Genomic DNA, 60,948 nt, shown 5'->3' on the forward strand with positions numbered 1-60,948 from the left:
GACCAAAATGACTATTTGGCATTTGTATTAATTTTCTTTAGGATGGTGGTTTTGTTAGTATAATTTAAGCCTCTGTCTTCATGCAGTCTCCTGCAAAGATTTGTCCATGTCATTGTACAGGCAAAAAGTTTTCTTGCACCTCAGTTTTCCAGAGAAGGCTGCCTGGGTCTGGAGATCTTTAAGTGCTCAAGTGAATCAAAGTTAACTTAATTCAAAATTCTTAAGAGTGTCAATCTTTCTGTATGCATTTTCAGAAGGTCACAGAGTCTAGACAGGAATCAATGCTGTACATCAGACTTTTGCAGTTATAATTTGAAAGGAACAGCCATCTAAAGTGGACTGCCTTGTGGAATCTGTACTGAGAAACACACGCTTGTGTATTTACATATTGTGTAAGAATTCTTTAAAATGTAAGGTGGAAGCATTTTTTCATTTGGAACTGTATTAATAATTTTTAACAAAGGGGGAGGCTGTGCTTCAACATTGTTCATGGCTGCTCACTGTTCAGGCACTCAAAAAGACTCTTTTTATATTACAATTGGGGGGCTTTGGCTAAACAAAACCACAAATATTGATTGAAAGTTTAGAAATAATCCTCCCTAAACCAGTCAGCTTCCATGTCCGTACAGTTTAGCTGTGTGGAATGGATGTCAATAGGTGAATGTCTGACTTTTCAGAATGGTGTGGATTCCAGGATATTGCTTGTGCAGTTTAGCCTGTTAGCAGAGGAGGACTGTGCTGTATGTGCAGAGGTTCTGAACTGGGCTGTTCAAAGTCTGTCCTACAGGACTCGAGTCAGGAGCACCTGCCTCACCCATACGGTTTGTAAGCTCCCACAGCATTCAAAGACGCAGAGCAAAGCTTGTAGTGACAGCAGTTTGTGTATAAAGCAACCTTAGGTGTCAGCTCTACCACCTGATACTTCGAGTAAAAATCACAGGGAGCGACTCTCCTGAAGGAGATCCCAGATGCTTTTGCAACTTCATGCACAGAGATAGTCTGTTAAAATTTCTGTTTGGATACACTGTAATGTGTGGCATGCCCTAGAGATTATTTGTGCAGGGCTTTGGACATGGCATTCTGACTTTCGGTTTTAGCTCGTCTGAAAGGTAATATGTTCTCTTTTAACTGCATACCTGATTTTTGGTCCATCTAAACTGGCAAAGCTACTGCAGTTAAATTAGCCTGCTGTGACCCAGCACTCAAGTGATCTGGCACTTCTCTGTGAAAAGCTAATGGTGCCCTGGGGTAGTTGAAGCAGTTTCTACTGTAACTGTTCAGGTGGTAGGAGCCTTTTAACAAGGCATTTTTAATATCACTGGTGACATGGAGAAGTGTTTTGGTTTCTGGTAGAATCCTTGAATTCTTGAAGGGATAAAGGTTGTCCTTTGGGTCATAAATTTAAAAGAAAAGGAAGATAAATCAAGTGTTTGAATATCAGTTTTAATTTTTCTGCTGATGAGGCTGTCTGTAAATGTTCAGAGCAAATCGCTGTATCTAGTTTATTTCTTAAAAGGGCAAAAAGTCTGTACTTCAACACCAGTAACAGCTTTTTTTTTTTTTTAATTTTAGAGAATAATGGCTCCAGCAAACCAAAAGGAAGAAGTTTCATTGGCTATAAGGTTCCAATTGCAAATAACTCAGAAGAGTTATACAAGGTGGATGAATTTGTAGCAGAAGTCCTCACAGGAAAGCTGACTACAGTTTTTATTCCCATTGTTTATATACTTGTCTTTATAATTGGCTTGCCGAGCAATGCCATGGCCCTCTGGGTCTTTTTTTTCCGAACAAAGAAGAAACATCCGGCTGTGATTTATATGGTTAACTTGGCATTGGCAGACCTTCTTTTTGTTGTCTGGTTCCCACTGAAGATTTCATACCATCTAAATGGTAATAACTGGCTATTTGGTGAAGGTCTCTGCAAAGTATTTGTTGGATTTTTCTATGGAAATATGTACTGTTCCATCCTTTTCATGACATGTCTCAGTGTACAACGGTATTGGGTTGTAGTGAACCCCATAGTGAATTCAAAAAAGAAATCAGAAATTGCTTTGGGTATCTCCATTGCGATCTGGATACTGATTTTGTTGGGCAACATACCATTGTATCTTGTTAATCAGACAGCATATATTTCAAATCTAAACATCACAACCTGCCATGATGTGTTGCCTGAAAATGTTTTGGCTCATGATATGTTCAGTTATTTCCTCTCACTTGCAATTGGACTCTTCTTAATCCCGGCTATCATCACTGCTGTCGCATACATTCTAATGATTAAGACCCTGAGCGCTTCCATCATAGATGTAAGCACTGGGAAGAAACGAAAAAGAGCAATCAAACTCATTATTGTTGTCCTGTCCATGTATCTCATCTGTTTTACACCTAGCAATGTGCTGATTATTGTGCACTATTCACTCCTCAAAGCCTACAGCCAGAGCCATCTGTATGTGTGGTACATAACTGGGCTGTGTCTTTCCGCTTTGAATAGTGGTATCGATCCATTCATCTACTATTATATTTCAAAAGACTTCAGAGACAACCTTAAATATGCTCTTCTTTGCCGAAGTGTGCGAACTACACAGAGGATGCAAGTGTCTCTCTCATCAAGCAAGTACCTCAAGAAATCAAATTCTTACTCTTCAAACTCAAGTAGGACCAATAAATCAACCTACTGAGTTTAATCTTAGAAAAGTGAACTTTTGTTATTACTGATGAAAGGATGTGAGTGACAATAGACTTTGTACAAGAGAGTCTGATGAAACACCTCTGCATTTTAATTACATTGAAGTCTGGAATTTGGAACTGACAGTTGCTTATTTTATGTAGAAATTATAAGAAGATAAATCTTCCTGGGAAACTGGGGGAAAAAAAGAAGACATTTCAGATGCTGTGCAAAAATGCTGCTGACCTAGAAGTGAGGCTGAAGACATTCTTGTTGAATATAAAAGTTGCCAATAAGCAAAATGTCTCTGGAATATTACACAGTATTGTTAGTATTTTTAATTGCCAGAAAAATCTGTTTTGTTTAACTGTAACTGTAATCTATTAAGCAGCTGAACAGATTGTGTGTATAGGACCTTGCTCTGTCTACCTGCTTACACTGAATATCATTTGAAGCTGTAGAGAGAAGTAGAAGAGAATCCTCTTCACCATCTTGGATTAGATTACTTATTATCTTTGGTATAATATAATTTATATTTTGTTTTCCAAGTTGTGCTGTAAATACTAACATAGCAAAAGCCTATACTGTTATCCTATTTGAGTTGACAAGCTGATCTTATCAGCTAGCGCTGGGATAAAATGTTAGTTGAGACTATCCACTGTTACTTAACATTTGCCAGTACATGATCTTATATGGGGATATACAACAAAGTTTTGATGGATAGATATTTGATTTTATAAAATATGCCTTGTATTTTTTAAGACATCTAAATAAGATTTTTTTTTTGTAACACATTTGAGTTGAGTGCTCTCTTTTGTTCTTTTACATGCACTTCAAAAGTAGTTCAACTTGACTAGTTCAGCTTGCCTGGCCTCACATAACAAAGATGATATTCCAAACAATTGTTACAAGCATGACAACTGTAGCTATAATGTCTAAATGGGTTAAATAAAATTTACCTAATGACACGTTTGTTTGGAGAGCAATGAAAGTAGGATGTTTTGTGATAGGATTTCAGAGGGCCTAGCTAAAATAGCAATGTATATTAACATATGTCTCATTAAGGAGTGGAGAGTTATTCCAGCTCTAGATGACATGGAACACAAATGTTTCTCAGACATAAACAATTTTCTCTTCCTGTTTCCTGACAAGTGCAGGGAAATAATTGCATATTTATTACTGAACTGAAGGTGTTAGCATCCTTAGTGGAAAATGAACGTACACAAGAGGCCACAGCTCACTGGAAGAATTTTGAAATTAAGAGAGTTACACTGTCTTCACAAAAGGCTGTCTGAACTCTTACCATAGTCTGTTCCCTTTATCATGGTAAGCAGTATGCTTCCTGCTCTATATGCAGTAGTGAGTAATATGAAGAAAGGGCATTCAGTTCATGTACTTACATACCTACCTGTGCTCTGTCAGGAGTACAAAGGTTATAGGTTATATGTTGTAAAGATGATAGATTGGCAGTGTGTGTCTGTATAATACCACAAAGAGACTGCTCATGATTCACAGATGACTGTTAAATGTCTAAAATATGACATGCTTCATATAGCCTGTCTTTTGGGGAACAAAATTTATTTCTTGCATTATTTAATCAGAAGTGCACTAAGCACTGTTTGTATATCTATACTCTCTTTGTTTCTTTCCTGTCATTCCTGTCAAATAATTAGACAACTCTATTGTAGCTCCTGTGAAGGAAAGTGCTGATCCTCTTGACCATCTCTCCCTTCTAGCCTTCACCTGCAGGTTGGCAAAGCAGGCTGCAATGAAGGATCTTTCTTACCTGTGGCAACAGTGGAGGTCTGCCAATGGTACAAGTAAGAATTAGATGGTACTGCAGTATGTTGAAAGCTTCTTGAGAAAGAAGTTCTAATAAATAGAATGATTTCTTTTTAAAATGGGGCTCTGTGATGTGTGACAGATTTTGGAGAATACTATTCAAAGAGCTCAGTCATTTAAGTGATGCTTTCCTTCTGTGTAGCTATGTTGCAAATCCTTATCCTGAATTTAGCATGAATTAGTTTGCTTCAATTAACAAAGCAGTTAGACTAGTCTGGTTGTTCATTTAATTTTATTTAGTTCCTGGAATTGCTGATTATGTGCCTGTGCAGCCAGGTAGTGGTGGGGTAAAAAATACAGCCTGTGAGGGTGGAGGTGGTTGCTTAAACCTTTTTGGGACGGGGAGTGGAGAAGGGGAGGCTGTACCCTTGGGCAGGGTTGGTTGGTACAAAGGTGATTGTCTTCAGCTTAAAATTAATATATTCCTGAACAGTGCCAACTTTGTAATTCAAACACTAAGAGAACCCAAAAATTCTTCCTGCCTATTGCTGATTAAAGGTTTAGATGCTAAAAAATAGTCAGTGCAACATTCATGAAAGCATCGGGGAGTTGAAAATCAGGTGTATTTTATGTGCACTGTGTCAAGCTTTCACAAGCAGCTCAAGCTTATGCCGCACCTGAGAAATAGATTAGCCTTTTCCTTAACCCAGCTGTGTGATCACACTGTTTCTTCATACTGTCACAAGCAAATGTGACCTTGGGGTGGAGTGGATCAGCTCTGGGTTAAAGTTAAACTAGGAGGATGGTGAAAAGTTTACTTTTGGCTTGGAACAGTATTTGGTTGTTTTGCTGGATGAGCTCTGTGTCCAGAACAGGGGAGAGGCTCAGACTGTCTCACCATCAACATGCTTCCACTGTGCAGCTACAAGGCAAGTCAAAGCACAGAAGCTGCCTAACCTTTCAAGCAGCAGGGAGCAAGCCTCCACCCATGACCATAGGAATGGCTCTGCTCACTTTGGCTCAGGGTAGATCCAGCTCTGCTAGAGTAATCTTCTCACCTTCTCCTCTGGAGGTCAACAAGATAGCAAGGCATCAAGGGACATGTCAAGAAAACATCAGGACTGCTGCACAAGGCACCTGGCCAGCACACCAGATACACAGAAGATGTGGCCAGCACCACTTGTGTGCTGCAGTTTGGAGCGTAGTTGAAATGTGCTCTGAAGTTCAGAAAGAAAAAGGAGACAAAGGCTGGGGCAGCTAAAGTCCTTGCCAGCTGTGAGGAAAGCTGCTGCTGAGCAGGTCTATCTGACTAGAGAATGTGTAACAGCAACAGAAAGAAGTTAGAGGCAGACACTCAGGTAGGAGTAAAACCAACACAGCCAAGAATCACATCCCCCATCACAGTGTCTCAAAATCCTGCTGCCTTCAGCATTAGAACTTTTGGCTGGCCTCATTTGAGTGTCATGTTGTCAACCTCACTTTATTCACTTTGAATCAGGACCCACAGTCTACATTGGATGGCCCCTCATTCCTAAAGGAGAAAATAATATGAGTAAGTCCCTAACTGTGTTGTCCATCCACTTGAAATTTTGTAAGCCAGTATCATATTCCCTCTTAGGTACTTTGCAAATTGCAGTGTCATAGCCAGTTCCTTCCCAGTCAGCCACTCAGCAACAGACTTGTTTCCTTTCTCTCAGACCTTCCCATTTCCATACACTGTCTCCAAATGACACATAGTAGTCAAGCTGTGGATGGTATAGTGATGACTTCTATTTTGCACTGTGTTGCTTCCCCAATAGCCCTGACTATTCAATGTTGGTTTTATTTTTTTTTTTTTCTCCTGCTCCTTAGCAATGAGCTGGTATTTTTGTGCAGCTGTCTAATTACATCTCTCTCCTGACTGGTTACAGTTTTTTCACAAGCCATAGTTCTGTATGCCAAGTTAGAATGTTAGCTGCAAACTTTTGTTCCTCAGTGCTTTACACTCTTCAGACCATTTATAAACATGCAGAACGTTACAAGTCTGGCACCACACTGGTGAGTTACTGGCATAGTGATGACTGACTGTTTTTCTGCTACTGTGTATTTCTTTCTTTGCAATCACTTATTCTAGAACAACTTTCCCTCTTATTCCATGGCTGACTACTTTATTTGAAAATCTTTGATCAGAAATTGTGCCAAAAAAATCTTTTGGAAATCCAAGTAGACTGGATATGCTGGATCATCCTTATCTCCACTTGTGCTTGGCCTCTTCCAAGAACTCCATAAAATTTTTAGGTCCAGAATTCTCTTAACAAAAACAGTGATGACTTTTACCGGAAAGGTCAAGAAGTTCCATAGTGATGACCTTTCTTAGACTCTTCACTGTCTGCTCAGTACTTGTATTGAGCTTATGGAACTATATTTCCCTTGACATGTCAGAACCTTTTATTGATTACAGCATTGGCTCCCAGTACTCAGGTATAATTCTGGCAAAAGATAACCCACTTCAGTGAGTAATTCAGCTTTTTTTGCCTTAAGTTTTTTCATAACTCCTCAATGAATACCACCTGTGCCCACCAAGTTTAGCATTCATTTTGTCTGACTGTGGTATGATGACTGAAGATATTTAGCACATTATGTTGTAACTGCCCTGGGAATCAAGCAGTATAATGCCTACCTACAAAAACAGCCATTTGGGACCTAAGTTTCATTACGGATGTATTTGATCTGTCACAGGCTCTTTGAACACGGTTAATAAACAGCATCACTCTTAAATATGGCATAAACACAGTAGTCATCATTTTGATTCAACAACAGCCAGGAGGGTATATATTACCTACATGTTTTGTCTCAGGAGTGATAACCTTCTTTGGGTTTGCAGGTAAACATTCTCCAGGCACTGTTTGCTAGCAGGACCAGTACAACAGGCTGGCTACATAGTCAGCTCTCTGTCATCCAGGCCAAGGGAGGTGGAGATGCTTCAGATAATGGAAAAAAGACTAGAGATTGTGAAGGATGCATGGAATGCTGTGCAGAGATGCTGTGACCAGTTCTCTCAATCCATGAGGACTCACTGGTCCAGTGCTAGCTTTTGTTACATGGATTTTTATGTCATTGAAGTATGTCCACAACCAGCTTCCCTGATGGTCTGGCCAGCTCTTTGGAGGCCAGAAAAAAGGGGGAAAAGGTCTATTTGTGTGAACGTGGAGACAAGTAGGTTCATAGCTACTCTGGAGTTCATTAAGAACCTGGGATTGCATCTGTGATAGAGTCAGCTCAGTAGTACCAAGGACGACCTGGTATTTGTGACTAAATCCTGTCAATCTCCAGCGTCTGTGCCTCAGTATAGATGCAGCATTCCAAGTGCAGAGATAGCTTGTGTGTCCATTCCCATGTCTCTGGGTACCCTGCTTCCCTGCCACATAGCTGTTGAATGCTATGTGCGACTTGTGTCAGTGTGGTGCTCACCTGGATATTGCTTTTTGCCAGAGCATAGGAGTGTTCACAGGAGAGAACGAGTGTAATCTCGGATCACCTGACCCATAGCTAGAGCCCTAATGTAGCTGTAACCTAGAGACTGCATCTTCATGGTAGAACTTGCTACACCTGGTCTCCATAGGATTATTATGCATGTTGTAAAGTAGAGTCCTGCTGCTAAAGTTAGGTCTGTGCTCGGAGTTCTGCGTGTCAACAACAAGGTCTGCAGGTAGCACACATGGACTGAGCCTCAATCCTTTGTTTCAAAAGTGTTAGTAAAATGCAGTAAAGAGCATGAATGAGCACTTGTATCATGAAGCAAGACAACAAAATGTGGGAGGAGAAGAAAAGCCTAAATTTGACCAATCTACATATGGAACTTGAGAAATGCCCTGATAACAACTCTCAGCTCTATCAGTAGGTCGCCTCCAGGTATTACAGCTCCCATAACCAATCAGTTGGTGCAGAGATCTCTGGTGAAACAATGGGCAGGAGGGATGTCTGTGTTTTAAAATACTTCTAATAATCAATGTACAGTAATTCTTAAGGCTGGCAGGATTTTAATTGTCGAGCATGCATCAAGTGGTGAGTGCATCTGAGAACAAACATGAGTGGCATGAGTGAATATCTCTGTTGCAGTTATCAACTACATTTGGTTCAGTAACTGCACTCCAGCTTTGTGCCTCACCTTCAAGAAGCAAACTACTGGGGACAGAGTTCAGTATGTTTGAGTCTGAAGTGCTGTTTATTTGATAATACCCTTTCCCCTCCCTTCCCCAATTTATAGCATTTACCAGGCTTTTAATGGCTATGTGATATCTTGTAGAGGAGATAATACTCTTCCATAGTTCATGGTATGAATACAGTTCCTGTTGCTTAGTAAGGGCTTAGTTCAGGGAAGTCTTGAACATTTGGGCTATGCTGCCTTTATATGGCAGTGTAGCAGTACAGAACACTATCAGTATTCATGCTTTCTCCACAGAGTCTGAGTTCAGGACAGTATGTACTCATAGTGTTGTGGTTTAGCAGTTGGGTCCATGCTTCCCCAGGTGATTGACTGCAGTCATAGACTGCTCTGTCACATAATCCTGTGGACTGCAGCAAGTGGAGAGTTAGAGCTCGTTCGGATGGAGCCTGCATCTGTATATGTAAGCACTTGGGGAAAAAGGAGTAATTTGGGTAGGTAAAACAAGGGCATATGCTGCTTCTTTGGAGAGGGTAACCCACTAAATAAGAGGAAATAAATGAAATAATTAACTTGAAGAACGTAAATTAAAAGATAAAATGTGATGGGTAGGAGTTTCTTTAATGTGCTGAAGAGTGTTCTGTGTCATGCATTGTCAAAAGCCAGGGGGATATAAAGAAAACGCAAGAAGCCGTCGATGAGCCGAAATGACTGCATTGTCTCGGGAGGGAGCGCCACACTGTGGTGTTCCCTGTATTTAGCTGGCGGTGACTCAGGACTAGCACATACTTTCAGATTGACACAACACGACCCTTGACATTTCATCTTCAAATCCCAGTCTGGCAAACCTGTCTGGCTTTCTGTGAGTGGATGAGCTGAATAACATGGTTCAAAGAGTAAAAGTATCTCGGACAAGCCCCTAGCACTAATCCAGGACATGTTGGAGGCAAGTGGTGCTGTATCCCATTCAAATGAAGTTGCCTGCTTTGAAATCACTAATGTGTCTCCATTAATTTCAGGAGCACAGCTTGAAATGCTTGGGATGCTGTATTGTAGTGATATTATTTGTGAGCTGGGGTGAAGTATGCTATTGCTATGAAGAGTGATTTGATGGTGAAATGAAATGCTGAAAGGAAGTTATAGAACTGCTCTGTCGTAATTTATAAAGACTGTGTTGTGTGTATTAGGCTGGTTGCCTGGAAGCTCTCTGTGTCACTATGACTAAATAGGCAGAGTCATGAACACTACAACAATAGCCAGTAAGCTTATCCTCAGTAAATGTCTGAGTGACTGCCAGACCCTGGGTGAGCCGACAAGGTTGAGGAGCCTTGCAGCACACCCAGCAAGCATGGCATTTTGGTTAGCAGGGTCAGCAATGGAGATGACAAAGAAAATCTCTAAAGGTGATGGTTGGTGAACTGCTTGTCAAGGGTCTGTTTGGTCTGATGTCTCTGAAGAATGCAGGTGGCTTTTTTCAGGTTTGCTATTGAAGGATGTAGGGCTGGCACCAGCATCAGCAAAAGTCAGCCCACAGTGAGGTCTGTGTAATCAAATTCTGCAGCTTGAGCCAAGAAGGTGCTGAGGAAGAGATGGCAAGAGAGAGAGGAGAGAGAGAGTCCACTGCCAGCTACCTTCACTTTGGTAACTGTGCTATAGCAGGGCATGAGCAGATGGATAGCAAAGGTTCTGTCTCTAGGACATGGGATAGCACAGAGTGGAGATACCTCTGCCAGGCATGGGGAAATGGCACTACCTGACATTGCTGCTAAGGTCATGGTTTCCACTGCTTACACCTGAAATCAAGATAGCAGGTCTTTAGAAAGCAGCCCTCTTGTTTCAACAATCTTTGATATTCCATATGTGCTTTAAGTTTAAACAGTGTTTGGCATGAACACCAACCCTAGAGTCTGATTGTAGCACTCAAAGACACTGAACCAGACCTGTCAGATGTGATTGGGAAGAACAAGGGCTCCACAGGGCATTGTGGCTTGAGGACCATTTGTGTTCTAGTTCAGGTACTGGTGTCACTCAAGTGTGCACATGGCACACATCTTATGCCAGCTGATGCAGTTTCCCTTAGCATGAATTCATGGTTCCTCTTTGCTGAGCAATTAATTCTTTTTTCAAAGAGAGAGTTCCTCACAGTTTGTAATCAGAAGTGAGCTCAACACACACATTTCTACTTTGGTATCTAAGCATCCTAAATGAGTAGGCAGACACCTGCAGAAGGTAGTTCATCTTGCCTGGCAGTCTCTTTCCTCCCTCCCAGAGCACCCACTTCCCCATGAGGAGCCAAAGCCATTGCACTAAAGTCAGAGATGCAAGGTTTTTAGCTCTTGGTGTTTCCGTGGAGTAGACAGCCCTCCATTGAGATCACACCCACACTGTTGCAGAGCAGCCTCCTAGCTTCAGGAGGCTCACAGTGCTGGATACGGTGCCGTCTGGGCAGACAAAAGGGACACGGCAAGGTGCAGGACCGCAGCTTCTCTGCGAAGGGGGAGAGGTACGTGTCACACGCCAGCCAAGCTGTCAGTCCAAGCCCAAGGAGGTCGGTGATATTTTGGAACTAGCTGAGGACTCCGTCGATCATCTCGGAAAAGAATGTTACATACAGGATCATGCTTTAACTTTCCGAGTATCGCCAAACGGAGCTGATACTGTGATTAAAGGCTCCCTCTTCTGTTCCCAACTGTTATTGCACACTCTTTAACAAACAAGCGTGAAAGACAATCCGGTTTCCGTGTGCTATGCTTTATTTTGTAATACCCCATTTCAAAATACACATACATATCTGATGCAAGAGAAGAAGAACGACTTAACAGGTGATATTAAATATCCCTGCTAGGTTTGGGATCAGGGAAGCAGATTGCTGGGGAGATATGGGGCTCCTGGAGTGTAACTTTCAAAGCAGAATATTCTCACAATATCTTTCAATCTCCTTTGTTTTTTCTTTGATTTGAAACACTGCTAAAACCAAATCTTCAAAGCATAAGCTTATCTGAGCAAGAAGAGATGTTCCTGTCTAAGTCTTTTAATCTCCAGATTTCTGGAATAGTATGACAGGCAGAAGTTTATTGTCAGTGATAGTTGATTTCTGTCTTTATTTCCAGATCATCTGAGCCCATGTGAAGCTTTCCATTGTGGAAATGTTGCTTCACCTGCAACTTCTACTTTTGACTTAATGCATATTTACCATGGCCATTGTAGTTACAAATAACTTCATATTGCTGAGAGTGGTGGCTGAGGCTGCTTCACAAGAGTGGACTCAAGAAAAAAAATGTACTTCTTAAGTAAGAAATCAATATTTGAGCAAAAGCAGAGCTTGATATGCACCTAATTTTTGCCATCTATCCAATATAGGTTGGATATTAGGAAAAAGTTTTTTATGGAAAGGGTGATAAAGTACTGGAATGGTGGTGGAGTCACCATCCCTGGATTTGTTTAAAAAAAGATGTGGCACTTGCTGCCATGGTTTAGTTGAGGTGTTAGGGCATGGGTTGGACTCAATGATTTTAAGAGTCTCTTCCAACCTAGTGATTCTGTGTGATTCTGTGATTCCTCAGTGAGGAATTGTAATACCCTTGCAAGATGCTGCAAGTCCTTATCTCTTTGATATCACAGGCAGAACATGGGCTGGGATGCATTTCTTGAGTTGCAACCTATTGTGTCAGGTGAGTCAGGAACAACTGAGTGCTGGACCTGTCCCACTAGTGGAATTGCATCATTAGAGGAAATGAGAGCATCTGCCTTTCATTTTCCTGCAGACTTTTCTTGACAGTAACATGAAGAATGAAGAATGGGAAATGCCTGGGCTCAGTTGCCTGACAAAAAAACCACATAATTTGTTATATCATTTAGGAACTTTCCACAGATCAGCAACATCTGTCATTTGTTCGTAAGTTCCATGAGTGGCATAATTTTACATAGATAGTCCCTACTATAAAAGACATCAGTGCCTGTTATTTTTCAATGACCACTGGAAGATACAGCATGTGTAATTAATAAAGGTACCATAATTAGAGGGCTGTACAATTAAGGCAGCAGTCACTAATGATGTAATACTAGTTTCTGACATACTTCTTTCAGAGTATGCCTCCAAGGAGTCTTAACAGCCTCAGTTATTTGATATTGCTTCTTTTTATCTGAAAATAAGGATGCTTTCACTTTTGTACCAAAAGGAACATATTTAAATATCCAACTCAACACAATAGAAAGAAGATAGTAGCATAAACTTGCTCCTGCAAACCCACCAGCCTCTTATATTTGCCAATTACCCCAAGAAACCAGAATATTCTAGAACAAGAGAACAAGTAGGGATGGTGATATCATCAAGCCTTTTAATTCACTAATGGTAGTGCTTTGTATCATCAAAAGTACACCTAAAACCTCATTTAACACCAGTCTCTGCATATGTGTCAGTGTATTGTCCTGCTTTCACTGGAAATAACAGAGTGACAATGAACTTTAAAAAAACCTTTAAATGAAGGCAAAAGAGTTAGTTTGGGAAAGACTTTCCATAGAGGTACAATCTAATGTCACACTAAAATTACTGCAAGAAAAAAAGGCAAAAAATACTTGCAGGGAAAGTAAAAGTATAAATTTTAAAATGTTGCACATCATATGAGTCACTGACATTCTCCTTTTCATAGCTCAGGGCCTCTGATATTTTCAAATATCTGAAAAGCAAATAACAGAAATTCGTATGAATCTGATTATGAAGGAATTTCTGTTCAGAGTGATATATGCTTCTTAGAAGGTACAATATTAATATTATTAAACTCTCAGGTATAACAGATATAGAAAACCAACTGCAGTCACAGAATTTGAATGCAACCTGTACAATGTCCTGTGATTCAGAAAGAGTTTAAACAGTGTTATGTCACTCCTTGAAGTAAAGAGAAGACATTTTGATAAAAGGTGTAATACTGTTCACCATGGCAGGGAGGAGATGAGGAGGAGGCTGTGAATGTAACTTAAGCTTTTTCAAGGCTTTGTTATAGAAGTACTTGGGAAATAGAACAAGAGCAATAAAACATAACATCCTTTTAGAAGGCAATAGAGCAAAGGATTTGTGGATGACTGCTCTGTTTCCTACAGAAGACATGATGTCTTATTTTAGTGGGACATAGTGCACATTTCAGTGTAATTGCTTTGTAGGCTTTCAATCCTTCAAAACTCTTACTCACCCATTTTAACTCACTTTGGTGATTTTATTTCCCTCTTTTTCCAAATTTTGATGATATATTTTAACCATGATGTGTATTGGTTGAGTAATAGTTCTGCAATCACCTGTGTTTGCTTTGTCTCGTCCAACATCTATGTCTTTGGTTTTATGCACTGAAGGTGTTTGCTGAAATACTAATTTTTTTTCCATTCACACTAAGTTTCGGCATCTAATGTAGCAGACTTGAAAGTGAGCTAACTGATCACCCACAGAAAACAGGCTTCCTGTAGCAGGATGATGGGAAATGATGCACAACCTTGTAAGAAATTCATGCTGCAGACTGAGATGCAATGAAGGCTACTAGAGCCAGGGGAGCCCTTTGCAAATGCGGGGGCTGAAATGCTTCAAGTGTTATTCATGGGAGGTGCAGAAGCAAGGATAAAAACAGCAAAGAGAAGTGACAGAGGAATCAGAACAGCAGTACCCAGCAAGTGCTGGCAAAGGCTTGAGAACATGTTTGTGCAGTTTCCAGGGACACACAAGTGCAAGTGCATTCTGTGTCACCATGCTGGGCTTATACCTAACCTCCTGGCACCATACATGCAAGGTGGCACAGGGCTGTGGTATGAGATTGGCAGTGTGTGGCCAGGGTGTGAGCCAGGAGACCAACAGGAAGCCCAGGGACCATCACATTGTTTGACATGAAGGAGCTCCCTGACTGGCCAGGTACAGCTTGCGTGAGGTATGGCTTGCATGTGGTACCTGCCAGGGCTTTGGGAGCCAGGAGCTCCTGCTTCTGCCCTGCAAAGGGAGGGGTGGAGGCACAACAGAAGGGGTGGTGCATCTTGCTGGTACATTGGAGTGTATCTACACACTATAGTGTATTATCAATTCCTCCTCCAAATAGAGAGAAAACATGCAGCCCCACACTCTAAGGTGTGAAGAGGAAATTATGCCTGTTGACTTTCTCTGTTACCTCCACCATCTCAGCTGTTCTTGATTTTCACATGCATGCAAAATATCTCCGGGCCATTTATGGTGCTCATTAAACCAGGAACAACCAACTAATTCCCTTGTCTTTTAAAGACAATTAAATCAATTGTGTATTAACTACCTCTACCTCTGCCTTCTTATTCGCATCAGCCTCTAACACTCAAGCTAGCTTCTGCTGAGACATGCATTGCACCTGTAGGGTTCGTCTAGCTTCTTTCCTAGTACTATCAGAAATTCACTTTTCTGGAGCAGATCCCTCAGAGCAACTGCAGCTGCAATAGCTGTAAGAACATCCAGGGAGTACAGTAAGCACAATGAGTAATTACTTCTTACCTTCTCTGTGCCACTATTGAATACACATAATTCTTTGACATTCCCAGTTAAATACATCTGCAGGCTGAGATGTCTTGTATATTTAGCTCTTTCTAACATAGAAACTGTTTCTTTGCTGGTCTTATAATTCTGCTGTACTGAGAGGAACATGAAGGTGGGAAGAATGCCATGATGTTGAATGAATGGCCTTCCCTTGAGCTCAGTGGCATAAAAACACTTCTGGTTTTTTGTGTTCCATTTCTTTCCTAGCCCTGTTTGTTTTAAGGTTCTTACTGAACGAACATGTTCACTTGCAGTAACCTCACGATCTCTCTCATGAATTCTTATAGTCAAATCAGAGCTTAAAATGTACCCATGACACTTTGTATTTAATCTGTGTTGAATTTATCTGACACTATATCACTTAATTTCATGAGGTTCTCTTGCATCCTTCACAGCAGAACTTTAACTTTTATGAACAAAAAGTTCATTCATTCTCCTTCCCTTTCTGAAATAACCAATGACCGTATTGATTAGCACTGCCTCCAGCACATGTGCCGGTGAGACCCCATTGCTTGTTCTGTTCCTTTGTAAAACCCAATAATTTATTATTACCTATCTTCCAGTTAGACATCTCCTGTGTGATTCTTTTAATTGTATTCCATGGCAGCCTAATTTCCTTAAGAGTGAGGAATGCTTTCTGGGAGGTCAGTCATCACAAACTCCTTCAGGGAGTGCCAGCAGATTTGCATTGTTACTGTTCTTTACTTTTTCCCAGTGTACTGTGTTTAGTCGTGTTCTCACCCTTCTGGTTTTCAGGTGGGTCTCTGTCGCAGACATCTTTCATGAAAAATCCTTTCTTAGGATTTTTCCTTGTGACAAGCTGCAGTTTCAGTAATCAAAGTAAACAATGGTTATCTGCTGCTGTGGAATGCAACAGGTAGAGCTGTGATTGGTCTCCTGTGGGTGTTTGGATTTCTTGACCACTCATGGCAGAGCTGGCTCTTGCTCTGTCTGAGACACAGATCTTTGTTATTCATTCTTTTCTATTCTTAGCTTAGCTAGCTTCTGAAGAAACCTTTTCCTTTCTATTGCTTTTTAGTATAGTCCTAATGTAACATATATCATAAAATAATAAATCAAGCCTTCTGATCATGGAGTCAACATTCTCGTCTCTTCTTCATCCTGAAAACCCTTGTGACCACAGTCACAGGTCTCTACCTCTTTGTCCAACATGACAGCAGACCTGATGTTCACTGGCTCTCTGGGTAGTATTTGGCATTGTACCAGTCAGTTTTCCTTGCTGTGTTCCTGAGCCAGAGGCTCCCATTGTTCATCTACCTCAAGTTCTTCTAGAAGCCTAGGCTGGATTCCATCCCATCCTGGCTTGTTACCTCTTGTTTTGAGGATCTGTCCTATAACATCTTCCACCTTCACTTTAGACTAGGACAGATCCTTCAACATATCTCTTTCTCTATCCTCTGCGAACCTCTTCAAGCTCCACAACAGCAAAAACACATGCAAAATGCTTAGGCTTTCAGCCACGTCCTTACCTTTTTAAAGCCTTCCTTCTATACCCTCACCCTCTACTGACTCTCGATGCCCTCTTGAGGTTCCTTGATCCCATTGCACTTGGACAAGAGTCCGTGGCTGTTTGCAGAATGCTCCTGTAACATTTCTGGAGAACATTACACTATTCTAGACCTTTCCTGCATTTACCCTTCAAACAGGAGCATTAACCTTAAGTGCTTCTGAACTTTCTTTTTCCCTCTGCAGCTGGTAAATTTGGGATGAGTTGTTAAGGGCCAATAGTGGAATACTAAGCCTGACTTCAGCAAATCATGAGCCTAAATTCCATTATTTTAACACTGACCTATATTAAGTACTTAAATTCTCTGCAGAGTTTATACCTCTATTAACAGGGCTGTGTGTAATGGTTATTTCTTTCCTCCACAATTTTTAATGATAGTTTTTCTTGACTGGTGTGCTGTTGACAATGCTGACCCCTGTACAGGGCTTACTGTACTAAAGCAGTAGTGAAACATCTGTGTGTACCTTGGAGCAGACAGGAGGGAGTTCCTCTCCCTTGGTTGCCACAGCTTTGGCAGTTGCTGCTAGTTTGAGATCTGGAAGAAGCAGTTCTTCAGCAGGACACTAAGGGGCAGCTCCAGACCAAAGGAATATTCCTACTTTTTATATACACACAAATTAAGAAAACACTATATTTTCCTCATTTTTCTATATTGATTTAACATCAGTAGTGCCCAGAAAAACTGAATCAAGTTGATTTGGAATGCTTTTTTTCCTGTTGCATTTTTACTATTTAGTTTGGCACTGGTGATGAAGAAGGTGTGAATTTATTTCCCAGTCATCTGTAAATGGGCCTGCTTGAGCTCACAGGGTGGGTAGACAAGATGGAAAAACACAGTGAGCTCTGCATCTGGAGCTATGGTGGCCACCCCACACACCATGGCATGGCCAAGAACATGTAGCATTGCATAGTTGCATGGGGCAGGAGCCCTCACTGCTCAGAGATGCTCCTTGGCAACAGAAAGGTACTCACACAAGGCCCTGGAGTCCCATTCCCAAAGGAGCAGCTGCTGTATGAATTCTTGGAAACCAGGAAGGAGGAACTGAGGCAGGAATAATTCAACAACCCACCTAAGACTATGGAAAATTTGTGTAAGATTTTGTTACCACTACAACTTACTAGGTGCCTTGCTCACCATCTTGGGACACAGGACCACTGCCTGCAAGGAGAGATCCCAATAATTATGAAACATAACCTGGACCTAGCTGCAAAACCCTTGTGGAAGGAACCAGACATTGGAGTGAATCAGACTGAAGACTGCTGCATGTTGGTATGAATTAAAAAAAACATGAGCCAGTCAGAGCCACCATAGGGATGGGTTTGCCCTACTGCTCAGCAGATCTAATGCAAGGGGAATGAGTATCCTGGCTTTGTTCAGATGGTGATGTATTGCCAAGTACTAGCTGTAATGTGAGCTGCCACAGCCACCTGGCACTGGGTGTGTGGTCTCTGATTACCAGGCTGCTCTGTAATGGGACCGTCTGCCACTACCTGGAGCACAACTGGCTCAGATTCTCCATCTACACCAAGATATTTTACACTATTTTGGCATCTTTCCTGGGTGTAGATAGACAATGTTAAATTCATAAATTTCTTGGCTGATACACAGCTGGACAGATCTCTCTGCTTCAGAGGCATAAGAGGAAGAAAGAACTTTAGCCAGAAATACTTCTAAACTCCAGTTTAGGGTTAATGAAAGTTTTCTACATATTTTACATATTCATATACAGCACAGTACATTCATATACAGTAGATGTTGCCTTCACAGGCTAATAATGGATGGTTGCTCACAGAGGTAGGAAATGGTGAAAAATTTTCTATGAGGAGGAGAAGAAAGCAGTATGTAGTAACTGAAGTCAGTACCTCAAATACTGACAATGCCACAATTTCTGTGCTAAGTGGATATCACAAGAGGAATGACCACTATGGGATCAAGCAGGGTTCAATGATCTTGACAGTTTAGTGAAAAAGTCACTTATGTATTTGGAAAAGAGGTGTGTAACTTGTTCAAAACAGGACTCAACAGAGAATATAAGGACACACTTCAGATGGGCAGCCCTTGAAGTGTAACACATTAAAAAAGATACCTAGAGTAAACTACCAAATCCAGGTGGTAAAAGCTACTAGCAAGACATTCAACTATTGTTTGCTATTCTGCTGCCTATGGGATCACAGCAGTTTAAACAACTTTGAAGATGTCAGCTGGAACCTACAGGGGAGGGAGACATTTCTTATGTAAATGAATAGATCAATCAGCCACCCAGATATGGCAACAAACCACCAATGAAAATGCTAACAATCCTAAAATGAAAAAATGCTCATTATAATTTAACAAGAACTTCTAACTCAAATGTAAGTCTCATAAACTCCTTAATCTATTTAATACACTCTAGTCTAATCTAGGCTCTAATCCAATATAGGATTTTTATTGTGTAGTATAAATGTCTTTATGAGCCTTGCAGTTTTGCCTTCCATCTCACCCTTTTCCCACTTTGGGACTACAACACTGATTCAAAATATGTACATACCAAGAGCTGTGTGAGTTTGGGAAAAATAAATAATGACAGGATGTAGGTGGGAGGCTGACTTGCCTTTCCCAGTGCAATAATTACTTTTGAGAAAATGTTCTCCTCATGCATTCTGGCAAATGTTGAAAGCCAAATGCCCTAAGTACAAGATTTTCACACTTAAGCTGAGTAGTATTTTACTATGGCTTAGAGTGGCACTTTATAAACTACTCTGGCTTAAAGGCAGCTTGTGTCATGTTGTCTCGAGATCAAGGAGAAATCCTGGTGAATAAGTCAAAGCTCCTTCCCAGCTGTGGAGGAAGAAGACTGCTGCCCTATGTCAAAGACTGACTATTTTCAAACAAGTCAGAGCTCTGCTCATTTTTTGAGGAGCAGAGACCTCAAAAAGAATAATAAGATTTTTTGCCTATGATCTAACTGTCCCATCTCCAAATGGGAGGGGAGAAACGGTACTATAGACCCTTCTAACTGGGTGCATGTTTATATTACCCTAACTAAAATAAGGGGAATCAGTCCTGCATGTTGGGTCCTTTCTCAGATTTACAGAGCAAGGAACAACCTTCCGTTCTCTCAACAGCCTCCAGTGAAATCATAGAATCAGAGAAAACTTTGGTTTGGAAGGATCACCTTAAGGATCCCCCGGTTCCAACTCATCTGCAGTGTCCAGGGGCACCTTTCACTAGACCAGGTTTCCCAGAGCTCCATCCAGCCTGGCCTTGAAGACTTCCAGGCATGGGGCATCCACAACTTCCTTGGGCAACCTGTGCCAGTGCCTCACCACCCTCAGAAAAGAATGTGTTCCTTTTATCAAATGTAAACCAACTCTCTGTCCATTTGCTGCCATTACCGCTTGTCCTGTCACTACCTGCTCTTTTACAAGCCCCTCTCAGCCTTCTTATCAGCTCCCTTTGGGTACTGGAAGGCCACAATTAGATCACCCCAGAGCTTTCTCTTCTCCAGGCTGAACAACCTCAGGTCACTCAGCTTGTCCTCACGTGAGAGGTACCCCATCCCTCTGATGATCTTCTGGAAGTCACGGTGACTGTCTCATTGTGTAAGCCTAGCTAGCATAAGTCTATCACTTGATTGAGAAAACATGGCATACAGAATTCAGCCTTGTAGACTACTTGTGCCAGGCCAGGTGGAGACTCTGCCCCTTTGCCTTCTGACAGCTATCACTTCCACAGGGCACTCTTTAATGTTGAAACACTAATTGGGAGAATATATAAGGGTCAAGGACATAACATGAAAGGACAGTAAAACATGGAAATAGATTGGGTGAGTCAGGGTAGACTGCTAGATAGATAGACTGCTTCCAAATTTATTTTTGAGTTTAAGTGAAGAGTCAAGACTATTTGAAGGTAATTTATAAGGTCGAAGTATTTGTGGTGTAGTGGTAGGTGGTGCAAAAAGGGCCAGTGCCCACCACTGTACTTTGGGATGCTCAGACTGGATGTTAGGGCAGTCATCTTCCCCAGGGAGACAGAGCAACACCTAAGCAGGTTACCCAAGAACTTGTGAAATCTCCATCCTTGGAGATTTTTAATATTTACCGAACAAAGCTGTGTCTGTCTAGTCTAATGCTGAAGATTATCCAGCTTTGAGCAGGCAGTGGAACTAAGCGTCTCCAGAGGTTCTTTCCCACCAACACATTTTGCAGGCTCTGATGGACAAAGTTAAGGCATGAATGAGGAAGACACCATCCTTCACCATGTCTACAGGCAGTCCTACATTCTCTGTCAGCCACATCTGGTGCTGCTCCTGTGCTTAACCTGCTGGAAACCCAGAGTGCAGGGTGAGAACTGATGGGAGAGTGGTTTGCTGACACAGTCAGGTCTTGGCCTGATACTGAATTGCTTTACAGGCTGTGCTGACTTTAGTTATCTTCAGTGCCAACTGGTTATCATACTAAACCAGATTGTTCTGGGGTGTTGGATGAGGAAGTATGAAACAGCTGATTGATTGATAATCATGAATTTTCAGTATACAGTGCTGGGACTTGCCTTCATAGAAGTTGTGAGACATCTGCTGTCACTGGAGCCACTGGCAAGATTTTGCTAGTGAGGGAGGAAAGGACTGGTCACAGCAAACTGTGTGGACCCCTTGAAAACAACCTCACTCAGCTGCTCCCTGTGTATGTCACCCACTAATGGGTGGAAAAGAAGGTTCCTTGCACAATTAGCTGGAGTGAAAGTACCTGTAGAAAGAATCTGTGCATATTATATCACTGTATAAATTATTGAGCTGATGTTCTGGAGATAATAGAGGAAACTCTTTCTTTCTTCTGTCCTAAGGATGGCAACTCTGAAAGTTTACACCTGCTTCCTGGAAGTTGTACCTCCTGTAGGCTCTGCTTAGATAATTAATTTGCAATATTCATTAGCCAGAGGATCAGTGTAATAATATATAGACAAAGGGATTTCATGCTTATATATTGAGTCAGCTGTGGTTTTTCTTCTGGGCGTGGGTGAAGCTGCTGTTGAATAAATGGCAAAAACCCACATAAACCCAACAACAAAAAACAACCAAGTACTTTGATGTTTATCTGTATAATATTTCTGAGCAATAGTTATAATCATTAGTGAATCACAGGCAAGACAGAACCATGTGGCTGTAGCTACATTAGGAGCTCCGTGCTTTTTCTTCTCATCTGCAGACACAGAGGATTCCGAGAACTGAGTGGGAGATATATGTGCCTGATATCACTCATGCTCTTCTCTCATATGCTCTTTATGATCCAGCTAAATCCCAGTGTTTATAGGAGGACAGAAGCACAAGGACAACTCCTGCACGATATCAGGCACCCATGAGCTTTCCCCAAATACAGAAGAGGTATGGAGAGCAGCTCTCCTCCTTCACTTTCCTCTGACTGCAGGAGAGATATGTTCCTCTTGTTCCTCTGGTTTCTACCTTAACCTTTTATAACAATTCCCTGAGTGCTGGCTTGCCCTTCCATGGTGAGTACTCCTGGCCACAGGGATGGCAGTTGCAGGTGTATGCCCGCACACAGCACCGTGCATGCCAACAGGGACCCCTAGCCAGAAGGGCCTGCGTATTTTGGAAATTAAACTTTACTCAAGGTCACTTCCCTTATCACTGGGATCCAGTATTTCTATGTGTTCCACCCCCTCTTCTTCCCTCCCTTTTTCCCCAGAGGCCCACACAAGGCCCCCAGGTTGTGGAGACTTGTCACAACAGCACAGGCAGAAGAAACACATCTGAAGGCACCGGAGGCAGGCAGGGGTGTGGGCTGAGATATATGGTAGTAGTCAAAATTAGGAGTGCTTAGAGGATTTCAGAGCTAAAAACAATGCCCACCTAATTCTCTTTCCCTCTGGCTGGAATGAAACAAAGAAGGAGCTGCAGCTCCACTGTTCGTCTGCACAGTTGTTCTTGCTGGACAAGTGTGTGCAGCTGGTACAAGGCTTTATTAAGGGAAACTAAACCCTCAAGCAAACTCACAAGCAGTTTTCTGTTTCGTGTGTCTGTCATGAAAACCCTGGTCATTTGTTATTTGGGGTGGTACACCCTACCATGGTGAAGCTGCTGCTTCCTGTATCCCTCAGCCATCACTCCCAGCATCAACAAGTTCCTGAAGTTTGGGCAGAAGACACTTATTGACAATCTGAGGCCAGGTCATTTATTCAGAGAAAGAATGCTAGACTACAGTTTTTGTGCAGGACTGTAAAAATGAAGCCAAGACTGTTGTTCAATGTACACTGCAATTTCAGGCACACCTTCCACTGAAACTGGTTCCCTGATTTCTTCCTGGGGACTCATTTACTACAGCAAGAATTTCATTCATCAAGAGAAAATGTTTTAGGTGTATGGAGATATCTGACAATTAAAGTAGATATCTCAAGAGATATGTGGCAATCTCACGGGCAAGCCTACCCCCAGATACCCAGGCACCTTTGAACTCTGGCTGCCAGCACTGAGGCACTTAGACTGTAGAAATGCTCAAAGACAGATTAGGAAGTGTTCTTTTAAAAATGGTGGAAAGTTGTTTTATATCAACTTGGTGATTGTTAGCATTTTCTAATTTTGACCTTCAAGGCCCTGAATCGGCATATTTGTAAAAGGTCAAATGATAAAAAGTATCCCATGTGTTCCAAATGGAGCCTTTACTTTGCCTGGTGAATATTTTAGTGACCCAGTTAGAGCAAGAGGTTTTATTGAACAGAGTAGGCAAATGCAGAGGGAAACAGAAGACCTGTCATCCCTGTGACAATTATACGTCTGTCTCTGTGTAATCCACCCTCTCAGCCTGATAAACAAGAGTCTGTGCATGGGTTTTGAAAGGAAGGTGACCATCACCTTCTGTGATCTGGGTATTTTCTTGTGTACACCTCCGCTAGCCTGTAAAGCAGGTAAGTCTTAACGTCTGAATTATGATATTGTTTAGGACTCCAGTCCTACTCTGAAGTGCATTCTGGCTTTTTAATCTTTCTCTGGGGCTCATTCAACATGTTTCACTTATTCTGGATTTCTACTTTAAGTTACTTTTGGAATCCACTACTTTACAAATAATTGCATTTCCATCTGTTTTTTTATGTTGCTTCCTTGTGTACTCACTCATAAGCAGCATACTTACTGTATACTCAGTGAAGCAAACCTTGGGGATGATCAGCTCACATCTGTTTACTGCAGGCAATTTATAGGAAAAGGCTCAGCCCAAGCAAATATGACTGAATAAATTGACAGATGATAGTTATTCTTATTACGGGTGATCTTCCTCTGACCACCTTTAAACTGGTGTGGAGCTTTCTATATAAATGCACTTTTACTTTCCCAGATGGAACTTTTTGAAGACATTTTCTTGAGAAAATTTTTAAATTATCAGGAAGGAAAGTATGCCTTCATTTTTCCTGTATTTTCAGGTATAGGCACAAAAGTTTTCCTTTTACAGCAGCTTTATAAAATGGAAACACAGTAGCTTGTTTTCTTAAATAAAAATCCTTTCTTTCCATTCACCTTTTTGAAGCAATTGCTTATGAGTTCAGGACCATGGAGTTTTTTTATTACAGTCCATCCTTTCTCACACACAGCCAACAGGATGGATCAACTGAAAGCCTGACTCTTAGCCTAACAATCTCTGTCTTCATCTGGCCCTCCTTCCCTTCCCAGAGACTGGCCTTTGGTTTGACTCCTGTGCAATGTCAGTGACCGTATCTTTGCCCCACAGCTCTCCTGCTCACTGCTATGACCACTCCACTGGAAGATGCAATGGACACCTTGATTAGGATTTTCCATCACTACTCGGGCAAAGAAGGAGACAGGAACAAGCTCAGTAAAGGAGAACTCAAGGAGCTCCTCACCAGTGAGCTCACCGACTTCCTTTCAGTAAGATGCAGCTTTTGAACCTCCTGAGTGACTGTGTCATGAGTGGGTTAAGCAGCTATCCAAGTGCTTGGATAGGGATAGCACCTCCTTGTGCAAGGCCCATCCTATGACAGTCTCTCAGATAACAGTTCTTTGTGGAGCTGTACAGAAGAATATGATGTCAAATGTCCCGTTTGAGAAATATGTTTTCAGAGGGTGGTCAGTACCCTCCCATGTACCACTGGCAGCAGAGATGGGTACCGATGCTCTGCAAACTCCACAGTGCTTTTGAGCGGGAGGCCTAGGCCAGCCTAGGAGCAGTAGCAAGATCAATGCTAAATAATGGTCAGTTTGTTTGTTTGTTTCTTTGTTTGTTTGTTTTTAATAATAAGGCATAGATAAATCCATTGAAGACTTAAATGCAGCAACCAGTTGTCATGAGAGAGGAAAGTAGCTTGTGCACACAGTACTGATGCTTGTGTGCCCTGCAGAGAGGTGCTAAGGAAATCCTTTCAATGATAATCTGCTGATTTGAATATCTCTTTGCATGTTTGTTGTGTTCTACATTACACAGCATAGATGCTTTTATGGAATCAAAACTTTAAAAATAATGGGTTTATGTATCGTCTTAATTATAAAAATTATTGTGGGCCCTATCCCAGAAGGATTTTCTTTACATTGCACTCATTTCCTTGAATTGGATTTTCTTTTAATCTTGGCTATTGATTTATTATTATGAGATTCAATGGTCTTGCTCCCACTGAATAGGATGGTTTTTTGCCAACCAGGGTTCTTCTGAATTTGGTAAATGGATATATAATATGACAATTTATGAGTATTCTGTTGGAAATCTAAGTACTGTTTGTCAAGGGATGAGACAGAGAAATGCACTTTACAGATCCACCTTGACAAAAGAGATCCATGTTCAGTATCTCCTAAAATCTGTTTGACTCATTTCAATCCTCATTTAGAACCTGTATGCCTTTTAAGGGCTGCACTCTCTTTAGTTTCTGATGTTGCAGTGACTAGAGATGTATTACTGTTCAGGTCCATATTTAATGCAGCCTTTATTTAATAACACCAGCCTTGTAACATAGCAGTGGTGCCAGGCATGTCAGAAGTGCACATTCAAGACCTGCACAGCTAAGTCACTTTTCTTTCTCTCTAGGGCCAAAAGGACCCCCTCCTGGTCGATAAAATTATGAATGACCTGGACTCCAATAAGGACAATGAAGTGGATTTTAATGAATTTGTCATTCTGGTTGCTGCTTTGACAGTGGCATGTAATGATTTCTTTGAAGAACAGCTAAAGAAAGAGGAATTTTAAAAATCCTCTATGTAATCAATCTCCAGTCCACAAATGCAAGCAAAGCATGCCTAGTTAGGTAGCCCTCATTGGTGATTTGTAAATGCGAACCATAATTCCTCCAACTGTTACTGCTCTAAGACATTTATGGACCTAGTCAGCAGCTGGTGTAAGCTGGACTACAGCCAGCTTACACTACTTGAGATGTGCAATATTTCCAGTCTTTGCACTCCATGCATCTGTAACATGCCTTCATCAGTTGGCCAGGTCAAGGGCTTGGGGTGACAGATCATTTGGCACGAGTTGAGACTTCTATTTCTTCAATGTCAGTGGAAAGTAAAAGGCAGGGGAATGTTACTTATATACCTTCTGCATGGAAAAAATTTGGAATGAGACCCAACACCTGCAATTTAGTTATCAGTCATTTTATAATAATCTTATTTTGCAGCTCAAAACCAGCAGATTCTTTTTAGCTCAGTTCTGCTTATTCTAAAACCTTTGTTAGTTGCTGCTCCCCACACTCATATTTCAGATATGGTCACAGCTGTCTCTTGCTGCTGGAGCATACAATACTGCTTGCCATTGTTATGGGTTCATTTCCGCCTGTCTCCAGCTTCAATTTTGTTCTGTTGGCATCGCTGCATCCCAGTAGTCAACCTCTTCACTTGGCATAAATGAATTTATTCATATCATAAATTATTCAAGTACATAGAAGATTTAGTCACCAAATTGCTTGGAGGGCTGATGGAAGGACTGGGTCTTTGGGGGAAATGTGTAAATGCCTTCTGCTTTGACTACTTTGGCATGGTTAAAAGGAGGCCTTTTAGGACCACTTGTGGAAGATTTAATGATGAAATTCCAGGGTACAGCTTTGTAATGTGAGCCATCTTATGGAAAAATTGTTATTTCATCTTACACTGATCCCCACCCTGTATGGAAGTAGGGATCCCCTGAGCCCCACGGCCAGGCAAAGAGAGAGTAGGCAAACTCCTCCCAGTGTTAGCTTGCTCCTGGGTTGAGTTAAGAGTATTTACACACTCCTGTTTGAATTAAGCATACTTAAGCATCCTCAGTGGCAGGATATTGTGGCTTTTTTTCCTGCACAGAGAGCTCTTATATCCTTGTTATTTTGCTGGTAACCTCAAACTATAATAAAGGGCATCTGAATTAAATGAAGAATTTCTGTTTGTGTAAGACATTATTAAAAAACCACTCCCCAATGAATATGTGCCCTGCTAGGCAATATTTGCAGAATTAGTTCACTTGTCTTTCCTTCCCAGGCATCCAAATATCATTTAGCAAAGTGTACATTTGTATGAAATTACATATGATTAAGAATATGTAATTTCTTATTAGCAGGGGATTTTGCAGGGTGTAATAAATGTAACAAGGGGCAGACAGCATCCTAAGAACAGGGCCACCACCAAATGATGTTATCTGGGAAGAAAAGCAAGCTTTGCGACGGTGACAGTGCCACAGCATGAATGAAAAAATGCCACACCCTTGAATGAAAAAGTTATGCAGGATTCACAAAATGTCTTCTAGGCCAACATGACAGAAAGTACAAAAGTAAAACTGGCAACAAATGGACAACTTTTTGCTCCCTTTAATGTCGTGTACTTCAATATCATTGCAAGTGTTGGACCAGGATGGCGAAAGTATCAGCCAGAAAATATAAGACCACTTTTACGGTTTCTCAGGGGCCCCAGACAGTTGCTAGCCACTATACCTTTCCCTGTTCTCCAAGGGGAAGTGAAAGAAGACCTGTTTAAATCTTCAACTCCAAGCTAAAAGGAGTAAGGTTATCCCAGTAGAAGCCACTTCCTTCTCTAAAAAAAATTGAACAAGAATCTTTCTGGAAAGAAGCTCCAGAAAGAAACCCATCCCTGATGAACCCTTGTACATGTAGCAGCCCATGTGCATAGCAAAATTATGCTGGGTCACAGCTGGCAGCAGCAATTTCCCCTGGAGTCAGGCAGCAAGAGTCACTGCTGCAGTGGAGAGGGCCAGAGAGCCATCTCATCAGCTAAATTTGCTAGGGATTGTGTGCATCCTAACTGCTCTGTGGAAGGGGCTTACTTGCAGATGAGCTGTGGGAGAGTCAGAGGAGAATGACTCAAATGATCTTTTTTCCAACAAAGTTTTCATAAAACCTCATAAATCACTGGTTTTAGCTTGTCTTGTTAGGTGTTTCTTTGTTGCTGTTTTAACTACAAGGACAAATGTTAAACTCTGTCTGTTCTGTCAGAAGAAACCTTTTTGTACAAAGACAGGAAACCAAGCAGAAAACTAAGAAAATGCACAAAACACATTCAAAAGCTCAAACCCACAAAGCCTTCACACAATATGGGCCCCTGGGGTAAGACTAGCCATCCTATTCTTGGGCTACCTGTGGGCTGACCCACGGCACCCTCTCTCACTCCTCTCACACCGGAGCAAACTAATGTTCCATTAGACCATTAGTTGTTCCAGTAGACATCGCTTCTAAGAAAGATATATGAGGATCACCTGAAAGTTTTGAATTGCCTCTGAGCCAGAAAAAAAACTGTGAGTAATCCTCTGTTCTGTAAGCACTCCTCAAGAAGGAAAATGGCATTGAAACCACAGACATTGGCTATGCAAGAGGGTGCATACAAGGCCAGCCTCACTACGAACATGATGTCCTGCTGATGCGAACCTTTTTGGGTCTTCATTCTCTCTTTCAAACCTGAAGGCAGGATTTTTTTACTGACATTTTCCCACTGACTTCAAGTCTTCTGTAGTTCATGGATCTAGTGAGCACTTCGAAGTTTTACATGCAGATCAAGCTTGCTGTGTGGCTTTCTCCAGAGTGCCTCAGCATTAGAAATTATGTCTAATTACAGACATTTTTTCCATTTGTTATATCAGGCTGTCTTAAAAACCTATAGAAATTTGAACACCAAAACATGGCCTAATATTTTCCAGTTACATCAAAGACCAATAAAAATAGAACAATGCCAGACAAGGTCTTTTCTCTATATTGTGAAATTTCTTTGCTTGACATCTAAAGAGCAGATTTGCAGAAGACAAATTCCACTATCTTGAAAGCCTCAGCCTCTGCCATTTGCTTTTATTTCAGTTCAAAAGAGATTTGAAGTGCCTGTGTGCAACTGGCAACACAAAGCTTGATGCATTACCTGTTGGTAAATTTATAACTTCTTCAGATTTGTTATCCAGCTACCAATCCTGAAGAGCTGTGCATGACACCCCCATGAAGACAAGGAGTTTGTAATGGAGCTGTGCCTCCAAGCTGTGACTTACCAGCTATGTCCAGTAGGAAGGCACCACCTTTCAAAGGAAGGTGTGGAAGTGCAGTAGGAGAATAATCCCAAGCAGCTGGAAGGCGTCAAGTGTAATGGGATAACAATCTCCCACAACACCATTTTCTCCCTGTAAAGATGAGAGACAAAGTTGCCTGGCTTTGTGAGAAGGGAAAGAGAAGTGACCCCAGGAGACTCCAGCAGAACAGATGATGTTTCCAGTAGCTAGTAATGTTATTAATTGCCGTCCACCAATGTAGCAGTGTAGGTCCACCCCAGGTCCCTCAGCCACCCAAGGCAGACCCCTTTTCCAGGCTCCATGCTACAGCATAAAGCAGGGCAGGGCCAGGAGAAAAAACTTTCAGGGACAGCCCAGAGTCCATCATGCGAGCTCAACAGCACACATAAAAGATCCAGTTCCTCTCTGATCACAGCCTTGAAAAGGTTGGGTAAAAGGTCGCACACAAAACTTGTATCTGAAATCAGATTAATCTATATAAAGGTTTTTGACTGGCAGGAAGATTGAGATTTAGATTAAGATTTAAACTGTGATGTGACATCATGTGCATGTCTAATAAGGGCTTTGATTGACAGGCCATCAATTATTGCATGTGCCTTTAGGGATAATTACATCTGTTGAATAGCACTGTATTATTCGAAGAAAAAAGGGGTAACATTTTTGATTTGATCTTTCTTCTGCCACATGATATGGCATGAGAGAGAATGTTTAATTTATGATCTGGAAATCCATTTTCTAAATTAGTTCTGTCCACATCCTTTCCTCTGAGTTGGAGGATGGTGGGCTATAGACCAGGCAGCCATCAAAGAGAGCACATGAATGAACTTCAGCAAAAATATTTTAAAAAAAAAGAAACACCAAAAATCTTGTCATTTTTAAATACCAGCTCTCAGCCACCTGCTATCAGTTGTGTATAAGGGGCAACTCCCAAGGAAGAGAACTGCAGCTGCATCCACTTATTTTGCCCTTGCAAGCAGATTCTCAGCTGATGTAAAATGACAGAGCCTATTGCACTTAGTGGCATAATTTTGCAGCAGCTGAGAACATGTGCTTGAGACTCTAAATTAGCCTTCAATGGAAAGTTGTGTTTCTGTAAGCTGGTTGGCTAAATAAGGACATGTCTATAAAACTGCAAATATTGCAACAAGACAGCAAAGAGGAGGACAGAAGTAGTTGTTCAGAACCCAAGTCTTTGGGGGAAAATCAGTGCAAAATGTTCCTGTCACACATTTGCTTTAAATCTCAAGCTGCCCTCTCAAGTCCTGTTTGACTGCATGGAGTGCAGAGCAATCATCACAGTATTGCTTTCAAATATCTGTCAATGGACTCTGCCTTAAAACTCCATGTATGGCTTTGATTTTACATTCCCAGTAGTTGCATGAACTCAGAAAAGCACTACAGAATAAAGCTATGGCAGGAAAAAGATCTGTGTGTAGAACAAGTTATAAAGGGCAGAAAAGCAACTGAACCACCTGGAGCCCTACGTAAGATTGTTTTCTTGGAGTAGAAAAATGGTGAGAGGTTGAGACTGCTGCAGAAGAATGTAAATTCCTCAGCTCTGGCTGGGGACATCAAGTGGCAGATCCCTGTGGCTGAATGATGGGTCTGGATAAGACACAGGGCTGGAGAGTTCCATCCCATTGCACTATCGATGCCTTCGGTAGATGAAAGCAAAACTGGTTTTGCCCTTGCACTAATGACCGAATTCTGCACTTTTAGGAAAGACCTCTCTCTCAGAGGAGGGGTTTTTTGGGTCATTTTGGTGCCCTAGGAGTAGTATTGCAAGAAGGAGAATAGTTAATGTTTGAAATGAAAAAGCCCATTACTACACTTGAGCTAAAGATGCTCTGTAACATTGCTAGCAAAGGTGAAGTTGCCTTTAGACATCAGGAAGTGGAAAAATGCTGACTAGGTGAGCCAAAATCCTTCAACATATGTGATTTCTACACTAACACAAGATATTCCTGTACTTTCACCTAAAAGCATTTGGAGACTAATTGATCAAATTGACACTGCAGCCTGCACAGTACTGGGGATGACTGGTAAGGAATCACACACATGAAAAACAAAGGACTACGCAGAGGGAGCAGTTGAAAGGATAAATATACTATTATGTTTGGTATGCTGACATCTCTTATCTGACTCATACTGACTGCCTGATTTGTGAACAGTTCACAGTGTTTCTGAAGTTGGGTCCATTACTGTGATGTCTAACACTACCAGAATTGTGTTGAATTACAGTTTTTTCTGGATGAGAATTATTCTCCTCAGCGAGAGTCACTTTAGCTAAGAAATTCTTGTCCTTGGATAAAAAACCCAAAGCATTTTAAAATATCACTTAGGAAAGTGGTCCTTTTTCAAAGGTATTTCAGAGATTAAACAAATTTTGAAACATGATATGTGGAAATGCAGGGATTTCTCAACACATCTGAGATTATATTCTGTGTAATAAACTGGCTCGGCATTGAAAACAAAGTGATAAATGTTCTAGTAGCCCCAAGCTGAACAAAAAATTTGGGAGAGAAGGAACAGGGGCTGTTGCTTTGGGGAGGATCACTGGGAGAAAGTTGCAGCTGTGGGAAAGGAGATCTAGAACAGGATGTAACCTGGGCCATGAGGGTTACACTTCCAAACAAAGTCTAGATGCAGTAACTGTGCCATGTTTTGGAAAGGAGACTGTTCTTCTGCAGGGGCACTGGTACTGATGAGAGTAGCTGCTGCAGCTGGCAAAGGCAAATATGATGGGCTCAAAGAGGCTGCCTGGGGGCCATGCTGACACCTGTGTGCAGCTCTGGTGTTGAGGCCTTCTTGCAGCAACCCTTGAGGGCAGAGATTCTGTTTAAAGGATCCACAGAGGAGGAAAGTCCACGATAAAATTAAATAGCTCAAGAAACATCCGGTACTGGCACCAGACCAATGGCATGTGCTTTTTCCAGTCACCCATTCTCATATCTCTTTTCTCCTTCCTGAGAAAAAACTTTTCTCCCACTTCTTGGCCCTGACTGCTTTGTGTAGATGCTGGTTGACTCACAGGCAGAGCTGGTTGTGATAACCGCCCTCAGGATAATCTCACTGTCTGAATATAATGTTTGCTTGATTATTTGTAACCCGCTAAACTGCGAGTTTCACAGTCTTTGCTTTTAGCCAATGCCATAAATAGAGTTAATGCAAGACTTATTGTCAAGCCTGCATGATGCTGATAGACTTTCAGTTCATAAATCACATGCATTTGCCATCCCTGTGAGCCACTTAATGTGACAAATCACACCATCTCTTGTGTCAAACTGCCCAGAGTTAACAAGCCACTCTTACTTCACCTAATGGAAAGTTCAGCTCTATTTAGAGCCAATTTAGACACACACAGAGAAGTAATAGAAGTGATGTTACAGAGAGATGCGTGGTGAGGTTTGGAAGAGGCTTGTCATACCCAGCACAAAGCTGAGGCAGACAGGTAGTGAGAGAAATCAGTGATGGAGTTGTGGACTGATTACAGAGGGAGGAGTCCTGGGCTCAGGTTGGATCATGGACTGTTGGAACACCTGCCTGATATTGAAACAAACACGAGTAAAGGATTGAAGCACAAAATGTGATCTCAGACTTTGTGTTCCTGCAGCTAGAAATGTTCTCCTTCAGCTGTCACTGTAACTCTGATTGGGTTCTTGCAAAAAGGACATATCTTCAAACCATTGACAGGGCCAACTTACTTTAGCCATGCTGAATTCTATCCTTCCTATTGTATGTCCATAGTCCTGTGAGCCAGGAACAGGAACTTCTTGCACATTTGTCTTTGGCTCAGACAGAGTTTGAAGTGAAATCTTGTACATGTCTGTATCAAAGATGTGGTTTCCTAATGGCTTTCAGGACTGTGAATTGCTGAACAGTCTTCTCCTTGCTTTATTTTCTGGGGTGTTATTTCAAAGCAGTGATTAACTGGGATTTAGCAAAAATGGGACAAAAAATTTAGCCTTCACTGTAGCAGTTGTGACACTATAGAGACACTAGATTTCTTTCTCATTTTAATCTGGGCTAACTGATCCGGTTGTACAGAAACAATATACTGAAGGATTCACAAACAGTTGAACATGTGTAATAAACTAGAAGTGATGTGTAGCAATCTCCTGCCCTTCAAAGACACTGATATTGGTACAAGACCTGCAGCCACATGATAACAAGACAGGAATGACTAGTACTACATCTCACAGACACCACGAGGGAAATGAAAAGCTAACCCCTGAATGAATTCTCAATTAGAGTGGGAAAAAGCATAAGGGAAATAAGTGTAGCTCAGCACAATGTTTAGCAGCTGACAGACACGATTTGAAGTTTAAAGCCCAGTCAGATGTCTCACAGTGTGCATGACCCCACATGGCATCTCTTCAGCCAGCACTGAGCAGTAGTGAGAAATCAGCATGAACAGCTGAGGACGGAGTGCCTGAGGCAGGACTGCTCCTCTTCCTTGGAGCAGTTGTACTGCAGTCTCACTGCTGCTCCTCTCAGTTCAAGGAACCACCAGTCACAGACAAGCAGAGGAGCCCCCACGGGACATGCAGCAGCCAGGCTGATCCCTGTGGGGTGAAGCTTGCTTGGAACTGTGTCTATTCAGAAAATATTGACTCATGTTTAAGACCCTGATGCTAGTGAGGGGTTTGGTCTGCTCAAGCTGCTTATGCATGAAGTCAGGTTGCAGCTGAGGTGTAAAAAGAGATGGGCACCCACGGGCCCCTTTTTGAGAGCCCAAAAGGGTTCACAACACCTGGCCCCTCTTTGCTACAGGGAGGGATCCCTAAGGATTGTCTGTAGCTCAAGCACTTCTCACTAAGAAATCTCACTACTATGATGTGAGTGATGTCTATGGATGTGAAGCTCTGTGGTCTTCCAGCTGAGTCTTCGACTCTTGCTGTAATGTCTGGTCACCTGGCTGGCACTACAGGTCCCTTCTGGAATTGAAAAGGCTGGCAGTTCACAGCCTCTTACTTTGGGCTCAGACTCCTGGCCCCCACTCCTCCATCTGCAGCTCTCACTGCAGCTGCACACCCACCTCCCTGCACTGAATATTCCTCAACACTCAGTGTCTGAGGTATAGATTGGGGACTGGCAGGGCAAACTGGGACACTGCAGCCAGATTTTGAGATTGGAGGGGTCAAGCTATAATTTTAACCTTATCAATCTCTTTAGAGAGTGAGCAAAAAAAAAAAAAGAAAGTAAGGCTGGGCTCCTCTGCAGCCCCTTCTGGTCCTCATGGTCTCCAAGGCACCTCTCACCTTCCTGATTAATGTTCCAGCCATCCTCTAATGCAGACTGGGACTAAACCCTTCATTTTTCCAACAAAACTTGTAATTCCCAAGGAACTTCAATGGATTTCAGATATATACCCTACGTCTAATACCTCTGCTGAGTTCCAGATTTTTTTTAACTCTGCAGAACTCTCACTGGCTCAACTTTTAAAAGTCTTCTCAGGTTTCACTTGGGGATCAAGGCTGAAGTGGTATCAGGGGTTTTGTAATGAATATGCCCTTGGGAAGCCCAAGTTTTCATAATTTCTGTATGAAAGCTGTTTTCAGTGGGAAGAGCTGTCTGGTTTTGCCTGTGTGCTTGCTGCAGAGCCCTGGAGGGATGCACAGGCTGCAAACCTGCCTGGGACACAGGGGTGCCCACCCAGGCCTGGCCAGAAGGAAGCGCCTGGCACAGGCACAGGCACTGCAGAGAGCTGCATGTCACAGAACAGCACAAGATAGGCAGAAAGCCCTGCAGTCTGAATTACCCCGTACTGCCCCGGGAGGAGGGAGGGTTGCTCCTCATTGCTTGCTTTGGAATAACTGGAAATAAACACAGTGTATGAGTGCCCTGTATATATGCACAGGGATGGGCTCTCTCCCCCACAGGTTTTCAGCTATTCCACCAAACAGATTAGGAGGAAAGACATCTGCCAGAGAGGGGAATTCAACCGTCTTGAAAATTTGTGGCTGTAATTTGGACCCTTGTCATGCCCACGTACTGTGTCACTGTGAGAGGAATTCAGTTACCATGGGTTACCCTATCAGTACGGGGACCAAGTGCCTCCCCTCCCAACAGCTCTATAAAAAGAGTCGCTCCAAGACACCCCAGCAGCTTCTGCATACCGGCACAGACCCAGAGAAACTTGGTCACGGGGGGACAGCTGCCAGAGGAGGTGTCAGCATGCCGTCTGCTTTCCAATTTCAATGCCACCTCGTTCTCATCTTCCTGGCAGCTTCCAAAGGAGAAACCAGATACCTGGAGGTGAGCAATAGGGCTAGAGATTAAACATCTCACTGTGCTTTTAGCTGCTGTCTTCTAACTTGTGCTCTCATCTTTCAAGCATTGTGCTTTATTCTCTCTCCCTTTCCTATTCCCACTTCTCCTGCATTAAACTTATGCCTGGCTAACATTAATGCAACAGTCCCATGTATTCTGTACTACCTCTCTATTAATTTATGCTCATCAATTTTGCTGAGGATTTAAGAAACTCTCAGTGCACTCAGCTGCTGGGCTCACCTCTTAGATCCCAAGTTCATTTCCCCTCTACTGCAGGTTGGCAGCTTTCAGCCGGAGCTCTTCCAGAGCTGCACTGTTTCTGGACGGGGGACATAATATGCTGTGCCTGTTCTTGAGAGGTGCAGGGAGAGAGCTGCATTTCACTTTGCCCCAGACTCTTTTTGCCCTCCATCTTCAACCAGGTGAGGGATGCTGGTGAAGATGACCCCTTCCTACTACTCAGTGAGGATCTGAAGCGAGAGCTGTCTGCAGGACAGATCTACCGGCGGTCGCTCCGTGAGTTTCTTTGGTGCTCTGGTAGGGACTACTGACAGGTAGAGAATCCTGGGTGTACCTCAGGGAAGGAAAAGGGCTAATTGGGAGTAACAGAGCTGCAGGAGCTTTTTGCAAGACTAGGGAGAAGAAGGACAAAGCATTAAGCCTGCAGAAACCTGTGGTTTAAGGCAGAGGGTTGGGGTTCATAGTTAATGGTCCCAAATAACTGGAGTCAGATGGGGATTTCCCACCCATGTCGCTAGGCAGGGTCACATTGCCAAGGGGTGGGGCAGGTGTAGCAGCTGTGAGTGGAGAGAAATCTGAAAGAATAGAGTGCTTGTGCACTTGTGCACATGTACACACAGAGTTTTCTGCTCAGAGATGCACGGACAGACCGTCCCCCCTCGTTCCCCCGTCACACGTTTGTGCTCACACCTGCCAGTTATTTACTATTCATCCTCTGATGCTCAGCAGGCTCCTAATTGCTTCAGCTGGCTCTCCCTGTCCTCACTGCCAGCCGGATCCCAGTGCGGGGGGGTGGTCTCTCCTATCCCCCTCCTTCCCTGCACAGTGGGAGCTGGCACGGAGTCTTCCTCCAGAGCAGGCAGCAGCAGCAGCAGCCCTTTGTCCCTGCTTCTCCAGGGTGCATTGACATGCTGAGTATAGAGGGGCAGTTCACCTTCACCGCAGACCAACCACAGCTGCACTGCGCAACCTTCTTCATCGGGGAGCCCGAGGAGCTCATCACAATTCACTACGACTTTGTAAACATCGACTGCCAAGGGGGGGACTTCCTGAAGGTAAGAAGCTGCTTTTGAGGTGTTTACTGTGTGTGCAAGGGGCAGGCGAACACACGTGCACATCTGTGTCTTGTGTGTGTTTGTGTGTAAAAAGCAGGCAAGCCACCCCTGGGATGGCTCTTTCCCCTCCCTGAGGCACTCTTGGTCCCCCCGTCACCACTCCTCTAAAGCAAAGCCAGACGTGGGATGAGGATCCCTCTCCAGCCTACAGTACCTCTTCTGAACTTTTCCAGAAGTGCCTCTATGGAGTGTCCATACCCAGGTGAACAGCTGAAAATTTGGGCAGTAGGATTTACTCATTGCGCTGTGAATCAGATGAGCCAGCAGATAATGATACAGATCTCTGGATCGTTGTTACTGCTCTGGGACCTCTGCTCTCAGGTCACTTAGCATCAGATTAATAGTGAGTGGATCATTGCAGGTTTTCTTTAAAAATTCCCTGCTAGAACTTTTCAGATATTGGCTCTGAACAGAAAGAGGCTCATGACTCAGAACCATTTATATTCCAGTGTTGAAAAACTTTACCAGCACATTTCTCTGGCAGGCAGGAGCATTCACCAAGATCTGAACTCAGTCAAGGACAGAAGGGGAGGTTCGATGGTCCCTGGCTCCCTTCGCCTTGCACTTTTCCCTTTTTGCTGAACTGGCAAGGCACAGAAGAGACCACAACCCATCTAGTGGCAAGCTGACGTCCGGGAACAGGGTGAAGGAGGAAAGCTGCCCTTCAGCCCTTTCCTTGTCTCCTGCTCAGAATTCTGTCCTTCCATTCCATATCTTGGCTGAGATGTCTCCCCACATGGCTGCAGGGAGGCTGATTTCAGTCTCTTGTGGGGCTAAGGCTTTTGTACCTGCACTTATGGTCGCTCATGGAGGCTAGAAAAATGCCAAGATATCTTTTATGTTTTATTGGGCTTTCCTTTCTTTGGTAATGGTGTCCCAAACTTCTCTATTATATTGCTCTCTCTGTATATATATACAGGCAGCTTTTCTCTCATGTAATTTGAACACCTACATCCCATTACTTCAGAAACTTATAGTTCTGGCAAATCCAGAGACAGATCCTGATGTTTTTTTCATCAGGAAGTCTCACATCAGAATTACTGACTAAAGCGACAGCTGAACCTGATCCTTGAATTTTGGGAATATTGACTGAAGTGTTCAAGGAATTGCCATGTGAGAGCAGCTAGGAGGGAATTGAAACAGCAAAGCAGGCAGCTGTGTATCTACGCTAGAAATAATACGTATTTCTGCTTCTGATCTGAAGATGGTGAGGGAAAATTGTTGCTTTTTTTAATGAAGGAAAGATTTGTAGAAGTTGATACTTAAAGTCCAGATAAATAATGCAGGATTTGTTTTGTTTTCTAGTGGTTAGGATGAGGTAAAATAGCTGACACAAGCGAGAGCAAAACCTCTGCCAATAATTCCTCCCTAAAGTTTTCTGTATTCCAATATCTCTGCATGTCCACTGGGACCATTAATGACAAGCTGTAAAGCATCTAAATCAAGCTGGTCAAAAACTCCTTATAGTAACAATCCAATTGCAAAGAAAAAAAAAAGAACGTGAAAAAAAAAAGTAGGTAACAAAAGCTGTCACCTGAAGGAGATAAAAACAAAAGTTATATGCATCCCTTTCCTAAACATCCATTGAAGCATGAATAATTAGTCAAATGTTAGAAAATCAATAAATACAGTGAATTTTTTTTTCAGTTTGTGGCTTTGAACAGGTAATTTGGTGTCAAAAGAAAAGAGTGTCTGTTATACTTCATGTTTCTGCTCTCTGCTAACAGAGTATTAAGCAAAACCTAGTTTTATATTATTGGACCTCTGTAGGTGTTTGATGGATGGATACTCAAGGGAGAGAAATTTCCCAGTTCCTTGGACCATCCTCTCACCACTTCTCAAAGATACGTAGACTTCTGTGAAAGTAGGAATATTCAGAGGACCATCAGATCATCACAGAACGTGGCAATGATCTTCTTCAGGATTCAGCTACCAGGCAATGGATTTACTGTCACAGTCAAGAAAAGCAGCAATCTCTTCCGTAAGTCTGCAATTCATTCTGCCAAAGGGGCTTGAATTTGGGGCAGGAAGCCAAGAGAATGTGTTGCTTTGCACTAAGTTTTCTCACTGTGGTTATCTGCACTGACATGGCTGCGGTGGAACCATGTGCACCTGCATGCCTGCAGGCTTGACTCAGCCTCAGTGTGTGTCCCAAGAAAACAAAGGAGCTTAAGAGGTCACACAGGCTTCAATATGCAAGACCATAAGGCTCTTTCTTTCAAATAAGATCCCTCCCAATCTAATATTGACATGTTCCAACACATTTAGCTAGAATAAATAGTATTAATTGAGTAACTTCAGTCTCAGCATTTTCTAGATCTGGGTGAACAATGAGGAAAAAATATTTGAAAAAGGTCAACAGTAAAATCAGTGTATTGAATGTTATATGGTAGTTATGAGAGATATATGATCACAGAGATCTACCTGCAAGTTCTTTGCCTAAGCCTCTGAGCTGGCAAGGCACAAATTATCACAGAATCATAGAATAGCTTGGGTTGAAAGAGTTCATAAAGATCATCTTGTTTCAACCCCCCTCACCATGGCCAGGAATGTCACATGGTAGACCAGGTTATCCAGGGCCTCATCCAACCTGGCTGTGAAATTTTCCAGCAGTGGGACACCCACAACTTGACTGGGCAACATGTTCCTCACTTGAATTATGTTTTCCAGAGAGGACAGGACATTTAACAATTATTGTTCAGGCCAGTCTGATTTATCTCCTAACTACTCAAAGTGACCAAACAAAACAAAAGCAGAACAAACAAAACAAAAACCAAATACCAAACAAACAAAAACCCCCACCCAAACAACAAACAAACCCCCCAAAAACAACAAAAGGGAAAAAAAAACCCGAATAAAAACACCAAAAAAAAAAAAGCTCCCCGAACCAAAAAGCAGTGACAGTATGTCTGCTATGTCTTTACTCCAAGTTATTCAGACTTGGGCCTGCAAGCTAGGTCCCCACTGTGGTGTGGCTTCATGCCCACAGATGTGATTATTGTATTCAGCTGCTGGAGGTGGCTGGTGTCATTGTCCTGCTGAAGCAACTGCAGGACTCCAGAGCTATGCCAAGGATCCCTCGGGTTGCTCACGTAGAAGATACTCCTTTACCTGAACTCATAAGTTTGAACTTAAAGATAAAATCATGCTCCCATTTCAATGAGATATTTTGCAGTGTAAAGAACTCCAGTTCAGAGGAGCAGAATAGGATTTAGGGAATTGCTGGCAATATCAGGCAATAAGCTGTCAAAACTAAACACAATTCCTCCCTCCACCCATGTTTAGCCTCCTTCAAACTGACAAACTGTATGAGCCCTTGACAGCATGAGCCCCTGATGTACAGATTTCAGGTGTGAGCTCTTCTAATGACTGCTTCACCCTCAGGTTCTGCCAGACCTCATGCTATATAGTAAAAAAAGGGGGAGGGAATTTTTAAGGAACAAATGCTATGCAAGAACCTCAGAAAATGCCACAATTTTTTTTTTCAGCCTTTGGTTGTAACTCACAGTAATTAAACTATATCTCTGCTTTTTTGGTACTGTAATGATGTAGTTTTGCTACATGCAGCGATGACTGGACAAGTAACTCTTGTACCTTTTCCCATGTCCCAGCTTGCAATGTCATCTCTCAGACCCCCTCAGGAAGGTTTACCATGGTCATTCCTCACCAGCACAGAAACTGTAGCTTCTCCATAATCTACCCAGTGGTGATAAAAATATCTGATCTTATCCTGGGACATTTAAATGGTCTCTTTTTAAAGGTGAGATCTTTATTTCCTAAGAAAATATTAGCATGTGCAATTTTTGTGGGCACAGAAGCGGGAAGGGGTGAAGCAGGGATAGGCTGTGATGCTGGCTGCTAAGGCATGGGTGTTCTGGACCTCTTGTGTGCACGATGAGGTCTCTGGTTTCTCCCAGAGAGGAGAGCTGGGGCTGTCTCTGTCACTATTGTCTCTGTAATGTTACAATGGCAGCCAGATCATGCAAAGCACCATTAATGAATGTAACTACTGCTTGCCATAGCAAAGGGTAAGTATTTCATTATAAAGAAAGGAGCCCTCTCTCCGAGAGCTGTCTGTCTGTATTTAAATTAATGAAAGCAGCAAACGCTCTGAAGAGAGAATGGAGCCACTAGATAGCAAGGTATTTTGTCATAGACAAAATACAAATGTGCTCGCAGCTGATTGCCTGCTCCATATGCTCAGCATTCTCTGCTCTGATCTGGGTTATTTGGTGTTTGATGACAAACCAACAAAAGAAGACAGGAGCTATTGGTGATACCTGTGCCTGGGTGGTGTAAGAAGGTATCAATTACAAAATATTCAGAAGAATAGAGCAAGGAATTTTTTTTTTGTCCTGAGCTCTTCAAGGAGATTGCCAGTGTCTGAAAAAACTAGGTTTTGAGAGATGGGCAAGTGAATTAGTTGACTTTTTCAGTGGTGAGCAGAAAAGGACAACAGCAAAGGAAGGTAAAGAAAGCAGGCACTTAAATAGCAGCATAGGGGTGACAGCCCAAAGGTGCTCAAGGTGTCTATACAAGAGATTTTTGGCAAACAGCATTAATTTCAGGAAAATTGTGGGTTTAATATACAGTAAGTCATTGCTTTAAAAGAAAATACTCTTTTTGTTAATTTCTACCTTAACTGAACTTTGCCACAATGGTGCATTTTAGCATTTTTTTAGGAATGAGTATGGTATAGTGAAACTGAAGTTCCTGCCTGCCAGCTGAATATAGGCATACGTACAGCCCATGCCTGCATTAATTTGATTACATGTTTAAGCACCCAGAACCAGATTGCCTATCTACATTAAAAGCAGTTGAATCAACACCTTTTCTACTTGTCAGTAGAGTCTATTTTCAGTAGAGTCAATTTTCAGAGTCTACTTAGGTCTTTCTTTGAAATGCCTTAAGAAAATTAACTTACTAATATAAAATCAAGGTAGTACTGCTCAGGATGAGAAACTGATTTCACACAGCTTTAAGCACAGGGGATTTCTAAAACCTATTGTTAGTTCCAATAATGTCTGCAGAACTGCTACATTTTGAAGATGAATGATAAATAACTTCTGGCGTCTACCTTTTTAAGAAACCATCTGCAAGCTGTGCAGGAGTGGGAGATTTTGTAGAGCTTCTTGGAGGAGCTGGCTTAGACCCATCCAAGATGTTTCCACTAGCTGACCTCTGCCATTCCTTTCATGGGTCTGGTAAGAACTTCTTCCAATTACCTCCACATAATAAAATAATTAACCATAATAAGACATGCAGAGATCCCCCCACACACCTGGACTTCCTGCTAGAGGGTGAATTTCACATTTAGCAGAACATGAGAGCTGAAGCCTGTGGTTTGGCTATGTGTTACAGCACACCCATGACCACCTTCATTTGCCCCTTTAGTAATCATTATGACAAGGCTGAATTAGACATATTTTAAAAATTCTTGTCCTATGACAAAAACAAATATTAAAATGTCAGCACATAAAAAGGTCTGGAAATTTCCTACAAATGAAGACAGATTGTTACATTTTCAGTTAAAGAGCTTTTCTCTCATTTACTTAGTGTTCCCAAGACCTTTTTTGCTGGTGGTGTAACACATACCCCAAAAGCCCATTCTATACTTTGAATTTGCTGGGGCTCTGAACCTGTTTCATTATCATGCTAGTCCACTGCCTTCTTTCTCCCCATAAAAATAAGAACTTCCAGTTTCCCTAATATTCAATAGCAGACTGTAAAGTGTGGCAGTGATATGACAGACTAACCCCTGTGGCACACCTGCCATTTCTCAGGAGTACCAACAGGGCACTGGTGAAGCAGCATTTCCAAAGACTTGCAGGGCAGGAACGTGCCTGGTCCTTGTGGTCTCCCTTGCCTTTCATCACACTACAACTTAACAGTCCAGGCACTTTTCAAAGATTTAACTGGTAAGCGCTGCTGTTAAATGATAATCCTGAGCACTGGAATGAGATTAAAATGTGTTTTCCTGGTGGTGTGAAGGAAGTGGAAATCCATCTCAGCAGCTCCTGATCTCAAGTGAGGAAGTTCCCCCAAGCTCCCCAAACGAAAAGGCTTTGCCAAGCCTCCACTCAAATGGCTTGCCTAAAGCAGCAGTTAGTGACACTCAATTTCCCTCAGAGTGGAAGGACCACGTGCTGGGCACTACCATTTGAGTTTGTCTTGATGGGACTCTCAAATGCCTTTCTTCCTGTGAAGAACGTCCTTACACACAAATCCACTCATCCTTCTAATGGGAAACATTTTGATGTTGCTAATTTTGGCTAACTCCAGGATAGAGTGCCATTACCCTTACCCATCACTCATGGTATCTAACAGTAGCACATAGATATGGAGTAGCCTTTGGAGGAGGGAAGGATACTTGATTAAATACCCAAGCATGGTAAAGCAAAACTCACAAACACAAAAGTTAATCAGCAATATCACCACCAGCAGGTCATCACGACACACAAATTTTCTTTATTTCCAAAACTGCATGTATTGGTGCTTCATAATTCCCATCATTATATATCTCTTTTCCCTCACTTTCTGTCATATAAATGTGTCTTTATAGCCCCTTTATATCTCTTTTCCCTAAACAGCCCAAATGAAGATTGGCTGTGACAACACTGTGCTGCGGATGGTCTCCAGTGGCAAACACATCAACCGTGTGACATTTGAGTATCATCAGCTGGATCTGCAGGAAACAGAAACAAGAAAGGAGAACAGCATTGAGGAATTCTGCTTTCCTAGTATCTGAGAAACCAGGACATGCATCTTCACATAGCTAATGAAAATAAAGTTCTATAATAATGTACTTTTTCCTTTAAGTAGCTGGTGGTGTCAAGCCTTTCTATAAACATAATTCTTTTCTCATACAAATCAGTCATTCCCATCAGCAAGCAGGAGAAAGCAAAAAATGTATTAATCTTTGTTATTATCATTATATTCTTTCTGCGATGTTTAAGCTCATTTACCATATCAAAAATCAATAACAAGAATAGAGGGGTACTTTTCCTGTATCAATATTATTAGGAAAATAGACAAAAAAACTAGTCTGGGGATATATTAAATCCACAATAAATATAAACTTCATGCAGCAGCTTTATCCTTTTATATCAAGTATAAACAAATAAACAAAAAAAGGTGGTGAAATACAATTCCTGTTTTGTAAGAGGAAGTCAAACATTCGTGTGCGTAAAAACTACTGTTTTACTTATGACTATAAATGTACTATTTATTTCTAATGACATGTTTTTAATGCAAATTTATAGCATGAGTCTTCCTTACACAAATTCAAACATAAATAAATACATTCAAAGAGTTGGCAAAGATTTCTTATATTGTATTTTTTATGAAGAGGTCTTTTAACACACTGATTAAACTTCCTAAGTCTTGTGCAGTTTTCTGGAAATGAAAATTTTGAATACATGTTGCTGAAACACCATGAACTATTATGAGCAAAAATTTGGTTTCTCTAGATTGGTTTTCCCTCCACACAGAATCAGTTTCAGAAGTACACTTACTGGTGCCTTCCCTCTTTCAGATTTTTGGTCAGGTGTCCTGCTGATCCGTGAAGGCAAGGATACAAAAATATAGATTTATTTTTTCCAGGCCTTTCTAGGAAAGGACTGTCAGCCTTGAAGAACTCTGGGAAGCACAAGTACAGTAGAGGACCAGAGCTGTGTCCTAGCTTTGAGAGCAAGGTCTGATTGGTATGTTTTCTGGGAGTGGCACCTGCCAGTAACAAGAGTAAACTGTTCCTCCTCCAGGGCTCAATTAACGATGAAGCCTAATTGATCCAGCTGCATTCCTGAAATCTTGCACTCTAAATTATGGCTCTTAATCTCACAGTCATGCATCCAAAATCAAGTGTCTTGATTATTCAGCAGCTCTGCAGTTAATCTCTGTGACTGAAGGGGGTGAATACCACAGGATGCCTCAGAATCTCCCTCTTTTGGTTTTGGAAGCCCTGTTTTTGTGACTGACTCATAAACAGATGGATGTCTTTGGTAGACTGGTCAGACTTGGTGAGTGTATCCACCCCTGCAGGGCTGTGTTTATGGAAAAGTGGGGACTGTAGGAATGCTTCACTTCATTCCGAGGAAAACAGACAGAAATACTGATGGCTGCTCCACGACATGAAGCAACCCTGACTCGGGTCTCTGACTGGGGGGTTCTTGGCCACTACGTCCCTGCTCCAGCCTCATGCAAACCACTGTGGGCTTTCCAAGCTGTGCTGAAGTGCTAGCAGTGTTGGTATCACCACCCAATGTCAGAAACATCACATCCTATAATCCTAAAATCATAGAATGGCCTGAGTTTGAAAGGACCTTAAATGTCATGTAGTTCCATCCCTCCTGCTGTAGGCAGGAACACCTTTCACTAGACCAAGCTGCCCAGAGCTCCATCCAGCCTGGCCTTGAACACTTCTGGGGATGAGGCATGCACGACTTCCTTGGGCAACCTGTTCCAGTGTCTCACCACCCTCACAGTAAAGAATTCCTTCCTAATACCTAACCCAACCAGTTTGAATCCATGTCCCTTATCCTGCCATTGCATGCTCTTGTAAAAAACCTCTCTCCATCTTTCTTGTAGGATCCCTTCAGGTACTGGAAGGACAAAATTAGATCACCCCTAGCACTTCTCCTTTCCAGGCTGAAAAAGTCCAGTTGTCTCTGCCTTTCCTGAGAGGAGAGGTGTTCTTAGGTGTTCTCTAAGCATCTCTGTGGCCTCCTCTGGACTCCCTCCAGCAGGTCCCTGTCCTTCCTGTGCTGGGAGCCCAGAGCTGATGCAGCCCTGCAGGTGGGGTCTCAGCAGAGCAGGGCAGAGGGGCAGAATCCCCTCCCTGGCCCTGCTGCCCACCCTGCTCTGGATGCAGCCCAGGACACGTGTGGCTCTCTGGGCTGGGAGTGCCCATGGCTGGGTCATGTCCAGCCTCAGCCACCAGCACCCCCAATTCCTTCTGGGCAGGGCTGCTGGGATCTGTTCATCCCCAGCCTGTGCTGGTACCAGGGCTGCTCTGACCCACGGGCAGCACCTTGTTAAACCTCATGAGATTCCCATGGCCCTCTCAAGAGTTTGTCCAGGTCCCTCTGGATGGCATCAGGTGCATTCAGCTTGGTGTCATTTGCAAATTTGCTGAGAGTGCACTTGGTCCCCTCATCTGTGACAATAGTGAAGATATTAAATCACACTGGTCCCAGTACAGGCCCCTGAGGGACATCACCTGTCACTGATGTACACTGCGACTGAGCCATTGACTCTACACTCTGGATGCAGCTATCAAGCCAATCCTCATCCACCTAACAATCCACCCACAAAATCCTTCTCTCCAATTTAGAGAGAAGGATATTGTGAGGGACTGTGTCAAAGGCTTTATAGAAGATCAGATAAATAACATGTGTAACCCCTCCCTTGTCCACTGATTTAGTCACTCCATTATAGAAGGCCACTGATTTGGTCAGTCAGGGAGAGAAAAACAGGGGTTTTTCAATGAAAAAGCTTTTTTTCTGAGAAAGCTTGAAGTGACAGAGCATGTCTGTCCCCTAACATCTTGCTCAGTTCATTCTTTCTGGGTGACCCTAGCTGTGTGTAGTCCCACCAGCCTTTTCTGAGCACCATTCAGTGAACCAGAGCAGTTTCTGCACTGTGTCATTTGGGAAGAAGCTCTTATGTCAAACTGTTCCCATTCATATGCCTCCCTTCAAAGTGGGGAGAGGTAGAGGTCTTTAAAACACTACACCTTGGTCACTAGGAAACAGAGGAGTTGAAACTTCAACATATTTCAGATCCAATAGCTGAGGACTAAGTCACCAGTGAAGGTAAACTCAGAGTCTTTTACTTCATGCAGTTTCATAATGGGATTTTCCACCTTTCAACTTCTTGTTGTACCTTTTTTTCAATGCTAACATGGCTTAAATACCTCCAAAACACCAAGGCCTTGTAGAAAAGAATCTTAATGCTAAGATATTTGAGATTTTACCTTCCATGTTGAACAGAAGTCGACTTTGTTAGTAAGAAAACTTATTGTTTTGGATAAAGGAATATGAAGAAGACAGGATATGATGGGCAGCACCTCCTGCTGATCCTGTTTCATGTGAAGTACTCCAGTACATATTGGTTTTCTTAGAACTGGCTGTCTTCCAATCAACATAAATTTAGGCATCACCATCAATGGTATCGCTCCTCCCTGATGGCTGTCTTAGACAAACCTGGATCCCAAACAACGAGGCATTCTCTGGTCTGTGCTGTAACACCTACCTCATGAAGAAAATCAAGTCACTTCAATCCGTGTATGTGTATTTATGGAGGCCCTCATCATTTCAAGAGTTGCAGAACTTCAATCACAAGAACTCAGCTCTCAGATGTCAAATGGCATGAATCCTCAATGGTTTAGTACCAGAGAAATAAGGAAATAAGTATCCTCATAAGTGAAAAAGTTTTTAAAAAGACAATAAAAGCACTGCAAGAAGAAAAATAAAAAATAAGGCAACTGGAAATTTTGCAAATGAGTAAAAAGAAAAAGATTAGATATAGGTGAATAACTTGAACATCTATTGAAAGAAGCAAGGAAAGCACTTATCAATTAACAAGGTTGCAACCTGGAGGATGACAAGAAAAGGAAAGCCTCCTAAGAATAAAGAAAGAAATCAAGACCCTAACAATAAAAATGTAATGAAAGTCTTTGAAGAGGAAGTGTTTTGAAATGTTGGCTTTGATAAGAAGCTGTATGTCCACTATTTAGACACCCTGTCATCCATAACTGCCGGCAAAATCATCAAATCTCACAATTAATGCTAAAACCAAAAAAATCCTGGGGGAAAAGTGTGTGACAGTGTTAGTGCAGACTCTGATGTCTGAGAATTGACCAGTTTTCTTCATCTTTTTTTACTTGGCGTCACCACTGAAATTTTTTAGGGAAGTGATATAAAAGGGGTCATGATACCACAGCAGCACATGGCACAAGAGCACTGTGCTAGGCTTGGAAAGAAAACAATAAGCCTTGAACTCATAGGTGAGCCAACACTTAAGCAGTGACTGAAAAACTCTTCAGCACCACAAAAACTACTAAAGAGCCTACTGTCAAGAGTTGTTGAAGGCAGGGAAAAGAAATAATCAACAATTCTCACTGCAAAAAAAAAACCTCTTCAAAGACAGAAGGATATAGGACAGGAAAAAATATTAAATCCAGGGTGGCTGTTCAGAAAATATAATGTAGTGCCCAGGGGGAAGTTGAATTTCCCACCTTAAAAATCTCAAATCCACTGAGGCTTGACAATGAAAACTCTTTTACTTAAAACCATGCATTAATTTTTCAGCTGAATTGTTCGGGTTTTTCTTTCCATCTATACCAGGTATAAATGAAATATGTGAATTATAATGCAGAGATTTAATAGAGAGTGCAGAATCTTTGTTGTCAAAATTATTCAGAAAAGAAGATGGAAATATTCTGGAGGTGCTGGGAAAAAAAATCTGTTCCTAGAGAAGTGACTCTAGGCATTTGAAAGAATCAGTCAGCTGAAAAAGTTGTCTGATTTGTCACAAGTTTTTGGCAATGGAAAGGGGAATATTGTTACCAGATCCACCAACACGGAGCAATTACAGATCACAGAATATTCTGAGGTGAAAGGGACTCACAAGGATCATGAAGTCCAACTCTTTACTGAATGGTCTCCATACTGGGATCAAACCCACAATCCTGGTGTTTTTTGCACTGTGCTCTATCAAACTGAGAGAATTGCAGCCAAGAGCCTTATAATATAGGACTTGATACAGGAACAGATAGAGATTTGTTCAAGCTGTTTGGGATTCTTAGAGGAAAAAAAAAAACACTTAGAAATTAAGGGTTATTTTCAATAAGTAAGGTGGATTTGAAATCTTTTATCAAAGTTGTCCTGATCACACTTAATTGGGATGAGCTGTTGACTCCCTTGAAGGCAGAGAGGCCCTGCAGAGAGACCTCAACAAATTAGAGAGATGGACAATCACCAATCATGCGAAGTTCAACAATGGCAAGTAACAGATTCTGCTCTGGGATGGGGCAATCCTGGATGTATGGACATAATGGGAAATAAGATGCTGGGAAGCAGCAACATGAAAAGGGACCAGTGGGTCCTGGTTGATGTCAAGTTGAACATGGGCAGCAGTGCCCTGGCAGCCAGGAGGGCCACCCGTGTCCTGGGGGCATCAGCCAGGCAAGGGAGGGGATTGTCCTGCTGTGCTCTGCACTGGGGCAGCCTCACCTCCAGTGCTGGGGGCAGCTCTGGGTGCCACAATAGCCTCATGCAAGGCTAGAGAGTGTCCAAAGGAGCACCATGAGGATGCTGAAGAGCCTTGAGGGGAAGCCCTATGAGGAGCAGCTGAGGTCACCTGGTCTGTTCAGCCTGGAGGACACTGAGGGGAGACCTCATTGCAGCCTACATCTTGTTCTGGTGAGGGGAAGAGGATGGACAGGCACTGATCTCTTCTCTGTGGTGACCAGTGACAGGACCCACAGGAATGGCCTGAAGTTGTAACAGGGAAGGTTTAGGTTGGATGTCAGAAAAAGGATCTTTACCCAGAGGGTGGTTGGGCACTGGAACAGGCTCTCCAGCACCAAACCAAACAGAACTCAAGCATTATTTGGACGATGCTCTCAGGCACATGGTGGGATTCACAGTGACGTCCTGTACAGGGCCAGGACATGCACCTTGATTCTTGTGCCTTCCTTCTAACTCAGGATATTTAATGATTCTTCAATTCCATTGATTTCTGTCTTCAGAGGTAAAAATTCAGAAGAACAATTGTAACTTAGAATGACCAGCAATAGTGAGAAATTACAATGACTTTTCTTTGTGAAGTGACCGTATGTTCTCAGAATTAGAGTCTTTCTTCATAGGGCAGCAACAAAAAAATCATAGGTTTATTAGCAGTACTGTGCTACTCCCTGTAACAATGTACAATATCTTTTTAAAGTTGAAGTTTTGCTGCTAAAATTATGTTGATTTTTATCTTTCACAACTGACAATGAAAATAAGCACTCAGAGTGAGACGTGTCTGGTCCTTCTGAACAGCAGTCTGAGCAACTTTAAAACATCTCCTAAATATCTGCTCTGACATTGAGTCTGTGAAATCATGCCCTGCTTTCTCTGTGGTGAAGTTTCAATCAACAGTCAGGGAGGAGTTTCACGAAAGCCGAAAAGTAAGGAATGTAGATTTGCAGAACATAATAACTGCTTGACTGTATAACCTCCTTCCCACCCAAAGTCTGCTCCTGCAAATTTAAAATACATTTCGTGTGCCATCACACTACACTGGCCTCACATGCCAATTAGATTTTACGTATCTGCAGGGACTACATTATTTCTTTCACATAGGGTTCAAAAAGCTCTAGATTCCATTATCCTTCACTGGAGTATTTGTATTACCAATTACATTACAGAGATTAAGCTAATTTTTAATGGGTCTAAGAAATTTCACTTGCCTTCATGAAATGCACACTCCTTAGGACCTCAAAGCTGTACTTACTCAGTTCTAAACACAGCTAAATTATACTTCAAGGAAGTGATTCATTATAGTCATTTTTATTCAGAGACTCATTACTTATGGTATCTGAGTAACTTTCTTGTAGATAAATTGACACAGTTTTCAATTTTTTCCCCCCATTTTGCTTCTTATCTTTAAAGATCAGCAACAACTAATCATAGCAACTATGGATTTTGTACGCACATCATTTCCTATTAAAGGAAATGCAGTGTATTACACGTGAGTCACTACAAAATGAAAAGTTTTCATTATCTGTTCTTTTGAATAAAATTGATACTCATGGTACCATGCTGCTGCAAATTACCATCAAACCATCAATTACAGTGTTGACTAATAGTTTTTTTTATAACTTTGCCCCTCAACAGGAAAGCAAGCAGATTTATTACCAAAATTTGCCTTCCATCTATATACTGGTGCTCAGTATCCCTCATCAGGACTCACACAGCATTTTGAAGAGCCCCTAGCATGTCCTTCAAGCCAAGCACATGATGCTTGTTTCACAAAGGGCACATTTCTCATGGGTGTCCCACCACTTGGCATCCACTGTGCCCTGGCAGCCAGGAGGGCCACCCGTGTCCTGGGGGCATCAGGGACAGCATGGCCAGCCGGGCAAGGGAGGGGATTGTCCTGCTGTGCTCTGCACTGGGGCAGCCTCACCTCCAGTGCTGGGGGCAGCTCTGGGTGCCACAGTGTAAGAAAAATATAAAGCTATTAGAGATCATCCGGGGGAGGGCTATGAAGAAGGGAAAGCACCTAGAGGAGAAGCCATATGAGGAATGCCTTATTGCTTCTGCCAGGAACTCACATGCCCCAAAGCTGGAGGAGAAACATCTTCTGAATTTTAAGGTCACAGGCACAGCACACCAGTTCCCCTCCTTTGCCCTGGTGCCATGCCTGGCTCTCACTTGTTGATTGAGGATAATCTTGGCTCTTCTCCCACAGGATTTCTCCTGCCCTGGGATGCTTCCCACTGCTGGTGGTGAGGAGGTGCTTGGGGAAGGATCATTTTTGTGGAGGAGAGCAGAAGAAGCTACTCTATCACTCAGTCTGACCATCATCAGGGCCCACTGACCACTGCACATACCTTGGACATGTGCAGATAAAGGCAGGCACTGACATGCATTTAAATAAAACACCATATAAAGCTCAGTTATTGAAACAATAAGAGGCAATAGGAGAGGGATGACTGAGTACTTGTCACACAACAAAATAACTACAGAATTATCATAATGGCAGATGATAAAAAATTATAATAATTTGTCTGAAGAACAATCACTGTCTTTGGAAAACTCAGCTTTAATTAATTGACAGCAGATATGTACAGCACAGTAGAACTCAAAGAACCTGGATGGTGATGACTTCTTCTGTTCAGATGTCAGGAGTTCAATTACAGTGATGGGGGTACTTGCTGAGAATCTCAGCTGATCCTACCTTGCTTTTCCCAGACCAAAACCCCTTGTGGTGGTGAGGAGTCACACGAGGTGAGTGGCTCAGCAGGAGCTGGACACATGCAGCTTCACACAACCTACACCTGCCTGCCACCTACTGCAACCCAAGCCAGGCACCTCTTGATATCAGAGATCTCTGCATGTGGATGTTGTGGGTCCCAAAAAGCCCTTCAGTATGGAGCTAGATGTACAGGGGTACAGTCAAAACCTAACCTCTCTGGAAAGATTTCACAACCTCTTGAATTAAGAAGTCTATATTTACAAGGGAAAAATTCTCTTCTGATGAATTCTTTGGGCTCAAGAACTGCACCAATCAGACACAACAACAAGCAGGCTCAAAGCACTTTGTTGTCTCTTCTGTGAGGATACAAGACATGACAAAACCAACAATATTTCTAAGTAGCTGTTGGTCTCATTCCTGCTCAATTTCAGATATTGTAGCAAACTGAGCATTGAAATAGGCACCTTTTGAAGGAAGTCAAAACACAAACCCAGGTTTTTGGTTTCTCTTCAAAATACTTTGGTTTGGAAATCTGGCCAGTTTGCAAGGCAAATGAGATTGATAAGGCATGTTTCTTACACTACCATAATTGAATTTGAGTTATAGTAAATCTTCCTTAAGTTCTGCCAAATACAACAATCAATTGGAAGCCTAAAATGAAGTATCCCAAATGAAGTGGTAACCAAATAGGTTCTCTGATTGTTTAATCAGTCAAGCTCCAACCTCACCTTTGGAATGTACAGGCAGTTTGCTATTGTACTAAAAATCCTTTGTCTTCATGCTGCTCTGGGGCTGACCTGAAGCTTTGGGAAGAAGAAATATTACTAGTGTAACTGGCGAAAAAAGACTCCTTCAAGTACACTGAGTTCCTTTAAGAGAGGAGATGATAAAAATAATAAAAAAAACTTGCTTAGAAGCAGGAAGAATTGGATCCTCAAAATAAAAGGCAGAAAATAAGTAAATCTGGAAAGCTTTACAGAGCCATCCCTGCATAACAAAGTCCATTCTTAATGCAGCTGACACCCACATTTATCATCTCATTACATCCAAATATGTAGCTATTTTTGGAAGGAGATTGGTTTTGGCTGATCCATTTGCCACTACAGCTATATCAGCCCTACCTGTCCAAATTCAGTATTTTTCATGTTAAAAACAGATTCTTCACATGGAAACGTGGAAATTGCTCTGTGTGTACTATCATAATCTGGTTAGATTGAACACAGATAACAGTGATTACAACAATAAGAAACCTGCTCATTCTCAGCCCATCTGAGCTGTCAATCTCTACAGGCAGTAAATGGTACCATTTTGTGGGGAGGTGAGGATACAGTGGCAACGGTGTTCAGAAGATCTAATCTAAAATAAAGAATGAACTAATCTGAATCCTGGGGGATTTGTCTCAGTGGTTGTGGCTTGCTCTTATCCAAAACCAGACTAATTGAGGAGCATGATCCATCAGAGTGTATTCCCATCTCTTGGCTGATTTGGACAGTTGTTCTTACCATCTTATTAAGGAAAAGTGGATCTGGAAGGGAAAGCTCTGACAAGCGTGTATTTGCATACTTTACAGAGGACACATCAAAGTCAAGTAGATTTTGGATCCTGCATTGCATCAAATGCAAAAAGGAAAATAATTTGGAAAAGACCAAGCTGGTTCATCATGACCCAGGGGTACAATTAGGAGGCACCATCATTGAAAAGCCATCAGTTCTGCCAGCAACTTCAAAACAACTGTCACAAAAACTGGAGCACAGCTTAATTCTGAATAATAAGATCACAGAAATAGATCCCACCTATGCTCATGTTTCCTGTAGAATTGATTAATTGCCATGTATAATTAGTTATTGATTACTAATGGGTTAACTACTAATTCCCATACAGCTTACTATCACTACTAATTACTTCTGTTTTTCATATTGGGATGTGGTTTCTTTGATTTTTCTAACTTACAGAGGTGTAGTATAGTATGCAGTAAGCCTGCAAAACTCAAGAGTGGAGTAAAACCAAGTGTGTTCAAATGCCAGTGAGCCGTGCACTCACTGCAGTGCCCAGCCCCTCAAAGATGCTCTGTCTGGAGAGGACTCAGCAGATATCTGGGTGCTTGCTCCATAGTCACACCAAGATGCTCAGGGCCTTAGCCAGTGAAGGGTGGAGTTCTCCATGGACAGGGAGGCCATACCCTGGCTACTCAGCATTATATGGTCCCTCCAATTGTATTCTAGGTCCAAAACACCCTCTCCATCACAAGGGAATTGCAAGAGCAGAGAATAAGGTGGGCACCCTGTCCAGCACCATCGGCCCCACTAAACAGCTGCTGTTCTGTCATCAGCCTGCCATCACTGGCTCCCAAAGCTGGTGGGCAGGAATGGTGTCCTTAGAGAGGCAACTTGCCCAGCTTCACTGCAAAGGGAGATGCAGCAGGCCAGAGGGGTTGGAGGGGGCTTTGAAGCAAACCTAATGGCCATTTCAGTGGTGTCTCAACACTGGCATTCTGATGCAGGATGGAAATTGGATACAGACCAGTAACACTGTCATACTGTGTGCTGAGTAGAGGCTGTGGGATCCCATCCATTGGAATCACTGGAGTAATAATGGGGTTGGGAGGTATGCTCTGAGCCAAGACCCTCTGAATAATTGGAGTCATCCACAGTGTCAGGGTCTTCTCACTGGTCATCAGTAAGAAATAGTGCCTGGGAACAGCAGGCATCCAAAATGGCAACTGGTACCAAAACCCTGTTTGTTTGGCTCTGCTGATCAGGAGGGCCAGGATTGTCACCTGAGTTACAGGCATCTCAGCTTCTCCATATGCTCTGGACATAATACTTGATTAAGCCAGAGATGCTTCAAATTCATGCAGCAGCTAATAAACAAATCTCTGCACAGTTAGATATGAGGATTTATTTGTAACTTCTACTATACAAACAGTAATTTTCACTGCTTTAGGGAAAATTATTTGATTGAGATTTTTTGGAACATACTGTCTGGATACCCTATATGTGAGTATTGAAATCTTCAAAAAAGGGAGGGGAAATGCTGCCCAACCTGTGACTGTTACATCATCTACAGGAATGGAGGGTTAATACATTTTTCTGAAAAGAGGAACTTAAAGAGAGGGCATTGCTCATATGTAGAACAAGAGAACTTACGTAAATTCAAAGTGATGTTCTATTTTTGCCACTGTTAATTAAATGTTATCTTGCATGCTTCATGCTTACAAATCACTCCAGCTATTGTCAGATCTCGAGTAGCTTCCCTTCATTTCTTCTTCTTCAATGAAACCAATTTGAAAGTCGCTTTCAGTGATTTGCTTTTAATGGGAAAGCACTCCCAAATGCAAGACTGAACAATACAGTCACTGATGTGCATTGATACTGGTAGCAATGCACTGATGTGCATTGATACTGAACACAAGCCTGTGTTTAGAAGTGAACATCTGACTGAAATCTGTAGTGTGGTTTATTTTCACCCTTTTGCTTTATCAAGACTAGATAAGCCTCAAGAGCCATGAAGGTAAGGGAGCGCCATAACTCTGCCAGGGAGAACACAGACCCCAAGGGGAGGTGCTAGGACCCTACACAGACACACCAGCAAATGAAGCCAGCAGGTAAGTTGTGTTCATATCATCACCATCATCATCATCCTTCATGATGGTGGAGACAGGGAGAAGAGAAGGTCTAAAGCTGTTTACTTCTTTAAAAAAAAAAGAAGCCAGGAAAAGAGTAGGTTTTGTCCACTCTGTTGAGGTGTCAGAGGATGCTAGTGACTGAGGCTGGAGTCACACCACTCATGTCCTCCTCTTCCTTCCTTCTGGCTTCTCCAGTGTGTGTGACCTTCCTCTGTCACATCACTCCCTGCCAAGCCAGTGAGACAGTGCAGCTTAGCAAAGGACTCAGTGAGCCACTCTGATTCGGGGCCAGGTGTGAGTAACTGAGGCTGGGAGAGGGTGGAAACACAATCTCCCCTTTCTGGCAGTGACAGGTTGCTGGAACAGCCTGAGACTTCCCAGTTTGTTGAGACAACAGCTAACTAAGGATCTGATATTGCTTTGGAACACACCTTTGCTTTCCAGGGACAACCCATTAGACTGAAGTTTGCAAATGGATATGTTGAAGGAGACGATTTCCCTTTGCAATCTTCCAAGCACACTCTGGGGCCTAGCCACCCACATGTTTTGTTTTCTTCAGTATTAATACTTACGGAAAAGACTCAGAATCAACATCCCTCTCATCCTCTATTTATGCAAGCTGCAAATACCATAAGGCAAATGGCTCCCCTGAGAAACAGCATACTAAATTCTCTCCTGATGTTGCACACTTTTAACAAGAGCTATAAAGTGGCACGATCTTAGCTGAGCATTGGAAATACATCTCTTTTTCTAGATCATGCTGTTCCTGGCTTAATAGCGCTCTTGAAAAGGTTATCTGGCCTTTTTAAAGAAATGCATAGTAATGATTCTTCTTTGGTTTTTTTGCAGTACTAACATGGAGCATTTTTACCTCCAGTAATGAATCGCTCAGTGGTAATTCTCATTTCACAGATGGTAAAAAGCGACTTGGTCTGGTTTCACTAGAAATTCAAGAAATTCAGTTGTCTCCAAATTGTTGTGGTGCTCACATAGGTCCTGCCTTGCTTGTAGTGACCACTGTCACAGGAATAGAAATGCTCAGCTCCTAATGGACACATTCAACACCCAGCAAAACCTTGCTCTCTCTGACTCAGCTGTGATTACTCACTCCTCTCTGTTAGGGGATTAGTCTCACCTTTGGTTTACCACAGAGTTTCCCCACTGCTACTTACATAAACCATTTTTATCCCACTGATATTTGTGTTTCCAACATTGTCTATTAAACAATGAAGAATAAATTAACCTTTAATAGGTATCCTGGTTAGGGTCCAAAATCCCCCACCCTTCTTCCCTCTATGCAGGCCTAAAGAAAATGATTGCAGGGAGACATACTGAGATCATGTTTTAGCTGTAGTGATATTAGGTTTTTCCATAGATTAACTTTTACTGATACTTGAATAAAGTAGAAGGAGATAGTACTTTGTGTGTAGGAACTGGAAGTGGTACAGGACTTTAATAGCAAAGATGCTTCAAGTAGATAATCTAGAATTATTCTAAGCCACAACATGAGTTCGCATGCATCAAATAAGGTAATTGCAAGTTGAGAAAATTTATGGGTCAAAACTGTATGCTGAAATACAGCTGTTTTGGGGAGATCAAAACACAGAGAAGTAATTTCCCCTTTTTTTTGTCAGCTCAGTTCATAAAGCAGGAGGATATGTTAATGGAATAGCATAGATTTGTTATCCTGAATGTTGATTCTTGAGATTCACTGAAAATATTTATATCATTTAACCACAGGGTGCCAGCAACCAAAAAGGGCTGATGAACCATCAACCATCAGTCTGGGCAAGTGTTGACCTGCTGCTAGCCTGTGTTCTGTACCAGATCTCTTCAGTACAAAACCTGGGCATGTTTCAGAGAGCAGTTTCTTCCAGGCAGCATGGATCAACCTGCATGTGACTAGCTTACTCTGCCAAAAATCAGACACCAGTAGGACACAAGGGACAAGAGTTGTAAAACCACATTATGATTGTGGGTCAAACTAACATTTCCAATATTAAAATAGACAACAAATATGTGACTGGAAGATGTCATCCAGCTTAGGTCACCAAAGGGTGCTACCTCCATGCTGCCCCACCTCTGCTGCTCCCTTTACACCAGCCTTGCTGAGAATGCTGCAGAAGCTGATGTCACATGCTGGAGCATACATTCAAATGTGCTGGGCAGTACCAGGTATGCTCTGGAGAGGTCATTGAGCCCCAAGACCTAGAGGCCCAGATGGCCTGGGTGTTCCCAGACTGGGGTGGCCTCAGTGACCATGTGAGACTATCCAGAACTGTGTTCTGTGTTCAGCAAGATGCTGCCAGCTCCTGTGGAGACAGCTGTGTCCCCAAAGGAGTGGGAGATCTGAGTGTCCTCTTTCATCTCAGATCCTTTTTCTTTATTGCATTAGTTGACCTTCTTGTTCCTCTGAGCATGCCCTAGTCTGTATCTTTTGCCATGAGCATGCCCTAGTCTGTATCTTTTGTATCTTAAGGCTCCACCGTTAAAAAGATGCATCAGCTTCCCCCCTCATCTTTCCTCTAGAGATGATTTCTTAATAAATCCCTCAACTGATGAATAAACACTAACATTGATTAAATGAAAACCATTCTTGACATTTCAGATGCCTTTTACTTCATTGGTAGTATAGGAATGAAAAGCGGTTGGTGTGTTTTGTAAGAAAGGTGTTCATCAATAGCAATTGTTTTCAAATTACAAAGCTAGTAAAGATCTCCATTCCATCCTGTAAATCTTATTTAACTTTCAAAGAAGGAGAGCAGGTTATCTATCTTACTGAAAAACTTGATTATGTCTTGTCCTTTACATGACAAAGACCAAGACTGGGGTACAAGAACAGAAAGAGCCAACAGCAGCACCAACATTTTGAGCTCCTGAATGCAATTACTACTAGTCCTTTATGACTAGAGCTGACCAAAGTGGTTTTTTACCGGCTGAGAATATCTTTTTACTCCAAGGAGCAAGAAAATCTCAGATTATATTTAAACACTCCATTATTTTTTTTCTGAGTGCTTGTGAGTCATGGAAATAACTGTTGTTTGTTTTCTCATTTGGGGCAAATGAGCTCCAAGACTGTACAATGGGCAGGATAAACAATTAAGAACATTTAAAACTCATGTTTACTTCTAACCACCGCTCAGTGCATTTCTTAACAAATGTGGTTAAAAGGCACATTCATGACATTTTGATGTTTAAAAGAAACAAATACTTTTTGTGCACGGGAGAAGGAAGGGGGTTGGTATTCAGTGCATCTGAGCTGTTATTTCAAATTTCTGAAAGATATGTCATGTTCAATTAGCTTTAATTTTTTTTTTCAATTTAAGATACTTTACTTCAAATCTGGCTGTTCAAGATATTTCAGTGCCCATTTAATGTATTAATTATTTGAGTCAGAGGTGAAGTTAAAATGCCAACATGATTCAGGTTTCAATAAAATATTTTCCATTAGATATTAGTATAACATCATTGTAAAAGTCCCATTTTAAAGCCACTTAGTCACTAATAAAGTAATAAAAATCACCTTTATAATAGTTCTAGAGTAGACCAAGAGTAGAAACTGAAGACAAGTAAGCCATATTCCTGGAAAAGGAAATGTTAGCCATGACCTTGACATTAGTGAAGGGAAAAGCCATTTTGTCCTCTTTCTGACCAACACCTCACCTTCCTGAGCTGCAAACCAAACTTTGCACGTTGCAAGAAGCCCATGGTGATGGAGAGGCTTTTCGGCTCCAGAATCATGTGTCTCCAGGTGAGACAGCTTCTGGGACCTGCTGCCTTCCGCACAGGAAACAGATCTCAATATTAGCTACTTTAAGGCTAGATTAAATTGGCTTAATAAACAGACAGTAAAGGCTGAAGAAATTAGGGGTGGTATATGGAGGCGGCTCCTGAGAGCTGAGAATAACTGCACTTCCCACGTTCTTCCCAGCCTCCCAGGTCCATGGGAGTTTTCTGGCTACCCTTGGCAAGCAAGGCAGGCTCTTGGCTCCAGTCTCATCATAAAAACAGCATGGTGTCCCAAGCTGAGAGCCACTGCACCTGCCCCTATCTTCTACTTGCCTATGGCTGTAAACACAAGTCCTCTCCTGGGGGGCATTGGCATGTGCTGGGACTTCTTGCAACCCTTGGCTCTGGTAACTGGTCCAGACACCTATCTAACAGCCTGGCTGCATCACAGCAGAAGCAGCTGTTAGGGGAAAACATTTTGAAACCCATCTTTTCTCCTGGGGAAGGGCTTGACTGAGTGTGTCACCTGGGACGGGGTACTGGAGATCTCACCTGGTTACTTCCCACCACCAGTGACACAGGGGCAACACTGTACAGCAGAACAGGAAAATGAAGCAGAATAAAAGCAACCTTTTTTTTTTCTTTTTCCTAGCTATCACCAGGAAATGTTGGACAGACTCAAACAGGAGGCTCACAGTGTTATGGTAATATGTGGCTGCATGCTGAAGGTGGAAATGCTTGTTGGCATTGCAGAAGAGGTGCCTTTGGAGGTTATGACTCAACCAGAAAGTCCTTCCAAATTTCAAATTAATCACTTAGCTGTAGGTGTGACAAAGCCCACAGATCCAAGCTGACGTCTTTGGAGTCTCAGAAGAATCAAGGACAGATGAGGACTGAAATTAAATAAAACCCTGCAAGTATCATATAAGCCCACTTCTCCAATGTTGTCTCTTGAATTCACTCAAATGCTCATGAGACTAAATGTTTATGATTTCATTGTGTTTGGGTTTTTATATATCTGCTGTTTTTCTCAGGTGTTAAGACAAAACCCCTAAATCAGATGAGTATTTCCTGATATTCATGTATTACCAGTCATCAAGGTATCCTTGAAATTGGTCTATTCAGTTTTGGTTCCCTAAAGAGCTGAACACAAGTAATTGTGTAGAGGCAGCACATGTAGCTGTGAACCTTTCCCCATGGGAAATCATGGGAAGTGTTTTCATAAGATATATGTAAGTTTTCCTTGAAAAGATGATTCAAAAGAAAAATTCATATTCCAAATAGTCATTGTTCTCCTGATGAACATCTCCTGAAGCCTTTTCTTATTATGTAACTAAAGAAAAAAGAAACATCCTTAGTTCCATGAAAAAATCCAGAGGAAAAGCTCTAAAAAATGTATTTTTGTCAACTAATTAGCTAAGGCTGTAACTTCACATAATTAAATATGATAACAGTTATACAGTGGAAGACATTATTTAGGTATTCATAAAAATGTGTATTTTTTTATTTATCACTAACAACTAAAGACAAAAACCTCTTCTTTAACTCCTATTAGAGAAGAACTATCCCTCCATTATTCTGTTTTTGAATGCAATTCCTCTAGATTAATTGAATACTTCAGGTTTAACAATTTGTACCTTAAGGAGAAAGATCATGTAGGAAGTATGAAACTTTATCAGTCAGAATCCAAATTAAAAGGCCCAGAGCTCACAACAGGAATGCAGAGCTTTTCCTTCATTTCCCCTTTTTGGCCCGCACACCAGCTTTTCCCAAGAGCTCCTGAATATGTCTTCCAGTATTGCTCTTTTATGCCAGAGTCTTACCATTCCACAAAACAAATTGGAAAAGTGCTACATACATTCATCAGCTAGTCTAGAAATCAAGCCTGGTTTTTTCAG

General features: G+C 42.1%; 3 protein-coding genes across 3 annotated transcripts in view; all 3 read left to right on the top strand.

Annotated features, from left to right (window-relative positions):
• Positions 1-3,456, top strand: part of F2RL1 (F2R like trypsin receptor 1) — a 6,062-nt gene extending 2,606 nt beyond the window's left edge. Inside the window, exon 2 of the mRNA XM_066569303.1 lies at positions 1,573-3,456. Coding sequence (XP_066425400.1) covers positions 1,573-2,675 — 1,103 coding nt within the window. The 3' untranslated portion in view covers positions 2,676-3,456. The remainder of the gene's footprint in view (positions 1-1,572) is intronic.
• A 20,879-nt stretch (positions 3,457-24,335) lies between these two features.
• On the top strand, positions 24,336-25,825 carry S100Z (S100 calcium binding protein Z). Its single transcript, XM_066569486.1, has 2 exons — positions 24,336-24,519; positions 25,667-25,825. Exons 1-2 carry the CDS (start codon positions 24,379-24,381, stop codon positions 25,823-25,825), a joined length of 300 nt encoding a protein of 99 aa, XP_066425583.1. The 5' UTR covers positions 24,336-24,378.
• A 9,402-nt stretch (positions 25,826-35,227) lies between these two features.
• On the top strand, positions 35,228-44,052 carry CRHBP (corticotropin releasing hormone binding protein). Its single transcript, XM_066569194.1, has 7 exons — positions 35,228-35,362; positions 35,800-35,893; positions 36,515-36,672; positions 38,503-38,713; positions 40,344-40,492; positions 41,819-41,936; positions 43,323-44,052. Exons 1-7 carry the CDS (start codon positions 35,282-35,284, stop codon positions 43,478-43,480), a joined length of 969 nt encoding a protein of 322 aa, XP_066425291.1. The 5' UTR covers positions 35,228-35,281; the 3' UTR covers positions 43,481-44,052.
• Positions 44,053-60,948: the final 16,896 nt, after the last annotated feature.

This window comes from Molothrus aeneus, chromosome Z (assembly GCF_037042795.1).
Source record: "Molothrus aeneus isolate 106 chromosome Z, BPBGC_Maene_1.0, whole genome shotgun sequence".
NCBI lineage: Eukaryota > Metazoa > Chordata > Aves > Passeriformes > Icteridae > Molothrus > Molothrus aeneus.

Bases quoted from the DNA above. Each gene is read 5' to 3' on its own strand.
- S100Z (XM_066569486.1), top strand. From the start codon at position 24,379: ATGACCACTCCACTGGAAGATGCAATGGACACCTTGATTAGGATTTTC. The intron at 24,520-25,666 runs GTAAGATGCAGC...CTTTCTCTCTAG, and splicing joins AGCTCACCGACTTCCTTTCA to GGCCAAAAGGACCCCCTCCT.
- CRHBP (XM_066569194.1), top strand. From the start codon at position 35,282: ATGCCGTCTGCTTTCCAATTTCAATGCCACCTCGTTCTCATCTTCCTG. The intron at 35,363-35,799 runs GTGAGCAATAGG...ATCTTCAACCAG, and splicing joins GAGAAACCAGATACCTGGAG to GTGAGGGATGCTGGTGAAGA. The intron at 35,894-36,514 runs GTGAGTTTCTTT...CTGCTTCTCCAG, and splicing joins GATCTACCGGCGGTCGCTCC to GGTGCATTGACATGCTGAGT.